The 72,089-nt window shown below is 35.8% G+C and overlaps 2 protein-coding genes and 1 long non-coding RNA gene across 3 annotated transcripts; 2 read left to right on the forward strand and 1 right to left on the reverse strand.

Annotated features, from left to right (window-relative positions):
- Nucleotides 1–36,913: 36,913 nt before the first annotated feature.
- LOC147557469 (uncharacterized) lies at nucleotides 36,914–40,680 on the reverse strand. The gene is made up of 3 exons (XR_015234030.1): nucleotides 40,260–40,680; nucleotides 38,920–39,125; nucleotides 36,914–38,284 (listed from the first exon to the last, which is right to left on the reverse strand). It is a non-coding gene; the product is annotated as an uncharacterized LOC147557469 (long non-coding RNA).
- An 8,212-nt stretch (nucleotides 40,681–48,892) lies between these two features.
- Nucleotides 48,893–50,410, forward strand: LOC147557470 (uncharacterized). The gene is made up of 3 exons (XM_086658867.1): nucleotides 48,893–49,157; nucleotides 49,360–49,762; nucleotides 49,981–50,410. Exons 1-3 carry the CDS (start codon nucleotides 48,893–48,895, stop codon nucleotides 50,408–50,410), a joined length of 1,098 nt encoding a protein of 365 aa, XP_086514993.1.
- A 7,082-nt stretch (nucleotides 50,411–57,492) lies between these two features.
- LOC147557471 (zinc finger CCCH domain-containing protein 53-like) lies at nucleotides 57,493–58,449 on the forward strand. Its single transcript, XM_086658868.1, has 4 exons — nucleotides 57,493–57,698; nucleotides 57,796–57,963; nucleotides 58,059–58,238; nucleotides 58,320–58,449. The coding sequence occupies exons 1-4, from the start codon at nucleotides 57,493–57,495 to the stop codon at nucleotides 58,447–58,449; spliced, it is 684 nt and encodes a 227-aa protein (XP_086514994.1).
- The last annotated feature ends 13,640 nt before the right edge of the window (nucleotides 58,450–72,089 follow it).

The raw sequence follows: 72,089 nt of genomic DNA on the forward strand, positions 1-72,089 counted from the left end.
AAGGGTAGGGCCTTCGTCCGCTTTACTCCGAAGAACTGGGGTCTTGGAATCACTTATTCAATCGGGGACGATTTTTATTGAATAATGTGGGAAAACTAAGTTTTCAAAAACGATAACGAGTTTTAAAACTTTGCCATTTCTTTTATGTAGTTCAAAGATGACAAAAGATATTTTCAACTTCCGCTCACTTCTCGACAAGGAGAAGCTAAATGAGCACAACTTCCTTGACTGGGAGAGGAACCTGGGAATAGTTCTCAGTATGGAAGGAAAGCAACATGTACTAGAAACTCCAATTCCTGTATTGGATGATGATTCGACTAAAGAAGAGATAGATGAAGAAAGGAGTGTGCGGAAAAAGGCAGAGCCTGTAACTTGCTTAATGTTAGCAACCATGGAACCGACTCTGCAAGAGCAGTTCATAGACATGGATGCTTACTCCATGATGCGACAACTTCGGGAAATGTTCCAGAAACAGTCGAGATTGGAGAGGTTTGAAACCTCTAAAGCAATTATGGACATGCGCCTTGAAAAGGGAAAACCAGTTGGGCCTCATGTTCGTCAAATGATCAGGCTCATGGGCAAGCTGGCTAAACTAGGTTTCCCTTATAGCCAACAGACGGCTACCGACACTATCCTTCACTCCCTCCATTGTGGTTTTAATCAGTTTAAGATGAACTACAACATGAATGGATGGGATAAAACGTTGGAGGAACTTCATTCTATGCTTCTAACAGCCGAAAAAGACGTCGCTATAGTGGAGACTAAGAAGGACGTTCTTATGGTACAAAAGGACAAAGGGTTCAAGAAAGGTGGAAAACAGAAGAAGAAAACCACGTCAAAAGGTAAAGGAAAACGAGTTGCCAAATCTAAAGACAAAGGTCCTCCTCCTGACACCATATGTTTCTACTGTGATGGCAAGGGCCACTGGAAAAGAAACTGCCCTAAGTTCTTGGAGGACAATAAGAATGGAACAGTGGCTTCCAATTCAGGTATAAACAGTTAACTTATCAAATACTGTAAAATTCCCAAACCTTGGTATATGATACCTGAAATTGCCCTATCATTGTGAATGTACAGGCGCAGCTGGGAACTGAGTATTTGGCTAAGGAAGACAAGATCCAAGAGGGAGCAGAAGCCTCGACTGCTAAGGATGCTGAAAGGGATCGAAGTCTACTTTAGGCACTATTCTAGATTAATAGTTTTTCTAGTTTTTAACATCATCTCTGTACTAAGTATTACGGAGAATCAATAAAGAACTTTATTTCTAGATTGAGATGTTAATAAGTGCTAAATTTAACAAACTATACCAAAAGATTCTAAAACTTGGTCAAAACCTATAAGATAGGTTCATCCCAATCGGAAAGGGATGAGGACAACAAGTCCACTATAACCAAAACATGAATCAAACTGACAAGAAAGAAAGCCTTGAGTCGGAAACAGAGATTGATCTTCAAACGTACTTCTAACATATCCATATTTGGAGTGTCCAAATGGATTAAGATGAAGAACACGAATCAAACTCTATCCTCCAAATCCATTAGTCTAGACACAGCTTCTCACAAAACTACCAAAATTCCGTCTAAAGCTAAATCTGTAAAAGCGTTACAAAACTAGCTAATATCTGACGCAATTTCTTTTTGAAAGAAATTTGGGCTTCTTCCATAACCAATCAAGAGAACAAAGTGTTTGTTGCTCATGATAGTATTCTTCTAATAATTAGCACTAATTATTACAAGAATAAGTGGGAGAAAAAGGTACAAGTCGATTTAATTCGATCATGAGAAAAATCATGAAGAGTCATGAAGAACAATCATGAAACTTGTACAAGAAGATTAAATTCGACCAAGAGCAACAAACTGCGGCTCCTCGGAAAAGGAAAGGTTAAAGATATGATCTTATAAACCCACCGCACAAAAGCGAATGTCATTCGCCGGAGAACTCTCAAAACAAATGAAAGTGTCTCTAAAGGAATATCTCAAAGTAGTTGAGAAAATTCCAAATTGTTGTTCAAAAGCCCTAAAAGGTCAAATCTCAAAGACTCAGAAAATAAAGGTTATTTCTGAAGAGATAAAAGACCTGCGCAGAAACGGAAACTGACTCTAGATTTTGGCTAGAAGCCAAAATCATCGTGGAATCCATATCTCGTCAAGACATGAAGCTTGATAATTTAAGTCAACAGAAGACCTAAATTGGTTTTCCAAAATAGAAAACTGAGAAGGATGGAAACATTTATGTTTCCCGAAACGAGACAAGAAGAATAAAGATTCTTCCAATCAAGTTATGTCCACACGCATGCTTCAAAAATCTGTCAACGGATTAAAAGCACGCAAGAGTTAGAATCTTCGATTCAAAAGGCAATCAAAGAAGTTTGATTCCTGAGGAATGAAGAAAATCTTGAATCACGAGTTTCAAGAAGGTAAGTGGGAGAAACAAACCTTCCGGGTCCGTATGCAGAGTACATACAAAAGATTGAGTACGACATAAGGTGTTGTATAACAGTAACGAACTGACTCAATAAAGGACCACACACAAAAGGATAAAATGCCATTTTGGGCATCTGAAGATCTATAAGCATAGATCAAAAGGATGATAGGATTAGAGAGACTCAGTACGCTGAGATGCTTGAGATCGGAAACAGAAAATCTAAGACTCGGAAAGTCTAAAAGATTTCGACCCAAAAACTCATGACAGAGGGCGTTGCAAAACTCGGAGTCTGAAAAGACACCGATGAGCTAGCACGCATGAGAGAGACATTTATGTTCGAAAACATAAAGTCAATCATGTTGGACATGATTAGCATTTAAACATCTGAATTCGGATTGGAAAACCGAAACACTACTTAGTACATCCTAGAAGGCTAAAGGATGAAGTAGTACAAAAGTTGAACATGTCATCGTAGCAAACTTCCAGACATGGAAGGAAAGTAGGCTAAAAGTGTTTTAAGCCGGGAACTGTTGCAAATACTACATAAAGAATTAAAAGCCTTAACTCTAGTAAAAGTTACTAGATATTATCAAGGTTGAAGTTAGCAATCTTCAAATTAATTGATAATAAGCAAAGTTTAAAACCGACTACCACGGTAGTCAAACTAAACTGTCACCTAAGACATAGTATGAGATTCATACACAGTCTAAGGCATGAGGTATAATTTTAAACCTCGACAAGTAAAATTGAGTGGGTAAAAGGAGTTTTACGGAAGAGGCTCAGATTTACAACTCTCGTTATCAGAAATAATAAGAGTTATTTCACCAGTCGTCTAAATTTGGTTTAGTATTTAAACGACAGTCCATCGATAATAAAACGTTCCGAATAGGTTTGTCAGATACGTGATCTGATGAATGAAACCCTATTAAGTGAACTTGGAATATTTATTATCGAATTCCCTAGTCCAGGTCATTGCATGGACAACAATGACTCACGAAGACTAGTACGGGAGTCGATGGGATAGCGCAGTTTCATGGGCTATAGGAATGGTATATTCTATTCGACTACGTGGGTGTGTAAAAGGTTTATACACTGGATAACCCTCAAATGAGAAGTACATCACTCGTGATGAACGTCAATACTTCTCATAAAGACAATTGGAGAGATTCCTCAAAACATGAGTGCTCCACTCATCTTATGTAAGGAATGCCCGACTTTGGTTCCGTTAAACGCCGCGCCGTAAAAGGAGGTTATAAAGGCGGATACTGGGAAGGACAGGATAGACATGAAGTTAAGTGGGAGCGCAAGAATGGATTGTGTCACCCTAATCACATTAGGTACAAAGTGTCTCAAGGCCACTTGATGAGTAGCAACTGAAAATGCGTGGCCGCGCTCAAACGGATTAAAAGTTAATCGTTTGTCTTTTACAGTTGTACTTGGATATCAAGAAAGTCTGAATGACGTGACGTATCAGATGGGATACTAAATTGACACGGGAATCGAGGCATTGCACTTGTTCTAAGTCCAAGTGGGAGTCTGAAGGAGTTGAAGGAGATGTCCTTCGACCAAGATGGCAATGCGAGCAATATGTCGGATAGGATAATTGATGTGGAAGATCATCAAGTCCGATTGATTTAGGGATCGTAGAGTTGTAGCTAGAGACCAACTACGATCGTCGAATTACGAAGTAATTCGCGGCTAACTTCGATCGGATCCTACAACGGGTTACACATAAGAGTGACAAATTGATCTAGGATATGATTAGTGGGAGTGAGATATAATCATGGGAGTGTCCCATAAACATATCTCATAGGCCTAAAAAGGAATTAGGCAAAGATAGTACAAAAAGGCCAAAAACAGGGTTTTTGGGCCTTAGCCGATTCGGGCACTTTTAGGGCTCGGATTGGGCTGATTTTTGGAGGGACGTTTCCTTATGTTATGAACATTAAATCTGCCAATTTTGGCTGGGTTTGGACGTCATCTCCTTATGGAATTGAGAAAATACCAATAGTTGCTATTTTCGACTATTTCCCTAAATCTTATTCTAAAGGGTGTTTTGGGAAACCTAAAAGGAGGTGGATTCTTATTAGGGTTCTATATAAACACTCTTAGGGCAGAGAATAAGGTGTGGAATTTCTCTCTAAGCTTTCTTACTCTACCACATCAAGTAGAGAGGAGAAAGTGAGCTAATTCCCATTAACTATCTATCTAGTCAAAGAAGAAGGAGTTCTTCTATCCAACCACCATTGGTGTGCTAGCTATACAACAAGGTGGGAGATCAAATTGATTGCTCGTGTCCCAAGTAGAGGAGCTACACTTGAAGCTCTTGGTCTTCTTCAATCAATTCAACTAGTTCGAGGGAAAAGCGATTGAGGTAATCTACTATCTCCATTAGATTAACTACTAGTTTTGCATGTGATCCTGGGAATACTAGTGTAGACATTAGATGTCTTATTTCCGCTATAAACACTAGTAGAAGGGTGTAAATCCCTTCAGACTCATCAAACACCACATCTCTGCTGATTACAAACTTCTTGTCTTCCGTACACCATAGCCGATAATCCTTGACTCCTGTAGCATATCCTAAGAAAATTGCCTTCTTTGCTCTATTGTCAAGTTTGTTACCTTTAACATGGTAATAGGCCGTACAACCGAAAACCCTAAGTCTCCCGTAATCTGCATGTTCACCTGACCACACCTCGTAAGGTATGCTGTCATCTAAAGAAGAATGTGGAGACCTGTTCACAATATAACAAGTTGTAGCAACAGATTCTGCCCACCATTCTACGCCTAATCCCGAATTGGAGCGCATACATCTAGCCTTCTCAAGTAGTGTACGGTTCAATCTCTCTGCGACTCCATTCTGCTGAGGTGTGTTTACTACTGTCCAGTGCCTCACAATGCCTTCCTGATTACAAAACTCTTTGAATGCCCCATCCGTGTACTCGGTCCCATTATCCGACCTTAACGTCTTCAGCTTTCGACCAGTTTTGTTCTCAACCATTGCTTTCCACACCATGAACGTGTTGAATACCTCATTCTTATGCTTCAGAAAATAAAGCCAGACAAATCTCGAATGATCATCAACGAATGTAACAAAATACCTGGAACCACCCTTGGAAGGTAACTTTGCCGGTCCCCAGACATCGGTATGTACGTAGTCTAATACCTCTTTGCTCCTGTGTTTGCTTGAAGAGAACGTCACCCTGTGTGCCTTCCCAAACACACAATGCTCACAAAACTCCATGCAAGGCTTCTTCATGTCCTTCAACAAGCCTTTCCCGCACATCAGAGATAGACCCTTTTCTGACATATGCCCAAGGCGTATATGCCAAAGCCTCGTACTAGCCGTTGGATCCCTTCCACTGATTCCAACTGCTACATCTCCAGTAATTGTTGGCCCCAAAAGTTTGTATAAATTACCGTAACGAGTACCTCTCATTACCACCAAAGAACCCTTAACGACTTTTATGGAGCCATTCTCTATAATTATCTTACAGCCGTTCCGCTCCAACACACCAAGGGAAATTAGATTTTTCCGCAAATCGGGTATGTGTCTTACGTCCGTCAATGTTCTCACCACTCCATCGTGCATCTTGATCCGTATTGTTCCGAGTCCCACAGTTTTACATATACTATCATCACCCAGTATAACTGTACCACCATCTATACTCCTATAGGTAGTAAACCACTCCCTATTTGGACACATATGGTGTGACGCCCCTGAATCAAGCATCCACTTATCGAAGATCTTCTCAGACACCTCTGTCACCGAGAAACATTCGTCCGCCTCTTCTGACACATATCCCGCCTCTTGCATCTCTTGTTTCTCCTTGTAGCCTTCGTTCTTTTGCTTCAACTTTCTCTTTGGACAAGCCGCTTTAAAGTGGCCAAGCTCACCACAACTAAAGCACGTTTTCTTGAAAGAGCCTCTAGATTTGGACCTAGATTTCCCGCCCTTTCCCTTTCCCCTTTCATTACTCCTCCCCCTCGTTACAAACAACCCTTGTGCTTGATCCTTGTCTACTCCACCCGACGCCATACTGCTAGTAGCAACCTTACGAAGGTCATCCGCTAATAACGAATTTCTCGTCTCTTCCATGCTTAGACTATCACCAACAAGCATCAAAGTTTGAACAAGGTTCTCATAGGATTTAGGCAATGAAAGTAATAATATGAGGGCTTGGTCCTCATCCTCAACCTTAACATCAATATCCTTCAAATCTGAGATAATCCTGTCAAACCTATTCACATATTCCTGAATAGAAGAACCCTCTTCCATTCTACATGTGAATAATTTGGATTTTAAGTCGACCCGATTCGTTAAAGTTTTCGTCATGAAACTGCTTTCTAGCTTTAACCACACACCCGCCGCCGTTGCTTCTCCGTCTACTAGGAACGCCACGTCCCTCTCAAGACACAACATAATGGTAGCCCGTGCTTCGAGATCTAACTCTTCCCAATCCTCATCTGACATATCTCCTGGTTTCTTTCCCGTCAACGTCTTGTGTAATTTCTGCGAGATTAACAGATTCTTCATCTGCATCCGCCAATAAGAAAAATCGTTTTTCCCATTGAACTTCTCTATCTCATATTTCCCTGATTTGACCGTACCACTTCTCGATCCCATCTTCTCTTCGTTCAATCTCAACAAGGCTCTGGTACCAATTGTTATAACTAAAAATCGCGGAAGCTATCGAACCTATCCTAGAAATTGATCCGATTATGAAGATTAATCGAAAAGCTAAGCCAAAATCAAATATGCGAACAGAATTTAACGAGGTTCGGCTTTAAAGCCTACGTCCTCGGGCGAACAAGAAATCTTTATTGAAGGATAGATGAAGACGACTAACACAACCCGCAAGTTCGTCCCAAGATGGTACCGTATAGTAATAACCTTCTATACTAAATCTTCGACGACCGAGAAATTTAACACCGCTCAAAAACTATGAAAAATTTCTCTCACTCTTGCTCTCTCTCTCTCTAGCTCTCTAAAGAAGAGTTGTTGCTTGTGTTGGTGTTAATTAGTTGATTGGCTCCCCTATTTATATATTATTATAAGCCGACAATTTAGAAACTTAATTGCCCCCACAAGCCATACTCAAACCGCCTACAACCATGAAAACCGCCTCAAGAAGCAAACCGCCTATTGTCAACAATTTGGAAACTTAATTTCAAAACCGCCTCCAATTTGAATCCCCCAATTCCAAACCTCCTCTCACAATTAACAACATTGCTCGAGTGGCGCCTAGATAACTCGATAACTCCCTGACAGGCTAGGCATTGATTTCTACCGAATAGGCCACAACAACTGTTTTTTTCTTTTTTTTCTCCATTGTTGAGGAAGATATAGAAGAATTTCCTTCCATGATAAAAAGAAATTGCAAAAATTTCATGAAAAGACGTGTATGGAAATTTATTTTCACAAAAGGATCCGGTTTCTTTCTCGATATATCTGCAAGGTTCCCTTAGTTCCAAAGAATATAAATATGTGTTTATCTTATGCTATCTTCCTATATTTTGAATGTTTTCGTAATCAGTTACGTTCATCCTTCTTGTATTCGATCACATTCTTGCGTTCACATGGTTATTGCTAGGAATATCATGAGGAACATCTTAACAGTAAAACTATGTAATAAATTATGTGGATTTCAAAGTGTAACAAGGTATCGTCAATACTTAGGTGAAAGTTTTACTTGGCTAAAATCATATATATTGTCTATTAATTTGATTAAAAAAATGTAATTGTTGTATTTTGTTTTTCCTTTTTACCTCACCCTCTGCCTCAAATTATTGGCAAATAGATATGATCAATGGGATATATTATGTTAGACAATTTTTTGGAATAACTCTTGTTTAACACATAGCCGATACCAAAATTCCATCACACGGGGATGGACATTTTGTTTGCAAAAAAACAAACCCCACGAAAAGGAAAAAAGAAAGATACCCAAGGCACCCAACAGATAATTTCACTTTTACATTTACCACCACTAAAATGTATAAGCAATCACAAAAGATTTGCATGAGAATTTGGTTAGTTCATTTCTTAATTATGATCGAAAGCCTATATTTGTATATATCAAGTTGTTAACCATATTGACACAAACGAATTCTGTAAAAATGAGCAAAGATAACTCAAAATTAAGTATAAGAATTATAATCATTGAGATGGTGGGAAAAACCGTGAAAATGATTTGTTATATATAGCCTAGGTGATAAAATTTCTTTAATTCAAAGTAGTCAAAAATTATCTATTTACAAGAACTCTATTGATACATTTAAACATAGGATTTCATACTATTGATACTCAATATACACAAGATTTACTAGGGAACCAATTTAACCAAAACCCTACCAAAGATGTGTTTTGGACAAATCAAACATTGAATGGTAGACTAGAAATGAAGACAAGGTTAGTTCCATAATGTGGTCTTGTCATGTCATGAAATGCTATTTGAATGTGTTACTATCATTTGGTGTATCTCGGTAACTTTGTTTTTGGTAATGGTTATGAAAGATTAAACATCAAAAGACAAGTTTGATAGATTTCATTGTAATAAAAAAAAAAGAAATCAAACAACAAAAAACAAAAAACAACTATCAAGCAAAAGCAAAAAAATAAAGAAAAGAAATAAAATTAAGTCTAATAAAATAGACTCCAACAATGCATGAAACGAATGGAAATCAACAAGAATCTTCGGTTTTACTGTTCTCTTCTCCATTAGTTTCTTCAAGAGACCCATTGCTCTCCTCAAAGTCAGAAGATGACATAGCATCACCAACGCTACAATACACATAACTAGGATGATTGCCTTCATACCTAATTGAATTTGCTGGAAATGTATTTCAATAACAATAACTACCAGCATAACCATGACAATATCCTCTGTAAGATCCATACATGTTTCAATTCTGTCTTTCAGATTAAGATTTAATAGTAGCTTCCCAGATGGAGTTGAAGTCTTTTCAGCAATTGCGTCTTTGAGATCTTGAAGAGAAGAAGAAGGTGCATGTTTGGCTTGTCTATATATTAACCAGGTGTTAAAAGAAAGTACAAAAGCTATAACAGAGCTCAAGAAAACTCAAGCAGGTCAAAGAAACACACAAAAAGAAAAGAAAAATTACGAATTAAAAAGCAACTCAAAGACAACTTGGACTGACTCCACAATTTTGAGAATCAGAGTCGATCCCAGTGATCTTAAGGGATCTCAGACCTACCTCACTGTTTTTTTATAAATGCATCCAGAAAAGAAGAAGAAAAATAATTTCATACCGTCCTTTCCATTGTGACTTAAAGATGACATTCAATTGTTTTTTTGCAGTGTGTGTCATTTGTAGCACTTCGCAAGGTTTCAAATATGAAGGAAGAATAAGAGTAAGACTGTAAGAGTGTGCGGGGTGCAGTTTGATCTTACTTAGGTGTTTAAGACCATGTAACGAGTCGCAAGCCAAGGGGTCCTTGGTTGTGCTATTTGGGTGCGTAAGCAATTTGATTCCAAGGGGCGCCAAAGTGCAAGGCGCCAAAGTGCAAGACGCCAAAAGCAGAAATTTAGGGGGTCTACAGAACGACCGAATCTATAATATATGTGTCATGTTATCTTTATACATTCTTTCTATCATGGATTCATGTTTTATCATGGAAACCCACAATATATGCCCATAGACAAAATCAATTTTGGCTAAAATCGAGGGCTAATTTATGAACAGCTTCTCACCCTCATAGAACTAGTTTTCCATTTCTCAAAACAATATGTAATGTGGACAATACCTTATCTTATACATGATGAGAATATGAAAAGTACTTATTATCAAAATATAACTTTTCATGAAACATCTTATCTCGTGCCAAGGAAGGTAATTTAAAGGGTATCACAACCTAGCTAGAGATTGGTTGTTGAGTTGCCAGAAGATACCAGTAGTATCAATTGTCAACTGGAGCTAGTTGACATGCTAGCTACTAGACCAACTCGGGTCTGTCGGCCTCGTAGCCGCTGACCAACTTGTTTAACAAGTCAGAGGGACTTCCCTAACAAATGACTCAAGTGGCGCCTAGATAGGTCCCTGACAGGCCAGGCACCCATCTCTACCGAATAGGCCACAACAACTATTTTTTTTTTCTCTCCATTTCCAAGGAAGATATAGAAGAATTATGTTCTATGATAAAAACTGTTGGAAATTTAAAAATACTTGCACCAACAAAGAAGAATAAAGAAAATATTTAACTTGAATTGAATTACTTGACTTGATTTGATCTAAAATTTGTTAAGTGTTAATGATTTTTATGTTAGTGTTAAGTGTGTGTTAAGAGTGTGAATGTTCTTATTTGTTTTTGTCCCTTGGTCAAGGGCATTCTTGTAACTCATAACCCTATGTATGCTTCTATATAAACTCAGCTGCCCTACTTGTGAGGGTATCCTTTGGTCTCTAACATTCTTCATGGTATCAAGAGCTAAAAGATCTTAAAGTTTTCAGTGCCATCTTCTTCCTCTCTCCTTTTCTTTCTGTCTTCTTCTTCTTCTTCTTGCTTCCATGGCAACTCCAATCGAACAATCTAACCCACCCATTCTTGAAAGTCCAGCTGACCCAATCTCTATTACTCCTTCTTCCCCTGTTCCTTCCACTACTATCTCTACTCTTCCTACCTTAACCAAACATTGTCAATCTCATTTCCATTCATCTTGATAATTCAAACTATCTTCTCTGGAAAAGCCAACTCCTACCTATCCTTCATTCTCAAGACCTCTTCAAGTTTGTGGATGGCTCTCTTCCCCCACCATCTCCTACTCTTCCTTCTTCATCCACTGATTCTTCCTCTATTCCAAATCCTGAGTATGTCTAGTGGTACAGAGTAGACCAAATGCTTCTCTCCTGGCTCAATGCTACTCTAACAGACCTATTTTAGCTCAAGTTCTTGGCCTAACCTCTTCCAAAGTTGTGTGGGAATCACTTGAACAAACCTTCTCTTCTCTTAACTCTGCTAGACTTATGAACTTAAAACTTCAACTCCAAACTTCAAAGAAAGGCTCTCTCTCTGTTTCTGAGTATCTTCTTCGACTCAAAACTTTATCTGATTCACTAGCAGCCATTGGTCATCCTGTTGCAGATGATGAGCTAGTTCTTATTGTTCTTGCTGGTCTTGGACCTGAATATGAAAGTTTTGTGACCTCTGTCACTACTAGAACCACCCCTCCCTCATCCTCTGAACTACACTCTCTTCTCCTTACTCATGAATTCAGACTTCAATTCATCTCAACCTCATCACCTAACCCCACAGCTCTTCTTACTCAAACACCTTTACCACCTTCATCCCCATCACCTTCTTATTCTCGTTCTTACAACCCCAATCAAAATTTCAATAGGGGTTATCGTGGTCGCTCTTCCTACATAGGAGGTGGTCGTGGAAGAAACTCCAATAGAGGTGGTTATTCAAGGCAATCTGTTCTTGGTCCACCTCCTTCCAGACAATCCATTATATGTCAATATTGTGGCAAGTATGGCCACTCTGCTCGTCAATGTTATTCTCTCAATCGAACAAATGAGCTGAATCAGTCTTTTGCTGCCTTAGGGATTGATTCCATTACTGCTGACCCACATTGGTATGTGGACTCGGGTGCTACTTCTCATATAGCTTCTGATGCAGCTTCTCAAATCTCTCGTTCAGATGCTCCTCTTCCTGAAAGTGTTATGGTTGGTAATGGAAACACAGCCTCTGTCACTGGTATTGGTAAATATCTTATTCCTTATTCTAATATTATACTTCAAAATACTCTAGTTGTTCCTTCTTTCAAGAAAAATCTTATCTCTCTCTAAACTTCTTGTTGATCTTAACTGTGTTGCTATTTTTCATTGTCATGGTTTTCTGGTTCAGGACCTTCCCACAGGGAAGACACTCCTCGAAGGCAAGATGTCTGATGGTCTATTCAAAGTATCTCCTCCATCCATCTGCACTCCTTTTCTCAACTTTTTTGCTCAGTCTGTTCCACCTGGTTCTCGCACCTCCTCTGAAGTTTGGCATCGTCGTCTTGCACATGTCAACAGTTCAAATTTTAAGTTCTTAGTTAATCAAAAGTTATTACCATTATCTAATTCTGTAATGACTAAGTTTAAATGTGATAGTTGTGTCTTGGGTAAACACCATCAATTTCCTTTTCTTTCTGTTAATCATCAAACAAAGTTTCCTAATGAGCTTATCCATTCTGATCTTTGGGGACCATCTCCTACTTTATCCAATCTAGGATATCGTTTTGTATTATTATTTGTTCATGATCACACAAGGTATGCTTGGATTTACTTTCTTAAGAACAAATCAGAAGTATTCTCTCACTTTATAAACTTCAAACAAATGGTTGAAAACCAATTCTCTAAGTTTGTTCAAATTTTTCAAACTGATGGAGGTGGAGAGTACATTAGCAATGAATTCTCTGATTTTCTTACTCAAAATGGAATTATCCATCGCAGAACTTGTCCCCACACTCCCCAACAGAATGGAGTGGCTGAGCGAAAAATTCGCCACTTAGTTGAAACAACACTCTGTCTTCTTCATCAGTCATCTGCACCTCTTAAATTTTGGCCAGATGCTTTTCAGACAGCCATTTTCACAATTAATCAACTTCCCTCATCGGTTCATAAAGGTATCTCACCATTTGAAAAATTGTTTCACAAGAAACCAAACTATAATTTTCTCCGATCTTTTGGTTGTCTCTGTTTTCCACTCCTCACAGCTTATCGATCTTCTAAACTTGATTTCAAATCTAAACCTTGTGTTTTTCTAGGTTACAGCATCAATCATAAAGGTTATCGTTGTTTAGACATCAATTCATCTCGAATCTATATCTCTAGAAACGTAATTTTTGATGAATTTCAGTTCCCCTTTCGGTCGTCTTCTTCTTCCCCTAATTCGAATTTTTCCCTTTTTCAAAACCCTAATTCGAACTTTCCCCTTTTTAAAAACCCTAATTTCCCTCCACTCTCACTGACTTGGTCAGTCCCACTCAGAGACTCCGGTCCAACTGGTCCACCTGTCCCAGGCTTTATCTGTCCTCCTACCCATCAAATCTTGCGCTCCCCTCACATTGGTGATCTTCACCCACCTTCTAATCTAATGGTTCCGCTAGGAGGTCAATCTCCACCTACACCTCAACCCGACAGCCACTCTGCTGGCTCTGACGTCCATCTGGACACCAACCCCTCTCCTATAGTCCAGTCAGCTTTATCTGAGCCCACCACCAATGCCCTAAATCACTCGTCGTCTTATCCAACTAACTCCATTCCAATTAACCAGACATCATCTTCTCCAGTTATCCTTCACCCTCCATCAACATCTCTTCAATCTAAAACATCTTCAACGACATCCACTCACCCTATGATTACTAGAACTAAGGATGGCACTCGAAAACCTAAAGTCTTACTAAGCTCTGTTTCTCACTCTATTTCAAAGACTGCCAATACTTCGGAGTTTGATGAACCTACTACATTTCTTCAAGCTTCGAAGCATAAACATTGGCTACAAGCAATGGAGGACGAAATGTCTGCTCTCCATAAAAATAAAACATGGACCCTTGTTCCCAAAGACTCTACTATGAACATTGTTGACTGTAAATGGATTTTTAGGGTAAAACAGAGGGCTGATGGTCAAATTGAAAGATACAAGGCTCGTTTGGTAGCTAGAGGATACTCCCAACAACATGGGATAGACTACGACGAAACATTTAGCGCTGTGGTGCGTCCAGCCACCATTAGAGCTGTCTTATCTCTTGCAATTTCAGGTTCTTGGTTTGTTAGACAACTTGATGTGAAGAATGCCTTCCTAAATGGTGATTTGTTTGAAGCTATTTTTATGAATCAACCCATAGGTTTTATTGATCCTAGATTTCCTAATCATGTTTGCAAATTAAGTAAAGCTCTGTATGGTCTTAGACAGGCTCCTCGAGCCTGGCATTTTAAATTCAGTTCATTCTTACTTCAATTAGGTTTTCATCAATCAATTTCAGACCCTTCCATGTTCTATTATAATTCATCTCTAGGGTTAACCATTTTATTACTTTATGTGGATGATATTATAGTGACTGGCTCTTCTTCTCTTGAGCTTCATCAATTAATTCAGAGGTTGAAGTCCAAATTCGATATGTCAGATATGGGGGATCTCAAATACTTTTTAGGAATGGAGGCATCTAGAGATTCAACATCAATTACTCTCACTCAAACAAAGTATATCAATGTTCTCTTGCTAAAGTTGGTATGTCACACTCCAAACCAGTCTCCACACCTGTTCTATCTGGTAAGAAGCTATCAAAACTTGATGGAGAGCCTTTGTCAGATTCATATCCATTCAGAAGCCTTGTTGGTGCATTACAATACCTCACTATGACACGACCAGACATCTGCTATGCTGTCAATCAAGTGTCCAAATTCATGTCTTCTCCTTCTTCAATTCATCTAACTGCAGCAAAGAGAATATTAAGATACCTCAAAGGCTCCATCAATGAAGGGATTTGCATTCAAAAATCTATATCAATGCCTATCTTGGGATTTTCTGATGCAGATTGGGCAGGCTCTTCAGATGACAGAAGATCTATTTCTGGTTCTTGTGTGTATCTTGGCTCCAATTTGATACTATGGTCTTCCAAAACACAACCAACAGTGGCAAGATCTTCAGCTGAGGCAGAGTATAGAGCTGTTGCTCACACAAGTGCAGATGTAATTTGGTTGAAAAATTTTCTTCAAGAACTTGGTTTTCAGATTCAAGCCCCTCCCATTGTTCACTGTGATAACATAAGTGCCACTTACCTTGCAGTTAATCCTATTCTACACTCCAAAACTCGACATGCTTCCATTGATTTTCATTTTGTTCGAGAACAAGTAGCAACCAAGAAGTTGGTGGTTAAGTTCTTACCTGGTAGTGAACAAGTGGCTGACATATTTACAAAAGGACTCTCCTCTTCAAGGTTCAATGACTTAAGGTTCAAGCTCTCTCTTGTCACACGACGCTCGGCTTGAGGGGGGAAGTTAAGTGTTAATGATGTTTATGTTAGTGTTAAGTGTGTGTTAAGAGTGTGAATGTTCTTATTTGTTTTTGTCCCTTAATCAAGGGCATTCTTGTAACTCATAACCTTATGTATGCTTCTATATAAACTCAGCTGCGCTACTTGTGAGGGTATCCTTTGGTCTCTAACATTCTTCAAAATTACCTACAAAGACTTGTCTATTTATAGACTAAAACTTCAAGCACTAACTGAGACCACTAGTAAAATCATCCCACTAACTAGCACATTAACCCACTTACTAGTACATTAGCTCCACTAACTAGTACATTAACCCCACTAAAGTTAACTCTATAATTACTTAACCAATAAAGTATATCTACTCATTAATTTTGAGTTTAAATAAATTTAACACCCTCCCTTAAACTCAAACGACATAATGCCCATCATAATCTTCAACTTGAAAGATAAATGGACCTTCAATGGCTTAATAAAAATATTAGCCACTTGTTCTTAAATTTAAAACTGCATATTAATCTGGTTCTTGATCATACTCTTTCACAATTAATTTGTCTACTTGACCATCATCTGGTTTGTACTTGTTTTTGAAAGACGATTTCAACCCAATTGGCTTATTTCCTGTAAGAAGATAATTTAACCCCGAATTATCATTTTTCTCAATTGAATGAATTTCATCATCCGTAGCTGAAATTTGCACAACATTTTTTTCTGCTTCTTTAAAAGTGATAGGATTGCAATCTGCAAAACTTGCAAAATCTTCGTCAGAATCATCATTATCATTGCTTACAACGTATTCATCAAACCTCGATGACATAACTTGAATACAAGTTGAACTGGGACATAATTCTGGATTTGAGTTTTCATGAATATTCAGAGAAATAGGTGGAATCTCAATTACTTGAGATTCTGAAGCTACTGTCTCATCATCAATATCAATTTTTATTTGATGATCTTCTTTAACAAGACAGTCCCAAACTGCATCTTCATCGCTTTCTACCGAATAATCATCTAAATCCTCATCTGAATCTTCATTTATTCTGGAAGCTAATAAAAGAATTTCTCCCTCTTCTACATCATCTTCAGCAAAGTCAGCATGCTCTGAGTATTTTTTTGGAAACTCTACATTCTGACTTATAATGACCTAATTCTTTACAACGAAAACATCTAACTTTAGATTTTTCATACCTTCCAATTTTTTTGGATTTCTTACCATGGATTTTTGCCTTTTTGTCGGTAGGTGCTTCACTACTAGAACCACCTTTTTCAAACAGATTCACTTTGCTTTGAAAAGCTTGTTCTAGAGACCCTGTAGCAACTCTCTGGTTCATCCTATGTTCATGAGAACATAATGAACTCATCAAACCTTCAACTGACATAGTTGAGAGGTCTTTTCCTTCCTCAATTGCAGCGACAACATAGTCAAAACGACCTGTCAATGATCTCATGATTTTCTCAATAACACGTAGATCAGTTAACTTTTCACCATTAACCCGCAATTGATTAACAATAGACAGAACTCTAGAAAAATAATCAGAAATATTTTCAGAGTTAATCATATTAAGAGATTCGAATTCACCTCGTAAAGTCTGCAACCTTACATTTTTTACCTTCTCATCACCCTTGTAGGATCTTTGCAACAAAACCCACACTTCTTTAGCTGTTTCAGCTCTTGAGATTTTCTCGAAGATAATCTCATCAACAGCTTGATACAGAAAGAACAATGCCTTCTTATCCTTCTTTCTGTTCTCTCTCAAACTATCTTTTTGGACCTGAGAGAGAGCTTCATGTGCTACCTGATCAACTGGTTCTACATACCCAAATTCGACAACTTCCCAAATTTTCTGGAAGCCAAACAATGTTTTCATTTGGACACACCATTGATCAAAAAATTTCCCACAAAATCGCGGAAGCTGAGGTTGGATTGATCCATTCATTTTGTAATTCGGTTAGTAATCACAAAATAATTCTAGCTCGGATACCAAATGTTGGAAATTAAAAAATACTTGCACAAACATAGAAGAATAAAGAAAATATTTAACTTGAATTGAATTACTTGACTTGATTTGATCTAAAATTAACTACAAAGACTTGTCTATAGATAGACTAAAACTTCAAGCACTAACTAAGACCACTAGTAAAATCATCCCACTAACTAACACATTAACCCACTTACTAGTACATTAACTACACTAACTAGTACATTAACCCCACTAAAGTTAACTCTATAATTACTTAACCAATAAAGTATATCTACTAATTAATTTTGAATTTAAATAAATTTAACAAAAACTACATAATAAATTATGTAAGTTTCAAAGTGTTATGAATATCCATGATGAATTGATGATTATACAACTGATCAGAAAAACTACATAATAAAATAGATAAAAAATGAGTGAAAAACCCAAAAATCTAGACCCTAATAGGACAAAAACTCACTCAAAAATAATAATGTAAAAAAAACCCATTTTTTGAACATTTTTCAAAATGTTGACAACATATGTAATTATGTTGTTAACAAGACAACATATTTTTTTCATAATTCCATGTTTACCCTTATATGTTGACAGCATATATCATTGTGTTGTTATAAAATGTCCCGACTTATTATAAAATGTTGGCGTCATACATAATTATGTTCTTAACAACATATATAATGTATTAGTCAAAATATTATTTGTTCGTTAACGGATTTGTTAAATACAAAGGATAATATGCATAACATTTTAATTTTTGTAAAGGACAAATAAAAAAATGCTTTAGTCTTAATATTTATGTCGAAAGTAAAACAAAAAATGCGGAAACCATTTATTTTTCACAAGACAAATCGAAAAATGTTGTAGCCAAAATGTTTGTGTCAGTTTGTCTATGTGAAATGCAAAAGAAAAAAATGCGAAATATTTTGGCAAAACAATGTCTAAGCAAAAACGAATTTGTTCAGAAATTTACAAATTGTTGAGACAAACTAAGATTTGTTCAGAAATTTCCAAAATTGTTGAGAGCAAACCAAGAATTGTTCAGAAATGTTCAAAATTGTTTTTTGACGTTGATTTGGGCGGAAAATTTCATTTTGGAGGGTAAACTTGTATTTTTACCTACTGGGTTTTTCCCTCATTGTTAGTATTGGGCCTGATTCTCTTTAACTTTCCCATTTTGGGCTTTATAATTACCGCCCCTTGTTTCAAAGTGTTATGAATATCCATGTGAAAATTATTATTTTGTATTGTATCATTGAATAGAGGATTGTTAATTGTTAAATATTAGAATATTTATATTTTTTGTGTTTGTACTAAATAGTTTTAAATTTCAAAAGTTATGCAAGAACTTAAATTTTTTTGAAGAACGATTCAGATTCAAGACTAAAAACAAACAGGAAGAACTACTTTAAATATCCTACCATTCGTTAACTTTTTCTCAAATATTCACTCTTTTTTTCATCTTGTTGTAATTATATTTCTTGATTGTTTTACTCAAATAAACCCCAAACAAAAGTACCTCACCATCCTGAAGGAATAGATTACCAAATTTCAAAAAAATTGTTTCATGGGATGGGTCCTCAAACTAAAGAGAAGGTACATTATCTAAATCCATTTTAGTAGTGGAATGACAGTTCCAACAAATAGAAGTTATGGTAATTAATTAGATTTATTCAAGCATTTTTGTGAATTTTTTTTTTTTTTATCTTTTTGAGTTGAAGACCCAATTACATCCACATATTTCCCATGAGTGTGAAACTTCAAATGAATAATTCCTATTGCATCACCAACACCAAAAAACTCAAGAGAACAAAATCAAATCCCCACAAGCAATGCCAAGTAACCTAAGTAACTCGTGAGGAGAAGCAACATTTCTATCTTTCCGAACCAGTAACTAGCAATGAAGGGCATAAGTTTTTTTATAATACATTGTAATCATATTCCATATAGATTTGAAGAATAAAAGAACAGATCAGAATATATCGAAACAGAACGCTGCTTTGTTTAATGTAATATTAAAGTTTTGGTGTTTTTGTAAGAATTTGAATGGTTTTTGGTACAGGAAGAGCAATTTTTAGCAAAAACAGTGCATTAGATAGGGAGAGCATTCTTTTTAGAATAGGGAGAGATAAACACTATTTTCTTAAATATCCCAACTTTAAACTTTGGTCCCTCCCCTCAAACTATTTTCGACCAAAAGGTAAAGAAGAGAGAAAAATCATGTTCGATAAAAAACCTGTTCGTCGACCAAAGTGACAAAAGAGAGACAAACACCCTTAGAACCTGTTCAACCAAAAGAGAGAAAAAATCCTAAATGTAATTTCAATCAAAGAGAGAGAGAGAGGGATAAAGATGGAAACCTAAACCTTAGATGACTAACACAACACTCATCTCCATAAAGGGGTTTGTAATTCTTGTTATTGCTTGATTTCCCCATCGGTTTTTAGGGTTTTAACACTGATTAAAGTGACTTTTGAAGATTTCAAGTATCAATATTGCAATGAAGAATACAAAGAACGAAAGATAAGAGTTCTTCCTCATCCAGAACAACTGAAAATTTAAACAAATTTCATCCAGAGCGGATGAAAAAACAGAACAATTTCAACCGGCTCGGTCGAAATTTATTGTTTTTTTCAGCGGCCCGGCCGAAATTTGTTGTCTTTTTCAATCGACCCAACCGAAAATCCTTTACGAAACAAAAACGACCTTAAACCCTAAAATATTTGTTCAGGAATAGAGGAAGACAACAAAATGATTTTTCTTTACCTGAGACATATTATCTTCATTATATGTCGTTGTTTGAGCCGATATCTTCGTTTAAGTTGATATATTCGTTTAAGTCGATAGTTTTGTTTAAGTCGATGTCTTCGTTTAAGTCAAAGGATTTTTATTTCTTGATGTAGGTAGCCTTATTCTTCATTAATGGTGGTTCCTCATCCATGAGATTTTAAGGCATCATTAAAAGCTTGAAACAAAGACTATAGTGATGAGTAAACTTTGCAAGTTTTTTAATACTAATGGTGATGTATATAGTACTGACGATATTAGGGTTGGGTTGTTTATGTGAGAGAAAACTACAAGTGAATAGAATATTAGATTTATTATTAATTTTTATCAAAGTCCTTGTATTTTAGCACTATTTATTGAATGATCCTTATAACGCCCTCCTTAAACTAATTTGGTAAAGGAAGAGTAAATACATAAATTGACTTTTCTAATGCACTGCCTTGACTAAACGTTGTTCTTCCTATACCGAAAGTCATTTGAATATGTACTACTATCATGGTTGAACTCTAAAGATTAAGAAAAGTTATGGGAACCAAATGGTAGGATATCATACAAAATAAATGATAAGGGGATTATTGAATCCTTCACCTTGGGGATGTAGGAAGAAACTTTTACCATCTTACCTCCTAGAATTTATCTGTAACACTTTGAACAATCTATTATAAAACATACATATAACAGGCTATATAGGGCATAGAGATGTGTTTGAGCTTATCTAAGATTCATGGTTCACGACGAGCAGTTAATGTGAAGAGGTGTAATCTCAGGTCACCTTGGAGAAGGACATTGTTTACGTCCATCCTTTGATGGGCGCAATAGATAGAAGGACCCGAACAGTCACTAATTTAGCGACCGGAGCGAAGGTATCGATATTGTCAAGACCTTCAATCTAACCCGAACAGACACTTTCATGAAAAGACGTGTGTGAAAATGTATTTTCGCTAAAGAATCGGGCTTCTTCCTGGATATATCTGCAAGGTTCCCTCAGTTCCAAGGAATATAAATATGTGTTCCTCTTATGTTATCTTCCTATATTTTGGATGTTTTTGTAATCAGTTATGCTCATCTTTCTTCTGTTTGATCACTTCGTTTTGTTTACAGGGTTTTTGTTTTGAATATCAGTGAGGATTATACAGCTTAACAATAAAACTACGTAATAGATTATGTGAATTTCGAATTGTAATAAGATATTTTGAATACTTAAATGAAAGTTCTTACTTGGCTAAAATCATATATATTGTCTATTAATTTGATTAAAAATGTAATTGTTGTATTTTTTGTTTCCATTTTACATCAGCCTCTACCTAAAATTGTTGACAAATAGATATGATCAATATATATATTATGTTAGGCCTCATTTGGGAAAGCGAAATCTGTTGGCGCTACCTTTTTTTTCGCACTTAATTTCAAGTGATTAAGAAAAGCAATTTTGATCGTTTGGCAATATTCTCTGGGACGTATTGTTCCATTCATAGAAATTAACAGAAGTCATTTGGTAAAAATAAGGAACACTACTAAACCTTGAGAAAATTGTACTATAAAAGGTTAAAGATTGTTCTGCCAATGGAGTAAACTATAAACGCAACCAACCAGACAATTTTATATGTTTTATCTTTAGATGAGTTCTATCTTTTTTAATCTAATGGTTTACTCTATCGTCATTCTCTTTGATGCAACAAACCAGACAATTTTTTAACCTTCACTGCAATCAATAGATGTGACAATTAACTGGTTCAAACAACTGAAAGAAACAACCCATCCAAATGATAAAAATGATCCAAACCCTAAAACTTCAATCCCTTCTTTCTACTTTCAGTTTTTCCTTTCGATGAAAGTTAGAGAAGCTTAGAAAGAGAAAATTAACTTTTGTCGTGAGAAATATCTCGTGTGCTGCTTCTCGCAAAAGTAGAAAGCAGAAGCCACAATTTGTGGCTTCTACTTTTTGGCTGAAAAGCCTTAGCTTTTTTCCTCCAAACGCGAATAAATCGATAGGTATTTAATATTTAGCTAAAAGCTGCTTATTTGTTGATTTTAAGCTAAACCAAACACGACCTTAGATAAGTTTGTGGACTAACAATTGTTTAACACAGCATATACTAAAATTTCTTGACATGGGGATGGACATTTTTTATATTTTTTTTTTTTGTTGAGATGGGGATGGACATTTCATTTGCTAAATAACAAACCACACCAAAAAAACAAAGAAATATCCAAGGGTTTGAGCACATAATTTCACTTTTATATTTACCACCACTAACATGTATGACCAGTCACAAAAATTTGCATGTGAATTTGGTTAGTTCATTTCTAAACTATGATTCAAATCCTATATTTGTATCAGGTTGTTGAGCATATTGACACAAACTATAAACTGTAAAACTGATTTGTTATATTGGGAATGCTAGGCAACCCAATTTTCTGAGCAAGGTGGTTGACAAGTATAGTGTCGAAAGAGACAAATTCGAAACCTCTAGGTTTTCGAGCTTCACTATCATGCATTACAACTGCATCTATAATGTTACCAAAATCTCCAAAATATTGCTTAAGTTCTTCTTCGTGTGTGTTATTCGAAAATTCACCCACAAAAATCTTCTTAGTGTTATACCCTTTATTATCATCTACAACGCTCTGTCTTCCATTAACATAATGGAAAAAAAAAATATAATATCTTAATCTTACTTGCAATAATTGAAGTGAAGTTGTTTGTTTAATTATTCTTTATTCCCAACATTTATATATAAATATCTTTTTTTTATTTGAAATTGTCAACGGGTTGAAGGGCCCGACCCTTTACACAACTAATGAGTCAGAAAATGACGAATGAAACAATAAACTTTTAAAGAAACATATCAATCAGCAAATTAAGTATGCCTAATTCTAATTACACCCCTCTGGTCATCTCTCACTAGCTTCTTTAATTCCTCAGGCATTGCTTCTGGGGTCATCTCAATCATTCCATTTGCGGGCTTCATTTTTGAGAGGTAATCTGCTGCCTGGTTTATTTCCCTATACACGTGCATAATAGAACACTCCTCGAATTGCTCCCATAATAATTTGATTTCTCGGACCAATCTCTTAATCTGCCACGGTGGTGGTTTCTCTGGGTTTGTGAGGATAGAAACAGTAAGCAAAGAATCTGTTGCTATCTTGACCCGAGTTCTACCATATTTCAAAGTCAATTGGAGCCCTAACCGGACTCCATGCATTTCATGAGTTATTACTGACTCTCTCATTGTAATGGCTGCAGCTGCGACAATCGGATCTCCATTATAATCACGCAATATAGTACCAAACCCTCCATATGACGAATCAAAAGCGCCATCTGTATTTACAAGAATCTGGCCAAGTTCAGGACCCTTCCATTTACATGTAGTTGCAATTTTCATGGTAAGTGGGAGTGTTAGATTCCAACGATCCATGATTAGCAATGCCTCGCTCGTTTGGGTTGCTTTCTGTTTCCATGATGTCACTTTAATCTTGACCGCTCTTATCACTTCCTTTAGGTCTCTCTGTTCGACCTTTCCTCGCCTCTAAACACCCTGTTATTTCATTCCTTCCATATGTAGTAAATATATGTTGTAAACACCAGTCCTCCCATTCGGCCAAGGAGTGAGTGACCCTGAAATGTGTCTACACACCAATTAATTTCCTCTACCCAATTACCTGAGTGATTGCGTTGTATGCCCATCATAAGCAATAGTTCTGTCCACACAAAGATCGAAAAGGTACATTGGAAAATAAGATGTTCGTCTGTCTCCACTCCAGAATGACAAAGCGGGCAGTGCTCATCCATCTCTAAACCCCAACCCCGCAATTTTTTTTTTGTTTTCAGACCTCGCTTAAGTGCGATCCAGGCGATAAATGAGTGCTTGGGAACTCCCTCTATACACCAAACTAATTTGGAGCACGGTTGTCGATTACCTCTTCGCCTAATAGCGTTATAAGTGTCCCTTACTGTATATTCACCTGAAGATGTAACCTTCCATACTACCTGGTCATGCTCCAAACCCCCCATATCTATATTCTGCAGTTCATTAAACACCTCACGGAAAGCACGGCTAACTCGGTCAGGAACTACCCAATTGCCATTAATAAGAAAATCGGACACTCGGGCATCTTCTCTTAGTTGGGAAGCAAATCGTTGATTCGTTTTGAAATACTCGGCCAGCGACCCTAAAGGGTGCCAAATATCTCTCCTGAAGTAGGTATTCCGGCCATCATGAATAAGGTACTGGACTAACTCTTCAGCCAAACCTCTGCTGCCCAAAATATGTCTCCAACACCACGAACAACTAGTTGGAATCTCCATAGTCCAGAAGTTTTTTTCCCCTGATCAAATATTTCTTCACCCAACGAACCCAAAGAGTATTCTTCTCACTGATGATATCCCACACATGTCGGAGATTCATTGCCTGATTCATGGTTTCAATATCACGCAATCCCAATCCACCTTCTTCCTTCGGCAAGCAAACCTCAAGCCATTTAACGGTCGGTCTATTACTACCCTCCTCCAAGCCCTTCCAGAGAAACCTATTAAATATCTGATTAATTTCTTTAAACACTCGCTTCGGAAGTACAAACACTGACGACCAGAAAATAAGCATACTGCCTAAGACAGACTTAAGCAATACAAGTCGTCCTGCATAAGAGAGAAAGCGAGTCTTCCATGATTGTACTCTCTTTTGAATCTGATTTAATAATGGAATACAATCCTTATACGATAACCTTGAAGCGAGTAATGGGAGTCCGAGATATTTAATGGGGAGTTCACCTAGTTGGAAACCAAGAGCTACCTGTAATTCCTCCTTCTGTTCATTTAGCATGCTTGCACAAAAAATGGAACTCTTTCCTTCATTCACCGCGAGACCGGTGCATTTAAATAATTTATTAAGGATATCATGTAAAGCTCTACCTGAGCCCACATTTCCTCGCATGAAAACCATAAGGTCGTCTGCAATGCAAAGGTGAGTGACTATAGGATCTCTGCACCGTGGATGGAGTTTAAAATTACCTTCCTGTTGTTCTATCCGAATGAGTAAAGAAAATACTTCCATAACCATAACAAAGAGATACGGAGATAGAGGGCAGCCTTGCCTTAACCCTTTCTTCCCCTCGAAGTAACCATGAGCACAACTATTTACCATCACCGAGAATCGTGGTGTAGAAACACATTCTTTTATCCAACCAATAAATCTATCAGGGAGCCCAAACTTCTTCAATATTCTAAACAAAGAAGACCACCGCACTGTATCGTATGCCTTTCGAAGATCTATCTTTACCGTGCATCTGTCTAGACCCATAGATTTACCATAGTCCCGGACCAATTCATGAGCCAACATGATGTTAACTTGGATTAGTCTGCCTGATATAAAAGCCGCCTGGTTTTCACTAATTAGGGAGGAAGCATAAAGTTTTAACCGATTTGCCAGAATCTTTGTGATGCACTTATATATGACGTTGCAACATGAGATCGGCCTGAAATCACTTAAAGAAGAAGGATTAGGTACTTTTGGGATCAAAGTAATTAAGGTTGAGTTCACCTGTCTGAGTAGGTGGCCTGATTGAAAGAAACACTGAATAGCTCTCGTGAAGTCAATACCCACTACCGGCCAGCAGATTTTGAAGAAAAGATAAGAGAAACCGTCTGGTCCCGGAGCTCTTTCAGAGCCTATTGCTGATAAAGCCGCTAAGATTTCATTCCCATCTACCAATTTATCAAGGGACTGAGCTGCAGTGGTGTCAAGAGTATGTGGGAAGTCAAAACTAGCCAAAATATCCTCTTCTTCGTCATTTTGCACTTCTGTGCCCAGCAATTTTGTATAATAATCAACAAATTTTCCGGGGATAACATCTAAATCAGTCACTTCGACACCATCTTCCTCACGTATCATAACTATATTGTTTCGGGCTCTCCGTTCCTTTACTGTATTATGAAAGAATGATGTATTCTGATCATCTAGACGTAGCCATTTAATGCGGGACTGTTGTTTTTTCATAGACATTTCAGTTGACAACTTTGTAACATATGATCGAACTGCGTCCCTTTCTGTTCTCCTTAGTTCTGGGTTCACAGGATCATCAAATAACCTTTCCTGACATTCATACATATGTATTTTTGCTGATTCAATCTGATTTGGCATATTTGCGAATCGGGCTCCCCTCCATTGGATGATTCTGTTCTTCAAAGCTTTGAGTTTAGTAACCAATTGATACATTGGGTTACCTTGCACCGGTGTCGTCCATGCTTCACTGACCATATCTACGAAACCTGGCTCCTCTAACCAACAATTATAAAACTTGAAGGGCCTCTTACCTAAATGGTTTATCTCTTCTAGTGAAACCACCATAGGTGAATGGTCTGACAAACCTGGCGGGAGAAATGTAGCCTTTACGCCTGGAAATAAATCAAGTAACTCGATATTCATTAGACACCTATCGAGTTTTGAGAGAATGTTTCTGGACCCTATTTGGGAATTCGTCCAAGTATAGCGATAACCCGAATACGGACAATCTAGTAGCTGTGAATTTTGGGTGCAGTTTAAGAAATCAGCAAAGTGGCATGGCCGTACCTCATCACCTCCTATTTTATCGTCCGCGAACAATATGGAGTTATAATCCCCCATGAATAACCAAGGCAACTCAAACTGAGTAACTAATGCTTCAATTTCAGCCCATAAGAGAGCTCTACCTGCTAAATAGGTATGTCCGTAAACAATAGCCAACATAAATAACTTGTCATTCCAGACAACTCGAACCACAATTAATTGTGAAGAAGTATGGATATGTTGAACTGTCAAAATATTGGGGTCCCATGTCAGCCAAATCCGACCCTCCGCCCCTACTTCATTATTATCAAAATAAGACCAAAAAGGATTTATACCTCGTTGGACCCTCCTCATGTTTCTTTCCAATACCTTTGTTTCTACTATCCCACATAAGCTAAGTTTTCGGTGTCGAATCAGCTCGCGTACTTCCATTACTTTCCTATCATCGTTCAACCCACGCACGTTCCAACATCCGACACTAACCATTTAAAACTGTATCTGGTTGACGGCCTTTTGGTTTTCTCTCACTGGTAGACCGAGAACCTACAACTCTGGATTCTTTCGAACCCCCTCTCCTAGACTGACTATTGACCCATGGTGTCAAACTAGTAGCCTCTCTAGTCTCCTTCTCCGGTCTATGTTCTTCCCCCGAGTCACCACAACTCGAAGTATCCTCCCTACTGCAGGTTATATCATTTCCCACAGTCGGTTTCTCGAGATAAATCGTCCCACTATCTTGCATTACATCCATATTTGATTCTTTCACACATTGTCGTTTTGCTGAATTTGATGTACCCTGAGCTGACAACCTACTCTCGTTGTTCTTCTTCATACCCACGAGTCTATCAACACTCTTACCCTTCTTATGAGTGACTACCGACCACCCATTTTCTTTATTCGAATTATCTGAGTTTTGAACATCTCCCGTAACTGTCACTTGGAGTTGTTGTTTACCCTCCTGTATAGTCATTTGCAAGCCTTCTTCAGTGTTCTTTCGTCGAAGAATCTCAACTTCTCCATAACTTGGAGACCTTCGGCCTGCATCATGGACTACGAATGCTCCTTCCTGGACATCTAACATGGTGGTATCGAGTTCTTGTATTGGCAGTACTATTGTACCCCCATTAGTATTCTCAGTACTTTTTGTTTTAGTTGCATTAGTCTCTAGCGGTTCATCATGGGACTTTCCTCGAACAGTTGAAGTGCATACACGAGATATATGACCAAAAGCACTACAGAGTGTACATTTTGGAGGTCTCCATGAGTATTCAACCCTGATATTTATCTCTTTGGTGTCATTTACTCTAATTGGGATACAATCAACCAATTCTTGGTTTTTATTCACCTCGATACAAACTCGAGCAAAATTTAATCGGGATTGAGTTGTCGTATACCTATCCATCGATAAAATTCGCCCTAAATAACTTGCAATTAACGATATACCTTTTTTGTTCCAGAAAATCATTGGGATATCATGGAAATTAACCCAAATTGGGATAGAATCAAGCTCGTCAATGTCCTGTTCAATGAATAGGCGCCATGGGCGCACAATGAATAACTTGTTTTGGATGTAAATTGGTGGCAATGTGAGAATTCATTTTCTGTCCTCCTCCAAATTCAATTCAATGATGTAGGCCCCTTTTCCATGAATGGTAAGCTTAAGTTCTCCTTTTGGTTGCCAAACCCGTATAAGAAGATTTCTTACCACTGGATATGGCACCTTATCACCCACAAAAGCTCCAACAAGAAGAGCTTCACATCTTCTCTGCTCTTCTTGATAATCATTTAAGTCAGAGAGTTTGTTTCAAAATATCATAATTAACTATATTAGAGTTCATAGTGGGATTGAGAAAATTGAGAACTAGAATGTGTCATAAAGGAACAGTACAAATGCAATATCACCATTTTGTAAATAAAGAATAATTAAACAAACAACTTCACTTCAATTATTGCAAGTAAGATTAAGATATTATTTTGTCTAATTAAATCATTTTGTAAATAAAGAATAATAGTGTTACACCCAATCAATAAACACCCAATCTGTTTAAACACAATCCAATTTACCAAAATTCAAAACACCTAATCAATAAATTCCACAATTAGTTCAATATTTATATTGAATATCAAAAGATTATAATGCAAAAAAAAAAACCAAAAAATCAAATCAAATAGGACTCTAAATTAAAAAAAAAATCACTAATTAGATTCATAACAAAACCAATTAATCAAAACCCTAAACCAATGATACCAATACCCATTGACTTAATTAAAGAAAAAAAATCTATGATTCACAATAAAATCTACTAAAATAAACAAAAAAAAAGCTAAGGAAGATAAGATTGAGAGAGATAATGTTACCATTCTTCCATTAAGAACATGATTATTTTCTTAAAGAGCATTATAAGCAGAAGATGGTTCAGAGAATAGAACAAACCCAAATCCTCTAGCATTACCAGTTATTCTATCTTTAACAACAGTTGATTCAACAACCTCCCCATAGTTGCTGAAGTAATCAATCAAGTGATTCTCTTCAGTTTCTCTTGAAATTCCTCCCACAACAAGCTTAACCAAATCTGCTTCCATTATAGAAAACAAATTGAAACAACAACCACTCTCTAACTCTTGTCTTCAATGCCAGAGAAAGTAAATAATAGAAAAATAGGGTTTAGGGTTTTTGAAACAAACTCTCTGCTGTTAGAAGTCAAGTAAATCCTGAACCTAATATATACTAAAGAGATCTTTTAGGGATATTTAAATATCAACAATGATGCTATCTTTTAGGGATATTTAAATGCTATGTCCGGCAGCCAGTTTGTTTTAAGATGATCTTCAAAGTTAGTCCCTCCTATTTTATGTAATTATGAACAAGGACTTCTATAAAGCCATGACGATAACTTTCTTTCATCAGAATATATCTCGATCTCGACTTCTCTATCGTGAACAGCTAGGCCATGTTTGGCGCGCGGGAATGGCGTGGAAATGGAATGTGATTCCCGGAGATCATTGTTTGGCTTGCGAGAATGGTGTGGGACCAGGAATGTGATTCCCTGAGAAATGGGTAATAACAAACTCAGGGGGAAGTGGATTTGTGATTCTCATTCCCCCAGAACAGTATTTATTGACAAATATATTCTTAACAAAATATTGAATTACCAATTTTTTTTTTTTTGTAGGACCTGGTATTAATAAGTACTATTTATGTAAATAATAGAAAAATAGGGTTTAGGGTTTTTGAAGCAAACTTTCTGCTGTTAGAAGTCGAGTAAATCCTGAACCTAATATATACTAAAGAGATCTTTTAGGGATATTTAAATATCAACAATGATGCTATCTTTTAGGGATATTTAAATGCTATGCCCGGCAGCCGGTTTGTTTTAAGATGAACTTCAAAACTAGTCCCTCATAATCTGTGTAATTATAAACAAGGACTTCTATAAAGCCATGACAACAACCCAGCAAGATTTTTGCCGGAAATCACCTAGGGATTCGTCTTCTCCTCTCGACAGGTAAGGTTTGGTTGTTTTCTTGTTTCTTTGTCTTCCTATCATACATCTTCATTCAATGTCTAACTCTCTCTCTCTCAACAAATTTGAAGGTTTCAGTCGACATTCTCGATCTCCTGATGATGGGCCTAAAAGGTTACCCTAAAAGGTCTCCACCCGCAAGTATACGGCGTCAAGTAATAACCCGGTAAGACCGGGATCGATCCACGAAGATAGGAAGGTAATAAGGATATCGAGAAAGTCTAGCCCACCGGTCTAGGTGTCAACCACTAACTCAGACCAAATTGAACAGATGATGGGTTTTGATTGGTTTATAATAAATAAACAAATAAAACGATCTAATCTAAAAGTGAGAGGTGAGAGTGATTCGGGAAAAATGGTCGAGCAAGAATAAAGTGAGGAGGATACTTCGATCCACAAAATCGATAGTGACTATTACTAATAATCTATAAGCATGAAAAGTTAGTTAACTTCACCCATTTACTTGGATTGGTCAACGAACTCTTTGTATAACTCAGATTCTAGTCCATGAACGGTCTAAAAACCCGGAAGATTTTATCATTAAAAGCATTAAAACTCATTTGTCACATCTAAACATGTTTCACGAGTATCCGACTACAGAAGCTAGCCAGACATGACGATACAAATAATAAACAAGAAGGAAATAAAGAAAGACAAAAGTTAAGGTGAAAATCCCCCTTTTCGTTGATGGCGCGAGGCTAGGATCGTCAGAATAAATGGTTCATTAAGTGTTGCTGATCTCCCCCTAGCAATATTCAGATTTCCCCTTAATAGTGCAGATTAGGTATCCCCTCAGTGAAACCAGGGTTCCCTTTAGCAGTCAATACCTTCTTCTTCCTTAAAACAGAATCCACCATGAAAGCTTGCTTGAAGCTTTCTCTCTCTAAGATTTTCAGTCCAAATCACAAGGCAAACACAAGAGAATCAAGGCAAAGATAATCACAACAAAACCCTTACACTTTCCGGCCAAAATAATGGCCGGAAAGCTCAAGAAATCCGGCAAATAAAAAGCAAAGTTCCCACCAAGATCCGACTTAATGAAGCTCCTTGCTAGAGCTGCTGTTGAAGTGCTCTCTGTCCCGAGCTATGCACCCAAGCGTCTGAAACGAGTTGTTTCCCTCCGTATCCAGGCGGCGGTTGATGAAACCCGAGCTGTTACTTCTTCGAGCTGCTGTTCCGACAGCTTTAATGGTGGTCTGACCTGCTGCAAGAGCAGCACGAGCTTGTTGTTCCCGTGCTTCCTTAGCTGTTCCTGTCGAGTTCTTCTCGGCTGAGATGCCGGCCTAGGTCTGGCCGGCCTGGTGTATTGGCCGGCCTGGTGTATTGGCCGGCCAAGCTCGGCCGGCTCCTTCCTCCTCCTCCTTTCCTTCTCTGTCTCACCCTTTCTCAAAAACTCTAGACCCTAGCTAATGGAGAAGATGATGAAGTAAACCTGATTTTTCTTTTTATTTTCCCCCTTTTATATTTTTTTAAAGGCAACCTCAATTTGTCACACATTTGGGCTATTTGACTTGTACATAAAGAGGGTACCTATATATTTCTCCTTTGTCATTCTTATTTCATTCTTATTTGAACTCTTGGGCTTGGAGACTTCTGGGCTTTGCTTCTCATAACAAACCAAGGGGTGCCTTTAACTTTGCCTTTACTTCTTCTAATTTGCAGAAATGACCAAAATGACCATCCGCTTCATTCTTCCATAACTTTTCCGTCCGACCACCGATTCGACTTCCGTCTTCACCGCCGGACTCACGATTGACTCCACTTTCCATTGAACCTCTGATTTCACCAAAATGTCCAAAATACCCCTGGTGCTATTTTCCTTACGGTTCCCGCATGAGATGAAAAAGTGATAAATGCTCCGTTTATTTCGAATTAAGAGTCAAACTCCAAATAAGCTACCTACCAAGGAAAACACATAAATAATTAGAATTAAAACACGAAATGAACTAACTCATCCAAGTTAAATGATCTAAATGTGGCATTTTAACGCCACATCAAACATCCCCAAACTTAGAATTTGCTAGTCCTCGAGCAAATAAACAAAACAAAACAATAAAGTAAAACCTAACTCACTGTCGGAGGAATCCCGGTTGCATTTAGCGTATGCAACAAGCCGTTAAACCCCTAGGTTACCCCTAGTGGACTAGTGTCGTCTCGTGAGGGTTTCAGAAAATTCAAGATTTCAAAGACATAAAAGAGTTCAACATCAATGTAAATAAGATAATGACAACTAATGACACACTCAAGCATGCTAAACAAACGAATCAAAATCGATAAACGCATATATATGCTAAAAGTCTCCTCACTAGTAGTCTCATCCTAAAATGTAAGTGTCCAATCATAATGAGCATCATCTAAGTTCAAAGTCACAAAACTTCGATTCCTATCTTAGTACATTTCGCCTCGACTTTAGCCTCACGGTCATACACTCTTAAACATGAAATCACTCAAAACTAGATAATAATGGTTCACTCTAATGTGTGAGCATGGAATGAAGTGAAACTCAACACATACAAAATAAATGAGGATAACAAGTTTTAGAACGAAATGATCTCTAAAGAATGGAAATAACCACTAAAATGGAATGGGGAAGTTCACTCACCCTTCTCACCCACTATACCCTCTAACAATGCTTCCTAAAGGTCAACGGATACAAGTAATCAGATGGAAGTGATGAGATCCCGAGAATGTCGACGCCTTCAATAAAAAGAACCTTCAAACAACTTCTAAATTTAGCTTTTGCTTTGAACACTTTATTTCTCACAATACACAAAATAACAAATAAACTCAATTTTTTTTTCACTTTTCTTTTCATTTTTTTTTTTTTTACAAAACAAATACTAACACTAGTATTCTCAACAAATAACTTTTTCTTCATTCTCACTTTGTTTCACATTCTTTTTCTATACTTTCCAAGTCTTCATTCTCGGGAGTAGTATGTGAATGAGTGGTGGAGTATCCGTTTCCCTAAAGTTGACACTATTGTCAGGTTTCATGGATTACAAGGGTAAGGTCGCTATCCTGATGTCACTCCTAGTGGCTAAGAAAGTTGAGCTCATGAGATCGTCTAAGCTCTTTGAAAAGTTATGAGGTTGAGTAGCTCTTCGTTCTACTCAGAGTTAGCGCAGAAGAGTACACTCGAAAACAATATAAAGGCTCGGATATCTCACATGGGTTTAAGTCTCCATTAATGACTCTTCCAGGTCTCTTAGAAATGTTTCTTCTTCCTTATGATGCTACTCATATGATCAGAAAACTAACACTAAAGGACTTAACATTCATGAAAAAGACTAAGAACATGCATAACATTCACCAAAACTAAAACACATGCATAAACATACTTAAGCATACCACTAAAGTCATATCAAATCTACCCAAAAATTTTCAAATTTGGTTGAATTATTGAACCCTCTTGTCTTTTGAAACCCCATGGCCATGGCTAAAAGTCCTACCCCATCCCCAAACTTAAAACTAACATTGTCCTCAATGTTTCAACCATATACTCACCAAAAGTTAAGACATATTAATTTAAAGAGAAGAATGGAAAGATATTACCATAGCCGGAGGAGATAAGATATACTACTACCGAGACTCGTGTATGAACAGGTTCCAAGTTGATGTCGAGCTCGTCGCCATCCCCAAACTTGGAACAAACCATGCCTCAGAAGCAAAACAAATAAGAAATGCTCCTATGATCAACAAGAAATATGAGAATGAGCACATAAGATCATGACCATAAAAATGACCACTAACGCGTGTACACACGATTGCATTGAGCTATGCAATTAGCCGTTGATTCTCTTGCTTTCACAAGAGCACGAGTTCTGTCTCGTGGAGGGTTTCCAGAGATGATACCCACAAACATCAAGACCCATCTCAATCAGTCAAAGATCATACAATAAGAGACAGAAATTTTGGGGGTCAACCCAAAGAAAGCTATATGCAGGTGCTAATCGTCTCACAAAAAGATAAAGAATATGAAGTGCACATGAGACGATAAAAGAAAACAAGCCATCCCCAAACTTAGTGGGTGCACAACAGTCCACTAAGTAGGCATAAATAGAAGGAACGACAACAAAGAAATCATCAAAAGGATCGACATACACGTGAAGGGTCAAAATATCAGTCGAAAGCAAAAAATCATCTGGAAGCTTAGTGGACAGAATATCCACTATGTCCATAGACGTCTTTGGAAAGACGTCTGAAATGTCCCAAAAGGGATCAACAACCGAGTTTGAGATCATGTGGAAAGTCGAACTAGACTCTAAGGGTACGGCAGTAGGCTTGGGGACCAAGTCAAGGTCCATAGTTTCCTTAGGTAAATAGTCTGACAAACTATCCAACATGTCTCTAACTACTATGTCATCAACATCCTCAAAGGCATCTGGAGCCTCGCAGTCAGTCATAATATCAGGCCTTCCTAGCATTGCATCTAAGATTGACTCCTTACAAGTGTCAAAAATCGGATAGTTCGTGATCGTGTCATCCTCAAACTTGCTCGTAGAGCCATCACCCTGAACATCAACGTTTAATGTAGTCCTATCATGGTGAGACGACACTGGTGGAGGAAACAAGACAACAAGGTCATCAGACCGTTCAGACTCTAAGGTACTATCAGTAAATTCATCGACATTTAACTTAGTACTAGGGTTAGACGTATTACCCTCGTCATCGTACCTAGTACCCTCTTGAGTTTGGGGTGGTGAAACTCCTTCCTCGTCGACGAATAACTGTGATTTAAGCATCTTTACCTGTTGAGTCAATAACTCAATTGTCTGATGTACTTCTTGCCTCATTTGAGTATCTGCCTCTACAAATTGTGAGATCATCTCAATAAGACGACTCTCAGACTCTGATTGGGATCTATCTTCAAGAGTCTCTTCATAATAAGGCTCACAACTGTAATTAAATGAAGACTCTTGATGATAACTCCCACCGTACATACTAGGATCATACCTGCCTCTAAAATCATTGGTCTCAGAATAGTGTGGACTATAAGGTCTCTCATACATATTTGGTGTCGCACCATATTTATCACTAATCTGACCATCTCTACACATCTGTTGGTACTCTCCGAATGTGATACCATGTCGATTAGGCTCAACTCTAGGCAACTGTTGGTATTCTCTTAAGGTCATATCAGGTCGGGTAGTGATGGAACTCCTCAGATTAAGGTCATCATCATCATCAAGATGGAATGGCCAACCGTTGGAATAACGTTCCATGATCTCACAATGTTCAAGGAACAACCCACAAGATATCAATGCAAATCAAAACTTATCCAACCAATCACACAAAAGTAAGAAAGAAAGAGATAGAATACGATACTAGCGGATGCTCCTCTCGTTTCGTTCTTCCTTCCGATTCTTTTAGGGATATTTAAATATCAACAATGATGCTATCTTTTAGGGATATTTAAATGCTATGTCCGGCATCCGGTTTGTTTTAAGATGATCTTCAAAGTTAGTCCCTCCTATTTTATGTAATTATGAACAAGGACTTCTATAAAGCCATGACGATAACTTTCTTTCATCAGAATATATCTCGATCTCGACTTCTCTATCGTGAACAGCTAGGCCATGTTTGGCGCGCAGGAATGGCGTGGAAATGGAATGTGATTCCCTGAGATCATTGTTTGGCTTGCGAGAATGGTGTGGGACCGGGAATGTGATTCCCTGAGAAATGGGTAATAGCAAACTCAGGGGGAGGTGGATTTGTGATTCTCATTCCCCCAGAACAGTATTTATTGACAAATATATTCTTAACAAAATATTGAATTACCAATTTTATTTTTTTTGTAGGACCTGGTATTAATAAGTACTATTTATGTAAATAATAGAAAAATAGGGTTTAGGGTTTTTGAAGCAAACTTTCTGCTGTTAGAAGTCGAGTAAATCCTGAACCTAATATATACTAAAGAGATCTTTTAGGGATATTTAAATATCAACAATGATGCTATCTTTTAGGGATATTTAAATGCTATGCCCGGCAGCCGGTTTGTTTTAAGATGAACTTCAAAACTAGTCCCTCATAATCTGTGTAATTATAAACAAGGACTTCTATAAAGCCATGACAACAACCCAGCAAGATTTTTGCCGGAAATCACCTAGGGATTCGTCTTCTCCTCTCGACAGGTAAGGTTTGGTTGTTTTCTTGTTTCTTTGTCTTCCTATCATACATCTTCATTCAATGTCTAACTCTCTCTCTCTCAACAAATTTGAAGGTTTCAGTCGACATTCTCGATCTCCTGATGATGGGCCTAAAAGGTTACCCTAAAAGGTCTCCACCCGCAAGTATACAGCGTCAAGTAATAACCCGGTAAGACCGGGATCGATCCACGAAGATAGGAAGGTAATAAGGATATCGAGAAAGTCTAGCCCACCGGTCTAGGTGTCAACCACTAACTCAGACCAAATTGAACAGATGATGGGTTTTGATTGGTTTATAATAAATAAACAAATAAAACGATCTAATCTAAAAGTGAGAGGTGAGAGTGATTCGGGAAAAATGGTCGAGCAAGAATAAAGTGAGGAGGATACTTCGATCCACAAAATCGATAGTGACTATTACTAATAATCTATAAGCATGAAAAGTTAGTTAACTTCACCCATTTACTTGGATTGGTCAACGAACTCTTTGTATAACTCAGATTCTAGTCCATGAACGGTCTAAAAACCCGGAAGATTTTATCATTAAAAGCATTAAAACTCATTTGTCACATCTAAACATGTTTCACGAGTATCCGACTACAGAAGCTAGCCAGACATGACGATACAAATAATAAACAAGAAGGAAATAAAGAAAGAAAAAAGTTAAGGTGAAAATCCCCCTTTTTCGTTGATGGCGCGAGGCTAGGATCGTCAGAATAAATGGTTCATTAAGTGTTGCTGATCTCCCCCTAGCAATATTCAGATTTCCCCTTAATAGTGCAGATTAGGTATCCCCTCAGTGAAACCAGGGTTCCCTTTAGCAGTCAATACCTTCTTCTTCCTTAAAACAGAATCCACCATGAAAGCTTGCTTGAAGCTTTCTCTCTCTAAGATTTTCAGTCCAAATCATAAGGCAAACACAAGAGAATCAAGGCAAAGATAATCACAACAAAACCCTTACACTTTCCGGCCAAAATAATGGCCGGAAAGCTCAAGAAATCCGGCAAATAAAAAGCAAAGTTCCCACCAAGATCCGACTTAATGAAGCTCCTTGCTAGAGCTGCTGTTGAAGTGCTCTCTGTCCCGAGCTATGCACCCAAGCGTCTGAAACGAGTTGTTTCCCTCCGTATCCAGGCGGCGGTTGATGAAACCCGAGCTGTTACTTCTTCGAGCTGCTGTTCCGACAGCTTTAATGGTGGTCCGACCTGCTGCAAGAGCAGCACGAGCTTGTTGTTCCCGTGCTTCCTTAGCTGTTCCTGTCGAGTTCTTCTCGGCTGAGATGCCGGCCTAGGTCTGGCCGGCCTGGTGTATTGGCCGGCCAAGCTCGGCCGGCTCCTTCCTCTTCCTCCTTTCCTTCTCTGTCTCACCCTTTCTCAAAAACTCTAAACCCTAGCTAATGGAGAAGATGATGAAGTAAACCTGATTTTTCTTTTTATTTTCCCCCTTTTATTTTTTTTTAAAGGCAACCCCAATTTGTCACACATTTGGGCAATTTGACTTGTACATAAAGAGGGTGCTTATATATTTCTCCTTTGTCATTCTTATTTGAACTCTTGGGCTTGGAGACTTCTGGGCTTTGCTTCTCATAACAAACCAAGGGGTGCCTTTAACTTTGCCTTTACTTCTTCTAATTTGCAGAAATGACCAAAATGACCATCCGCTTCATTCTTCCATAACTTTTCCGTCCGACCACCGATTCGACTTCCGTCTTCACCGCCGGACTCACCATTGACTCCACTTTCCATTGAACCTATGATTTCACCAAAATGACCAAAATACCCCTGGTGCTATTTTCCTTACGGTTCCCGCATGAGATGAAAAAGTGATAAATGCTCTGTTTATTCCGAATTAAGAGTCAAACTCCAAATAAGCTACCTACCAAGGAAAACACATAAGAAATTAGAATTAAAACACGAAATGAACTAACTCATCCAAGTTAAATGATCTAAATGTGGCATTTTAACGCCACATCACCTGATATTGAGAAGTAAGTTCTATATACAAATCATTGGTCTAATTTCAGAAATTATTATTTCAGAAATCATCTCAGCTATGGTTTTGTTGTAATTTCGTAACACATATTACTGATTTTGCTTAGGTTTTGTCCTGTATTAAAACAGATGCTTAAAATTGGTCCGGATTTGCTTCATATTTGCAGTAGATTTTAATGTGATGATTTGTGAATAAATTTTGCCCTAGATTAGTTCAAATTGGTGTGCAATAGGCTCATATTGGTTCACTTTGCATTATGAAATATGATTGAGTAGTTTGAAATGGGCTTCTAGTTATGAAATTGCTAAAATTTGCCTTAATTTTGGTGAGATTGTTTTGAAATAAAGTCTAATTGGTTTAAAATATGGTCTGAAATAGGTTTAATTGGTCTGAAATAGATCTAATTAGTCTGAAATATGGTTGAAGAGAAACAATATAGCTACCAAATTGTTCAAACATTGGCTTCATAGTTAATATTGTCATTTTTTGTATACTAGGGACGTTCTTGAATCTAATACCTTTTTATCAGGGAGTAAAGCTACATCTATTGCACAGTTCTTTGGGCAACTGGAACAGTGAGTCACCACCAATGTTGAATTTGGATATCTACTGCATAACGCACTGAAACAACATCAGAAGCAGCTTATGCTACTGGATTAGTCGTCGTAGTTTGGACAAGAAGACAACTCTGCGGATGAAGTCCAACCCGAATTGGATGAAGAAACTGATGAGATACAAACAGCTATTAGTGTCATTGATGAAGTAAACTAATCGTAAGATATAAGAACCTCAAGTGAGATTACTCTTGTAATAGTTTCCATAAAGCTATTAGTATCATTGATGAAGTAAATTTTAAATTTGTACACAATAACAAAGCAATATGAGATACAAAAAGAAATGGTTTGGGCCATTTTGTGTGACAACTTGAAATTACTCGTAACCGAAAAACACCCTCGGCAACTTGAAATCCAACCTTTTTTTTCGTGATTGTTGTTCCGTCAAACTATTGAAAATAAGACTTCTTGTAGGTGACACTTCCATTATATTTCTCTTCCACAGACGAGAGAGGAAAATTCTCTTTAGGAAAAGGAGAGTATATTTTTTTTGAGAATTCGACTACGATATACGTTAGTCGTTACAAGGCATTGATGCATCATGAAGATGTAGTAAGCACGACAACCGCCTAATTTAAACCAAGAACGAAAGAAGCCTAAAGCCCTACAATAAAGAGGTCTAAAGCCCGACAAGTTATTACATTATTTATAGCCTAAATTACATAGGATAAATCTTGATAACAAACTTCTTCTACCGAGACCCGATCCACGACCTCATGGGTTTAAGAGGGGTGCCCAACCACTGCACCAAAAGCTGGTGGACAGGAGAGTAGTTTTGTTTATCTAACTATTTACCTTTACTTTTTATTTATTTATCTTTATGAGTGTTGTCTAGCAATTTAAATCATGTTTCTAGTTATTTATTTTGTTTTATCGTTTTAGCAAACAAAAATAAAAATGTTATTTGCAAAAAAATATGTTACTGAAACATCCTTAATTTATCTTTTCATATATGTGCTTTAAGTACATCACAAAAACCTTGCTCAAGTAACAAGGAATTGAAGATGTTTTCTCAACTCAAATTTTCATGTTTTCATCATCCATAGTTTCATCTTCTGGAGGTAAGATTAGGGTTTCCTCAGTTCCTCCTCCAGATACATAATCATAATTATATGAAGGAACTGAACTTTTCCCCTTTTCTACGGTTTTTTCATTAGGGTTTCCTTCTACTGAACCTACAATAATGGTTTCTTCCATATTTCCACAATTAAAACCAGAATTAGAAGAAAAATTTGAAGTCTCACCTTTTTCTGTGGTTTCAATTGGACGAATCGGATGAATTTCTTGTTGGGGATGAGTTTGGATTTGGGTATTGCCTGAAGAGAAACCGTTAGGGTTAAGAGTGTAGAAAATCAAATCACCGGAAGCGATGTCGAGTGATTGAAGAGATTCGTGAGGAGAGGTCCGATTAAGAGAAACAAGTAGATTTTCAGATGAAGCTGATATCTTTTCGGCGATTGCGTCTTCAAGATCTTGAAGAGAAGAAGGATATGGTGTTTTGATTTTGGGAGTTTCTTTGGACTCGAGTGACCTAATTCTCAATTTCATGGTTCTTCAAGGCAGAAACTAGATAGAGAAAGAGGAGAGCTATCTCTGTCGATAAAAATAAACCTGTGTTGTGAAAGACTGAAAGGTCGGTTGCAACTTGAAAGTCATGGTTTTAGACTTTAGGGTTCGTTTGATATATGGGAAAAGGTAAGATGGGAAAATCAATGTTTTCTTACGGGAAAGAAAGTAAACTCTTTCACAGGTGAAATTGAGCTTTTAAGTGTTTGGTTGGGTTGTAAGAAAGTCTGTTGGCACCTTTACAAAGTGTGTACATGGGACTTCTGGTGGTGCCTCTAAAATTTAATATAAACTTCTAGGGGTGCCATTGCCCTTTGTTCCTTCATCTCGTTCTGGTCAGAGAGACTTCCCTAACAACATTACTCAAGTGGCGCCTAGATAGGTCCCTGACAGGCCAAGCACCAATTTCTACCGAATAGACCACAACATCTTTTTTCTTTTTCTCTCCATTTCCGAGGATGATATAGAAGAATTATGTTCTACGATAAAAAGAAATTACAAAAATTTCATGAAAATATGTGTATGTATGGAAATTTATCTTTGCAAAAAGGATCGGGCTTCTTCCTCGAGACATTTGCAAGGTTCCCTCGGTTCCAAGGAATATAAATATGTGTTTCCTCTTATGTTATCTTCCTATATTTTGAATGTTTTTATAATCAACTACGTTCATCTTTCTTGTGTTTGATCACTTCGTTTTGTTGACAAGGTTATTGTTATGAATATCCATGATGATTATACAGCTGATAAGAAAAACTACATAATAAATCATGTGAATTTCAAAATGTATTAAGATATCATGAATACTTGATGAAAGTTTTTACTTGGCTAAAATCATAGTGTCTATTAATTTGATTAAAAATGTAATTGTTTTATTTCTTTTCCTGTACCTCAGCCTCTACCTCAAATTGTTGGAAAATAGATATGATCGGTGGATAAATTGTGTTAGAGAAGTTTGTGGAGTAACTCTTGTTTAACAAATAACTGATACTAAAAATTCATGACACCGGAATGGACATTTCGTTTGGCAAATAACAAAAACCATACAAGAAGCAACAAAGAAAAATATCCAAGGCGCCTAGCAAATAATTTCACTTTTATATTTACCACCACTAAACTGTATGAGCAATCACAAAAGATTTGCATCAGAATTTGGTTAATTCATTTCTAAATTATGATTCAAACTCTATATTTGTATTGAGCGTATGTATTGACAAAAACGAATTCTGTAAAAATGAGCAAAGATAACTCAAAATTAAGTATAAAAATTATAATCATTGAGATGGTGGGAGAAACTGTAAAAATGATTTGTTACATATAGGCATGGGGGATGCGGGCCGTGCGCCCACGTAGGGCCCCCACCACAAGGGGCCTACTTTTTTTAGAAGTTCCTAGGTTCTTAGTTTTGCTCTTAGTTTTTACTAGTGAATAAACACGTGATTTTTGAACAAGAAACCTATGATAGCTTAGTGGTTAAGTTGGAGGAACTTAACATGTTTGGGCTTAATGGTTAAATTACACTATAATTTTGATAGTCATGTAATAAGGGCTTCCTAAATCCCATCTCTTCATTTTCTCTTATAAACTTTTTTTCCTCTCTCTATACATTTGATATCTCTCTATGATCTAGTTTTGGCTTAATGTGTAAGAAAGAAATCGACTTTCTAATATTTATATTTTTTGTGTTTGTACTAAATAGTTTTAAATTTCAAAAGTTACGCAAGAAGTTAAATTTTTGTAAAGAACGATTCAGATTCAAAACTAAAAACAAATAGGAAGAACTACTTTAAATATCCTAACATTCATTAACTTTTTCTCAAATATTCACTCTTTTTTTTTTCATCTTGTTGTTGTTTTACTCAAATAAACCCCAAACAAAAGTACCTCACCATCCTGAAGGAATAGACTACCAAATTTCAAAAAAAATTTGTTTCATGGGATGAGTCTCAAACTAAAGAGAAGATACATTATCTAAATCCATTTTAGTAGTGAAATCACAGTTCCAACAAATAGAAGTTATGGTAATTAATTAGATTTACTCAAGCATTTTTGTGAATTTTCTTTTATCTTTTTGAGTTGAAGATCCAATTACATTCACATATTTCCCATGAGTGTGAAACTTTAAATGAACAATTTCTATTGCATCACCAACACCAAAGAACTCAAGAGAACAAAATCAAATCCCCACAAGCAATGCCAAGTAACCTAAGTGGTTCGTGAGGAGAAGCAACATTTCTATCTTTCAGAAGAGAAACCAGTAACTAGCAATGAAGGTCATAAGTTTTTTATAATACATTGTAATCATATTCCATATAGATTTGAAGAATAAAAGAACAAGTCAAAATATATCAAAACAGAACGCTGCTTTGTTTAATGTAATATTAAAGTTTTGGTGTTTTTGTAAGAATTTGAATATGTACCACTATCATGGTTGAACTCTAAAGAATAAGAAAAGTTATGGGAACCAAAAACGGTAAGATATCATACAAAATAAACGATAAGGGGATTATTGAATCCTTCACCTTGGGGATGTAGGAACAAAGTTTTACCATCTTAGCTCATAGAATTTATCTGTAACACTTTGAACAATCTATTTTAAAATCTGGTGGCCACGCTCCGGCAACAATGCCACCACTGGTTCCGTCACTGTATAAAACATACATATAACAGGCTATATAGGTCATAGAGATGTGTTTGAGCTTATCCAAGATTCATGGTTCACGACGAGCAGTTTATGTGAAGAGGTCTAATCTCAGGTCACCTTGGAGAAAAACATTGTTTACGTCTAGTTGATAGAGAGACCATCCTTTGATGGGCGCAATAGATAGAAGGACCCGAACAATCACTAGTTTAGCGACCAGAGCGAAGGTATTGGTATTGTCAAGACCTTCAATCTAACCCGAACAGACACTTTCATGAAAAGACGTGTATGGAAATTTATTTTCGCTAAAGAATCGGACTTCTTCCTCAACATATCTGCAACGTTCCCTCAGTTCCAAGGAATATAAATATGTGTTCCTCTTATGTTAACTTCCTATATTTTGGATGTTTTTTTAATCAGTTATGTTCATCTTTCTTCTGTTTAATCACTTCGTTTTGTTTATAGGGTTATTGTTTTGAATATCAGTGAGGATTATACAGCTTAACAATAAAACTACGTAATAAATTATGTGAATTTCAAAGTGTAATAAGATATTTTGAATACTTAGATGAAAGTTCTTACTTGGCTAGAATCATATATATTGTCTATTAATTTAATTAAAAATGTAATTGTTGTATTTTATGTTTCCATTTTACCTCCCCTCTACCTAAAATTGTTGGCAAATAGATATGATCAATGGATATATTATGTAGACAAGTTTGTGGACTAACCATTGTTTAACACAGCAGATACTAAAATTTCTTGACATGGGGATAGACATTTCATTTGCTAAATAACAAACCACATAAAAAAAAACAAAGAAAAATATCCAAGGGTTGGGCACATAATTTCACTTTCATATTTACCACCACTAACATGTATGACCAGTCACAAAAATTTGCATGTGAATTTGGTTAGTTCATTTCTAAATTATGATTCAAATCCTATATTTGTATCAGGTTGTTGAGCATATTGACACAAACTAATTATGCAAAAATGAGCAAAAATAACTCAAAAATTAAGTATAAGAATTATAATCGTTGAGATGGTGGGAGAAACGGTGAAACTCATTAAAAATTGTACTTTCTTTACATTAGAAAATACTGAAAAGTCTAATAAAATAGACTAATAAAAACCAACTCGATTCATCGATTTTACGGTTGTCTTCTCCATTAGTCTCTTCTCCATTAACAGCCCCATTGTTCTCCTGTACCTCACAAGATGATAAAACATTATGCATAGAAAAAGGATGATTGCCTGCATAACTAATCGAATTTCCTAGAAATGTGTTCCAATGGCCACAATTATAATAACTACCATAACCATATCCTCCGTATCCTCCATAAGATCCATACATGTTTCCACAGTATGCATAACTATAAACTGGCATAAATCCACCAAAGGGTAACCCAACCCTAGGATAGAAGTTGGGGTAAACACATGAAGGATGATTGATGAATGGAGATCCTCTAATTGGAGAAACAATTTGACTGTTTTTCTTATAAAAAATATGTCCATTATTGTACTCTTCTCTAGGTACAGCTCTTTTCACTTCCACTACTTTATCATTCAGTTTGTAGTGATTTCTCTGCATAACATTATCTACAGCTTCTTTAGTGTCGAAAGAGACAAATCCGAAACCTTTAGGTTTTTGAGTTTCACTATCATACATTACAACAACATCTGTAATGTTACCAAAATCTCCGAAATATTGCTTAAGTTCCTCTTGGTTTGTGTTATTAGACAATCCGCCCACAAAAATCTTCTTAATATTATACCCTTTATTATCATCGTTCTGTCTTCGATTAACATCTTTCGGATATGCTCTTTTCATTTGTATCTGTTTAAACACAATCCAGTTTACCAAAATTCAAAACCACCAATCAATAAATTCCACAATTAGTTCAATATTTATATTGAATATCAAAAGATTATAATGCAAAAAAAAAACCCAGAAATCAAATTAAATAGAACTCTACATTAAAAAAATCATCACTAATTAGATTCATAACAAAAACAATTAATCAAAACCCTAGACCAATGATACCAATACCCATTGACTTAATTAAAGAAAAAAAAACTATGGTTAAGAATAAAATCTACTAAAATAAACAAACAAAGCAAGCGAGATAAGATTGAGAGATAATGTTACCATTCTTCCATTAAGAACGTGATTATTTTCTTGAAGAGCATTATGAGCAGAAGATGATTCAGAGAATTGAACAAACCCAAATCCTCTAGCATTACCAGTTATTCTATCTTTAACAACAGTTGATTCAACAACCTCCCCATAGTTACTGAAGTAATCAATCAAGTGATTCTCTTCAGTTTCTCTTGAAATTCCTCCCACAAAAAGCTTAACCGAATCTGCTTCCATTATAGAAAACAATTTGAAACAACAACCACTCTCTAACTCTTGTCTTCAATGCCAGAGAAAGTAAATAATAGAAAAATAGGGTTTAGGGTTTTTGAAGCAAACTTTCTGCTGTTAGAAGTTGAGTAAATCCTGAACCTAATATGTACCAAAGAGATCTTTTAGGGATATTTAAATATCAACAATGATGCTATCTTTTAGGGATATTTACCTAGATGATTCTAACCGATCTTCTTAGCTAGGAGTCCATTTTTTTCAATATTGTGTTATTTTACAGTTTTATCTTTTTGGTGTTTCTAAATTCTCCCAATGAGTCTGATGTAGAAACGCAGCGGAATTAAAGAAGATGAATAAACTAAATAAGAACGATAAAATAAAGGCTAAATAACTCTAAAATACTCAACTTTATTAAAACTTCAAAGGGGTTTTTCTTCAATCTGAGAATAATGGACAAACTAGACATCCTTTTATAGGATTTTGGACTTTCCTAGATAGACTTGAATTAGACTTTCCTAAATAATTAAAAGACTGCAACTTCCTAAATAGCTAGACTCAAATCTGGACCTTTCCAATTATTGGAAATACTTAAAATAACATAATTTCCTAAACCTAGATTCTCTAAGAATCATACTAAAATTGGGACTTCCTAAAACTACTCTTCATAGCCGGATGGCCTATGGCCCGGTTTGGCTATGGAAAAAGCCTCCACGCCGGGTGCCCCTGCATCAGAGTCAATGACAAAGTAAGATTCATAGAGACTATATTGATAATGAGTAAGACCACATATTTCCAACTAATGAAGCAAAAAACTACTACTAGAAACTAGTGTGTTGGAAAGGCGAAAGGGGTCCAAAAGCATACCTCACCCTCTTATATAACCTTAATTCTAGGGTTTGTATTTTAATTCTACCATTAGTAAAATATTATTTCTTAAGTACTTAGTATAGAATTACATAAAGGCCTTGAACATGGTGCATGCAGAACGACACTTTCGGAGCCATGTAGTATATTAAAATCGATAGATAAGCAACTAAATTGAGAGTCCATTAGCTTAAGTACAACTTGTTAATTGTTTAATTACAACAACCTCAATTAATAAATGATATCATCCTCTCAACACAAGGTGAAAATGTATATAATTACATATAAAGAGTGGATTTTCACATGACTTGCAGTGTAAACATTCTAAGTTAACTCTTAGACAGGTAGTACAAATTATGAAGCAAAACCTAGTTTAAATGTAATGCTAAAAGAATCAATTAAGATGACCTGAAAATTTTGGTCTAACATGACCCGACTGATAATGTGGTATGTTTGGGAGTGGCAAATCAAACGGCGCCCTAATACTATTTTTGTTTAATAAGACATATAATCCCTCTTCACTTTGTAAAATTAAAAAATTTTGTAAGATACATGAGGTCGTAGGGTGAAGGAAAAAATGTTTTTCTTTCTACGTTTGTTTCAATTTATTACCTATAGAGCAAGTTATATAAATATTGTATTTGTTAACGAACATGTTCTCAGTATTGATGGACATAAATACATCACTATTAAATGGTATTTTTGGGTATATGTCCCTAAAAACTGACCCTAATAAGAGATTTAGTCCCCTCTAATCCCATAAAGGGTATAAAAACCAAAATAATAATCAAAAAAGAGATCTAGTCCTTTTGGTTCAATCTAGAGAGTAAACACAAATCCCTAGAATAAATATACTTTTTTAATACCCAGACTAAACTTTTTTAAATACTAAAACAGTTATAAGCTCAAAATCAGTTAATATATTTTCCATTTTTATCTCACTGTTTCTCTCTCCAATCACGTTTTATATTAAGCAATCGTGATATTCTCATAATCAACAAGTTTTGTAACTGAAATCATATTGTTTATACTCATCTATCTCTTTCTCTCTCCCTTCATCTGATTCGAACGTAAATCCTCCATTAAATCAGACTCCGTGCAGTATATTCATTGATTCCATAATCATTTGTGTTGCAGTAATCATAATCACCATTCTTAATCAGGTAAAACATTCATCAATATATAACTTTCTTTGATTTTGTTTTAGTTTATGAAGATGTTAATTATCTATCTACATCTTCCATTAAAGCAAAGAAATTGTTAAAACTTCATTAGAGCTAATCAAAATCAGTTCCGTAAGTTTTAATCAGGTAAACAATCTTCTTATTTAATGTTTCTGTTTCATATGAAGATGAAATTAGGATTTTCTTTCTCTCTCTAAAAATTTATTGAATGATAGCTGGTTTGATGAAGTAATTCTTCATTAATGAATCTTAAAAATGTCGTTTCATACAGAAAGATTCAATAATCTTTAGATATGTAGATTAAGCTTAATGAGATTTGTACTTTTTTTTTTCAGATCCGGTTTTCATTCCGATTGGATAATTGAATCGTGTTGTTACCGTACGGTTCCTCGTAACAGAATTATCAGTATCTGTAATTTATCATAAAGTATCATGAATTATTGTAAATCATGCAAACATCAGAACTTCAATGATTTTTAGCTTGTAAACACCATTTCATACTTCTCTGATAAATTATGTATACTTTATCAGGCTTTTAATGAATGATATATTATGGCTTATAAATTACCTGTTTGTAATACAACATTACGTATGCTTTAATATAAATCAGTATTCGTTTCATTAACATAAAACATTCGCACTATTGTTGCACCTCATGTTTGATTTGGAATAAATTATATATAATTTATTGTAATGTATATTTGATTTATTTTACACAAATATACTTTATGCAAAATTTATTTGTATTTAATATATTTCAACATGTTATTGCAGATGGATTTCCAGGCAGAATCAACAAATCAAAATAAGCAAATCAAATTAAAATCAGAGGGTTGGGATAAGATATTTACAGAAGTAGGACAGCTCATTCCTGGTGGTGCCAAAGCATTTCGATGTGCTCTTAGGCAATATAGTATTAACACAGGACATGATTTCAAATTCATAAAAAATGATACAAAGCGTGTTACTGCTGTGTGTCCTGTGGAAGATTGCAAATGGAGAGTGCATGGATCGGCACCATTAAAATGCGAATCGATGTTCATTTTGAAAGATATGGAAATGAAACATGACTGTGCCGATTTCATTAAGAAGATAAAAAAACCCAAAATCAACAGTTCTTTTGTTGGTAAACTTATTCTTGATGATGTAACAAGAAGTCCAGATCGTTCCACTAAAAGTTTGAAGAACGATTTCTTGAAAAACTACGGCGTCCAACTTCCATATTACTACACTTATGAGGGGAAGAAAGTTGCAATGAACGAAGCATTAGGCAAGGAAGGAGATTCATATGCAAAACTTAAGTGGTATGCTGATGCCTTTTCACGTACAAATCCAAACAGCATAGTCCAATTAGAAATCGACGATGTTAGTCGTCGATTTCAAAGAATTTTTATAGCACCACATGCTTGTATGGCTGGATTCAAATATTGTAGACCTATTATATACGTTGATGAAACATTTTGCAAAACTCGTTTTAACGGTTGCATTCTAGCTGCTGTTGCTAAGGATGGAAACAATGGTGAGTTCATAAACTCACATAAATACAATATATTATGTCTTCAGTTTATATACTTTATTGTCATTATTCATAGTTTTTATATTCTCTTCATAATTTAGCATAAAGTTTATACAAACAATATACATTACTTATTCTTTACGTGTAATTTAGACATATATCATTACAGTATTATGGATTTATCTAACATAATTCAAAACTCCAGGTCTGTTTCCCTTTGCTTATGCTGTTGTTGACGCCGAGAATGACATTAATTGGGAATGGTTTTTAAGTCATTTACGCAATGCTGTGGATATGGAGCAAACATATACTTTTATTTCAGACCGTCACAACGGTATTATCAACGGTGTTAAGAAAATTTTCCCTACAGCAAACCATTCTTTTTGTGTTTGGCATCTAAGGAACAATCTCAATTTAAGACTCGCTAATGGAGCTCGAAAATCTAAGTTCTTTCAATCTTTGATTTTCAAGGCAGCTAGAGCTATTCCCGAGTCTGAGTATAATAATACTATTAACCAGATGATACAGATGGGTGGTTCTAAAGTTGCTGCATTCTTTCAATCCTTAGACCCTGCATCATGGGCAGATTCATTCTTCCCCGGTCCATGGTTTGATCAATATATTTTTACAAAATACCTTGGTGCAAATCACATATGCTTGTTAAACAATTTTTCATGATTTAGGATTTTGAAATCGTAATGTATCTGACATTATGTATAATGTCAGATACATCATCGTAATTTAGACTTATTAAATTTTAATGTAAACACCTTTTTTAATTCTTTAAATCATGATTTAACTATATTATTTTGTTTTGTTCAAACAGGTACACAGCAATAACTTCTCAACTATCGGAGTCCTTTAATAATCAGATCAGATATGCTCATGTACTCCCAATTACAGCAATGTTGGATGCAATACGTACCTATATAATGAACAAGATGAATGTAGCACGTGAATTGTCCAAGAAGTGGACTACGTTTTTGTGTCTAACCATCACTGATCTTTTGAAATCTAAACATGATAGTGCAGCTACTTGGAATTATGCACAGGCTGCACCACTCATATTTGAGGTTTATTCTGATCCATCACATTGTGTTGATCTTCTAAATCTGACTTGTACATGTAGAAGGTGGCAGGTAGATGGGGTTCCTTGTGAGCACGCCATGTTGTGCATTAAAACTTTGGCTGACGATCAACAAGATTGTTTCTATGATCCTATATGGACAACTGAGTCTTATGTTAAGACTTACTAGGAACATATAATGCCAATCCCAAATTTTGATGAGCCTCGTTCATTTGATGAAGAGTCAAAAACATTTCCACCGTTGATTCGTCGTAGACCGGGTAGGCCAAGAACAGTACGGATCGAGAGCTCAGAGAACATTCCCAGGAAATTGAGGATATGTGGTAGGTGTAAACAACCTGCCTACCACAATCGCTCCACATGTAGGGTTAATATTTGATTTTATTTCTTCAGTTACCGTATAAACAATGTATCTCCGGTTCTTATTAATGACAAACGAATTGGAAAAATTTCATTGTTTATAATAAATGTGTCATTATGTTTCAATATGCTAGCACAATTTACTATAAAGTATACATAATTTAGTATAAACATCACTGTTAATTTACATACATACAATAATTTGGCCCATAAATTATAATAATTTATGGTACATCATGAATTCCTCCGTATAAATCTTACTTAGTTTATATCAGTACACTATGTAAATTGCGCTGTTTGGATTACCAAAAACAGAAATTACTATAATTTAAATTACAATCCAAACATTTATATAATATAATCATATAGAAATCTGTCATTAAATTGAGTTTTGGGTTCAAATACTTCGAGATATTACATTTGACCAATAATTGAACAATCTTCCAAAAATTAAAAACTCAACTATTATAAATTCTTTCTCCACTGATCTTTGGTTTCATTCAGAAGCTCGTACGTCACTTGCGCCCTCTTTCGTTGTGCTAAATCCGTCCAATCATCGCTAAGAAATTCTTCTTGTACTCCCCATTTGAAGTGTTTCATGAACAACAACTCCATTTGTAGCATTATAAATGGACCACAATCCGCACTGTCCATCATTTTTAAATTATAGTAAATTGCAAACCATGAAATAAGTAACATCAAATCAAGCTGTATAATAGTAATATGTAAAATAATATAACAAGGTTGTTACTTACTTCTCTCCTTGTTGATGATCATACGGCGTTTTCAACTCCTTACATTTCTTTTTAAATTCAGGACTTACATATTGTATTTCATGAAGCACATCAAGTATCTCCTGCGCATACTTCTTAGCATTTTCTTCGCAAACTTTACGTAGTTTGATGTCGAAGAACAACGAGTTGTAGTGTGTCCAAGTTTGATCAAAATAATAAAAAACAAGCAACGTCCAATGGATACCCCTACTTACATCTGTAATCATCGCATGACACATTGGTGCAACTACATACGACAGCAGCCCTCTATCAACCTCATTTAAAATCCGATCTTTGAATAGTGCGTTTATGTTTGCTTTGGTTGCGTTGCATTTTATCATTGTCTGTACAATAACCATTCAAGATTTGCACACCAAGTTTGCATATTATCATATAAAGATTAAATTAAACATCAAACAATATGATATATTTCATGTAAATCTTAAATAATTTACAGTCTATAAATTAAAAGTTGTGGTCTGAACATAACTTTGCACATAAATCTGCACCAAGATGTTTACTGTTTTAGTGCAGCAGTCATGTTGTGAGGTAAATTATGATTACTTTATCCTACATTATGCATATCATAATATAACCTCACTGACAATTTTATGTAAATTATGTATACTTTACAAACAAAATATTCATAACATAATAGAAAATATCTGAAACTTACCCATAACTCTGCTCCAAGAATGAATACTTCTCCAGCTCCAACCATTACTTCAGAAAATAAATGTTTTCCCCACCAATTTATAATTTGAGCATCTGTCTCACAATTCATCATTAGTAGGTCCAACTGTCTCCCTCTGATCTCACTCATGATTTGATTTGTCCAAACAAGTGTTCTGCATGTCGGATATTGTTAGTCAATAAAGAAATATTTCTAAAACTCATAAATATAATATTTCATAAAGCTCACAAAATATCAGTTACAAACACAATACTAATAGTTCAACAACATAACATTGTTCACAAAATATAACATCTTTAATACATATAAAATCAATTACGTGTTTTTTCCTCCTTTGCTAAACTCTTCCAACAGTCCCTTTTCATCATCTTTAACTTGTTTCCATACTTTGCTCTTCTTCCAGTTGCAGAGTTTCTCGTCAACATCTGATGCTGGTTTCTTTCCTTTAGTATCTTCCACAGTTTCGACATTCACGACCTCCTTTTTCGACACTGTAGCATTCTTCTTAGTAACCTTACCTTCCATTAATTTTGGATCTGCCTTTTTCAGTATGCTTTCTTGTCCTAGGGGCTTCCTTCACTCTCTTGATAAGAGAATTTTGCTTAGGTGTTTTAACAGCATCATCTTGTTTCAATCCTACTCCTTTTGATGCTTTTGACTTTGTCCTTGGCTTCTTTACTGTCTTTGGTGAAGGCTCTACAAAATCATCATCTTCATCTATTTGTACATCTTTTCCTTTGTAAGATTTTGCAAGTTCTGCTATACCAGCAAAGTCATTTGGATCATTATCATCAATACCCAGCGAAAATGTTGGTGTGCTACTATAAACTCTATCTTCAACCATTTGATACTTGACTATGGCTGTGCATGGTACATTTTCATCAGCTTTTGAACAAATAATAAAAAGAATTTTAGATAAATCATGCATAATTTTACATTTGTATTTAGATATATCATTTAAACATACCATAATGTCTGATAAAGTACATATAATTTATGATATAGATACATAATAGTTGTTGTAATTATGCATATTGTACGTAGTGTTATACCATCATTTTTAATAAATTTTAATAGAAAATGACTCACCAAAGTTGTTGCCACCATCATTATTAATCTCACTCTCCTGTTGCTTATCACCATCATCAACATCATTTCCCTCAACATTTTTATCTTCTTCTTTTTCACCATTTTCATCACCACCTTCCATTCCATATTCTTGACCTACATCTTTATCTCCCACATTACTTTCAAACCCAAAATTACTTTCATCATTTCCATCATTAACTTGATCTTCACATTCCTCCACATTATCTTTTTCCTTCAACTTAATTTGTTCCTTCAACTCAGCTATTTCTTTTCTCAACATCTCTATTTCGACATCTTTAGACTTCATTCCACCCTTTAGAGATTCTATCAATTTTCTGATCATAGGTTAATTCAATATCAACCTTTTCAGTAAATTTGCGCAAACCATGCTCTTCTTCATTTTCTTCTTCATCAACACTCACAATTACCTGCATTTGAACATTAATCATCATCCCAAAATTTTATACACAAACTTATTATTTAGTGTAAAATATAGAAAAATTATTATAAAGAACATTTATTTCATGATTCAGACAGAAACAAATAATGTAAAATTAACAGTGTTTAATTAATATACATTACATATACTTTATGATAAATATAAAATAGTGTTATATAAATTATACCTGATCTTCTTCAAGTCCGGCAATATCGCTCTCCATTCCATTACTAAAAGCATCAACGGACCACCTCAAGAACCTTGGATATTTTGTTGCATTCAAAGGATTCTTAGGATAAAGTGATGTGTGCATGCATATCCAGAACTATAAAACAATATGTAAAATTTCCACATCACACAACTATTATAAGACATAATTTTATGTAAAGTATATTATCTCTAAATAAATTCTGACAGAGATCATGTAAAGTATGCATACTTACTGGTAAAAGTAACAGACAACCAGATGCTTTGGTTGGTTCTTCAGCATGTTTGTCAATGGTTTCCATCATGAAAGAATGTATGGCTCTTGGCCATGACACCCTATTGATAGCCCTTCTCGACATTATGTTCTTGTAAATGCTTGGCAAAACAGTGAAACCATCCAAAGTTGCAAATAGGAAATTGGCTGCTAACAACATGATTAAAAGACTTACAAATTCGATTGCTGGTTCATGGTTTTTAATACATCTCTGTAGTGCCATTGCAACATAAGCACTTGAAATCCCCTTGTTTTTATTACTTGACTTTTTTATTGGTTCCTCAAAATATTTCATTAGAAATGAACACTTGAAGGGATCTTGTTCATGAAACCTTGGAAAAGCATCGTATTCTACACCCTCCATTGGCATACCAAGCAATAGGGATACATCTTCTGGTTTAAACTCTAACTCAACCCCACCAATAATAAATTTTTTTGTCAATTTTTTGTATCGACACAGAATATCTAGTATTGCACTTATTGGACGAGTGTTATAGTTTTCCCTAAGGATGAATCCCTCTGCCATGGAATCAAATAGCTTTGAGAAAGGTGTATGGCCAATTTCTTCCTTCATTTCTTCCGTCATGTACTGACGGTGGCTTGTTATCAACTCGATCGGTTTGCTCAAGCTGTATCTGAATGGATTGAAAGTCTTTCCCTCTGGTATTATCTTTTTCTCCCCAACTATGTCAACAGTACGACAATTGTTCTTTTTTTCCTTCCCTTTCTTTGTTGTTGAGCTTGCCCCCACCTGTTACATAAATTTGAACAATTTATATGTAAGAATAACACATTTCATGTAAATTATCTATACTTTAACATAAATTAAAATAATCTTCAGAAATTACTAAAACATTCTCATAAATCATACCTCTTTGACAGAAAGTGTTTTGTTTTTCGACTTTTTAACAGTTTCACCTTCTACATTGGGCGAGATTTCTTTGTTTTTCGATTTCTTAGCAGGAACGACTTCTTCCTCTGATGCTTTCCTTTTTAATGGACTTCTTCTGACTGGTGTAGAATCCTTGGTTGCTTTAGGAGCCATTTTTGACTTTGGTGCCATTGAATTCTCCTGCAACAAAAAATTAAAATGTTCTCATTCTTTAAGAACCCTAAAAACACATTTTATAAGAAATTTCGTGTAATTTATACATTATAAGCAAAAGAAAAGTAACATTATGAAACCTAACAGCTTAAAGAACAGATCAAAACCCTTACAAACTCACAAAATCGGCCAAAACACAATACTAACCCTAGCCCCCAAAAAAGAAAGAATCATAAGTTTATTGAATTATATCAAAACGATTCTTCATCATCACATAACATTATGCATAATTTATCAAACTGATCCCAAATATTATGATGTATTAATAAGCTTTTAAACCTCAAAATATAGATCAGAACAGAAAAAACCCTAACAATCACACCAAAATCTTACCATAACGATGCAACTATCTTCTTTTATGATGAAAATTTAACATGCAAAATCGAATTTATAAGGGTTTTCACCTGACAGTAACGATGGTTCAAAAAACAAACGACGGAACTAAACAATGAGGGATTTCATCAATACCTTTTCACCTGAACCGGAAATCTCAACCGAAACGTTTAAAGATTAAGAAGGTTGATGAACAACAAGATTTTCTGGGCTTTTCGATGATGGCGATTCAGAGATTTCTTTAGGGTTTTTCACCGTTTCGTTTTAGGTAAAAAAGGGTTTTTACCTAAAACGTTAAAAGAAGAGAGAGAAAGTTGGGTAGGTAAAAATCTGAATCTCCTATTAATAACCCATAAATCACGGATTTTGTCCGTTACACAATATTCTCGCACAGGCAACATTTAGATTTCCGGCTTTTTTAGTTTCAGGGACACAAACGTAAATCTTATATGATTTATAAGGTTTTTTTGTCCAATGTGTAAAAGGACTAAATATCCATGTTTTAACAAGATTGGACCCTAAACCTTTTTTTATTATTATTTTGGTCTATATCCCCGCGGACCCTCAAAAAAATAAAGACAAATCAAAAAGTAAGAAAAAGGGAATATTACTTGTTTATAAACTTTATATATTAAATATCTCGAAAGATGTCTTTGTCCCCACAAAATCTTTCAGCCTTAAACAAATAACAAGGCTACACAACCCGCCTTTTGGGACTCTCACTTGAACTAAATGTGAGAGAAATAAGAGTTTCTCTCTCCACGTGACTGAACATGTGACAGGAGATAGAAACCCTTGTTTCTCTCACAAGCGGTTCAAGTAGGAGTCCCAAGAGGCGGGATGAGTATACTTTTTGTTAAACAAATGACTTCTAATTAATTTAGTATTACTTCAAAACCTCTTTTTGTTATAGATAGTATTACTTCAAAACCGAAGAAGCTTATATTATCTTTGCTAGGGCACTGGCAGCCAGTTTCATGCACCTGAAAGACTAGCCAATAATGCTAATTTACTTTGTCCAAGAAAAAGAGTCATGAGACCAAATCCATTGGTTGGGGCTGGCTCATTGTCTCGAGGCTATGTGAGCTATCTACCACCCTGTTCTATTTTATGTTTGATTTGTTCTTACTTTTTAGTTCTTCATATTTCATTTGCTACTTTTTATCATTTAATTGTATTTTTTTATAGGAATAAGCTATTGACACGTTTATGTTTGAAGTCAACAATTATTTAGTCCAAAACTAAAACTAAATCTCATATACACGCAATCACAACACAATAAACAAATTAAATATGGATTTGGGAGCTTCTAATTGAGGACTCTCAAAATTTTAAAAACTCCAAAAATAAAATAGAAATATCCCATTTGCAAGCCTCCATTGCTCTAAAGCATTTTTTATGTTGAAATGTAATAAGAGACATACCTAGTTATCTTTTTCTTGTTGAAAAGAAACATACCTGGTTACCTTTGGAAACCCAATGGAAATTTAGGGTTTTGTTGAAATGTAACGAGAGTCAAGAGACATACGTAGTTATCTTTTCAACTATGGGTTAATTCCATTTTGGCCCCCTAAAGATGACCAACTGATCAAAATGGCCCCCTAAAGATGACCAGCTTTCAATATGGCCCCCTTTTTCATCTTTTCGTCATTTTCACCGTTAGGCGTTAGTGAGCTGGCAATTTACTGCCAGAAATGCCCTTGCCCGTATCTTCCCATATCTTTGATGAGACACAAAAAATCTTTATAGTCCCAAGGTGGTCAAATCAATTAAAACAAAATTTACTTTTCAATTTCTTTATTTTATTTACTCCTTATTTTATATTTCTCTAATTCTCTCTACCCACTAACTTCAAAGTCGTCGATCTCTTATCTTCTTCTTAAACTATTTCTCTCTCTAAAACTTTCTTTTAACTGTTTCCTTGCCATCATCACTTGCAGATTCCTTCATGATTTCGATTCCACCATTGGTGGTGGTATGGTTGTTGGATCACCTAATAGTAACAACAATTACAAGCTTGATTCGATGGAACAAGAGTTTCTACTTCGATCATCGAAAACCCAACAACAATTGAGATCACAGCTCATGGCTTCAGCTACTGCTTTTCCTTACTCTGGTTCTCCTACTTCAGCTGGAAAATGTATGAATTTCTTGCTTCAACAACAACAAAATGAAAATCAAAGGTACACCCATTTCAAATTTCAATCATTTTTCTTCATTTTCTCATTTGTTTGATTGATTTTGTTTGCTTTTAAGATATGGGTATGTTTGATTTTACAGAGTTGCTGTAGCAGCAGCTGCTGCTTTGATGTTAGGAGGAGGAGAAGATGTTCATAACAAATTTAGTAGAGTTGGAGGTATGATGAGGAATCCAGGATCAAGACAAATTTACTTAACTTTCCCTACTGATAGTACTTTCAGAGAAGAAGATGTCTCTAATTACCTCAGGTTTGTTGAATTCAAATCTTGGGTTTTGAATCTTTTTTATCTTGTTCATGAATATTGATACAAAAGTTTGTGTTTTTTTTGTCGTTGGTGTGAAGTATTTATGGACCAGTTCAAGATGTGAGAATTCCATATCAACAAAAAAGAATGTTTGGGTTTGTGACTTTCATCTATCCAGAGCCAGTGAAGCTAATCTTAACTAAGGGTAATCCTCACTTTGTTTGTGATGCTAGGGTTCTTGTCAAGCCCTACAAGGAGAAGGGCAAACTCCCAGACAAGTAATCAATCACACACACTCTCGTTAGTCTCTCTAAGCTTTGACATGTAAAAGTTCTAATCTTCATCTATTATGCATGTAGGAAGCAACAACAAGTCGAGATAGGAGATTACTCATCATGTACTACTCCTACTAGTCTTGATTCTGGAGACCCATATGATTTCCAACTTGGTATGCTCTTACTATATCATGATGGACTACTCCAGTTTTAGAGAGAGAAATAGTTTAAGAAGAAGATAAGAGATCACGGCTTTGAAGTTAGTGGGTAGAGAGAAATATAAAATAGGGAGTAAATAAAATAAAGAAATTGAAAAGTAAATTTTGTTTTAATTGATTTGACCACCTTGGGACTATAAAGATTTTTTGTGTCTCGTCAAAGATATGGGAAGATACGAGCAGGGGCATTTCTGGCAGTAAATTGCCAGCTCACTAAAGCTTAACGGTGAAAATGACGGAAAGATGAAAAAGGAGACCATATTGGAAGTTGGTCATCTTTAGAGAGCTATTTTGGTAAGTTGGTCATCTTTAGGGGCCAAAATGGAATTAACCCTTGTATTTATAGCTCTAATCCAGAGGTGGTAACCAAATTGCACTCTTTTTTATTTCAACCAAAAAAAAGTTGCACTGTTTTTTATATAACAACCCAAATTGCCCTTGGTCTTCCCCAAAAAGCATTTGTGACCTCACTCAAAACCCTAACCTAGGAAAGCAAGCCATATTTCTTAACAAAAAAAAGGAAAGCAAGCCATATTTCATTATTTATTACCTGGTCCTCAAAACCCGAAAAACTGAAACCCTGACAAAACCATTCCTACTTTATGTGATAAACTATAACCTAATTTTTTAATTAAAACTTCATGTGCACTTTTGAGCCAGCAAGAACAAGACCTCACATGATGATCATGGATTCCACCTATCCTATATTTAAGTAACCATTAAGGGGTAGAAACAATTTTACCTATTCCAAGTGGGTTCCTCCGTTCCTGGTTACACTTTGTGAGGAGTAGGATCTAAATTTATTTTCCATCTAAAAAAATCTAAATTTACTTACTTATAAGGTGGTATGGAGTTGGATTCAAAAAGCTAAACATAGTATTAGTAGTAGGTTTAATAGGTATAACGGTAAGAATAATTTATATGACAGAGTGACGATAAAACAACCAAAAATATAATGTTTAGGTTCTCTCCACTTATTGACGATTGGCTTTGAGGTGTTTGATAACAAACCTAACTTTGTACTAGAGCTAGGTCCAATTCGCTTTATTATTGCCCGTTCACTCCCTAATGTTAACGATCTCCTTATTTAACCTTTTAACCTTTGGTTAGTTAGAGGGTTGTATTGCTAAACCCAGTAAGATCTTCTTATTTATGGTATTTAGTTTCACCAAAAAAAATGCCAAACACGTGAGGAGATGTGTGAGACTAGTCGCAAGGAAAATGACGATCTAGCAACAAAAGAATATAATCACTAGGTCCTATCAACTCATTGTCAATTATGTTGACTTGATGCTTCTAATTTGTGTGTTATGTGATATATTAGATTTTACGTAATTTTCTAGATTTCTTTTAGTTCTTTTTGTTGAAAGAAGAAACATCAAGGTTAAGAGATAAATAGCTTTTTGTTATAAATAGCAAACATTGGAATCAATGTAGTCACTATAGGTGATTAAATTTCAACTCATTAAAAGTGAAAAAAATTTATGTATATCATGTTAGAAAAAAAAACCTTTCTTTTACCTATCTCCAAACAATTTGAACTCTACACAAGATCTTTTTTTGTTTTGATGAAAATACTCTTCACAAGATCTTAAAGTTCAAATTTGATCACAAATCAAGTGACTTTTGAACCTTTTGTTCTATTTACCCTGACCTACTACTGTGACCTACTACTTTGTTAGTTTATTTCGATAAAAAATAATATATATGAATTCGTCTAGAGTTTCGATCAATGTGAGACATGTAAGAGTTAGTCCCACCTTAGTTGTGAGAATAGTTGGCAGTCCCTAATTAGAATTTGAGATCGCAGGGAAGCAAGCCGTCCGGCCATTGCAATCAAGGTCGACGACGTGGCAAATACCCCATGCTATCTTCACCAGGATGTACCAAATGCCTAATTACTTAAGAGTAGGAAAGTGGACCCAACTAAATACTGTCAGCAAGAAGGAAGCCATTCAAGCAAAATATCCTAATTTTCAAGTAGTTTTAGAAGTAGAATAAGATGATCAACGGCTATTAGATGACTATGTATTTAGTTGGTAGGCGGGGATACAGAATATCAATATTACTCCCTATTGACACATCAACATCAGCTTTGGAAAACGGGACAGTAACGATCCCTTCTTTTTTGCCCTATTCTTCTCTCCTCATATAATTTAGGAGATCTTGACTTCATACCAATAATGGATATAGTATGGTTGAAGATTAAACGGGGAGATGAAGATTCATCAAACACCAAAGATTCGGGTAGTTGTTAAAATAATCACTTCTAGTTAGTATTTTTTTTTAAAGGAGTTTTTTAGTTAATATTTGAAAAAGAGTTAATATGATTTGGTCTCTCTCACTGTGTGATCATCTTGTGAGAATAGTTTCACAGGAGAATGAGTAACTAGCAATCAAGAATATAAAGTATAGGTCCTCTCCACTCATAGCCAATTGGTTTTGAGTTGGATGACTACAAATTTAACACATCTGACCTATTTGACTCTCAATTTTGCGTGGGAGTTCGATTTGGTGTCAATTGTGTCCAGAGTTTGATTTGCCTCCTAAAATTTGTCCCTCTTTAACCATTTATGTTTCGGCGAGGGGTTCCCTTACATGTTTTACTTGTCACTTTATCTCACTTTATCTTTCACCTTTTGAATTTCTTTTCCCTCAATCGAAAATAATTTACTTGTCCTGTGCATATAGAAAAATGCATTTACCAAATTTATTTTTGTTGGTAACAGAAAATTATATCTTTTTGGTTAATATGGTCTATATAGTTACAGTTTTGTCAATTTCATGTATGTATATATTTCACACTGATTTGCTCTGTGCATTATTGAATATGATTCATACAATTATGTTTTACACGTCCGCTGCATGTGGAAAATGCTTGAATTAGTTTTTTTCTGTTGAGGAAATGCTTGAATTAGTTGGTACCAGGAAACTATATTTTTTTGCTCAAGTATGGTCCTTATATTAAGATGGTTGTTTTGTCCAAAATAATTTAGTCTAATAGGTGAAAAAACAGTATAATGTCATTAGAATATGACTGTTAGATTCAAAACAATATGGCTTAAAATAATATGACTTAAAGGCTATTACATCCAAAATAATTTGAGGTAGTGGTTGCTTGGGGCAATAGCTATGGACCTTAACCTTTTTAAAACTAGAATTGAGGATCTACCTTTTACATGTGTGTGCATTTACAAAGTCAATAGTAAAATGTACTATATATGACAAATTATGTATAGTTCTAACACATGAAGGGAACGTATCACTTAATACATTACATTTTTCACTTCACAAATTAGAAAATACATAGTGCAAAATTTTATTTGTTTATTGATGTTCGGCAAATACATATAACTAAACTTTTAAAGAGAGGAGTAAAAAGATATTTGACTACATCTGTTTACCTTTTTTGAGAAAGATATAGATAGTAAGAACAAAACTTATAGTTTAGTATGATAACAGAGCGGGATTGAGTTATAGCAACACCAATGAAGAATAAACCGGAAAGATTTCTAAAACACAAATGATTCGGTTTCTTGTGGTTCTTAAAAAATCACATTTAGTTAATATTTCAGAAAGAAAAAAGATGAAGACTTCAGTAACAGCGACAAATGATCGTAAATGATTTTTTTTCTTTTTGATATTCCAGGAAATTACAAATCGACAAGGTTGTTCAAAAATATACAACATCATTTACTCTTGAAAACCAAGCCACAAACATCATGTTTATGGGTTGTTTCATGTCGTCCATTGCTTGAAGCAATAGTGGAAAAGATGAAGATGAAGAAATCATTCACCTTTCTGTAAATGTTTCAAAAATAAAGAAAATCGATATTTCAAATACTTGAAAGAATTATTATAAATGTTTTTCCCTTCTAGCATGCAAGAAAACTATGAATGTCTCAAAAAATGCAACATATGTGATATATTCAAAAACCAAACCATGAACACCATGGTTTTTTTTCGTTTTGTTTCAAGTTCTCAGTTGTTTCGCACTAGGGGAGATAGATATAGTAAATAGATGAAGACATGTTGGTGGGTTTGGATGTAAGATTCTTAGGTAAGATTCCTACTAAAAATGGTGTTTGGTAGGAATCAAAATTCATGATCTATTTGATTACCAACAATCCTAGGACTCTTCAGTTTTGAGAATTCCTAAGTCCAAAATTTGTATTGGATCAAAATCGCTACCTACTTGTTAGGATTAAGGATTATCAAAATCAAATTTCAAAAGGTCCACGGGTTTTAACCCCAAAATAAAATTTAAAAAGAGATTAAAGTCCCAATCTTCCCAGAAAATAGAATTTTAGTTCTTTTCCCTTTTGGAAGAAACATTGTTGATACATAATGTGTTATGTATGACAGATATAAAAAAAATGAAATAAAATATGAAACTTTAACAATAAATAACACGTTATTTATGAAACAAAACAAGAATCAATAAACAGAAAAACGCTGTAACTTTGACATCTAGACATACTTTAACTATACTGAATGTGTTTTATTGTAGAAATATACGTAACTGATACTAAATAACGTGTATATTGCGAAACAAATAGTAAGTTTGAAATCAATCGAAAAAATCTGAGAAAAAAAAGAAAGAGAATTTTGAGGATTGGTTTTCAAAAGCGGATTCTTTCTTATATAAAAGGTTATAATGGGTATTATGATTGAATAGGAATGACAGAGATCTGTTTTTTCTATGGAGATGGGTTAATTTGAAATATCCATTATAATTATTATTTTGGCTTATAATCCTATATTAATATTAGGGTTAACTAAATGTGAGTTAAGGTGTAGATTTTTGGAGGAACCCAAAAATTAAATTTCAAACGTAACATCAACTTAAAAATTTATTTCTTTAAGATACATTTTTTGCTACAAAATAATTGTTTTTAAAGTATATTTTATTTCTAATATCAGTTTTTTTTTTTACTTATTTTTATCAAATATTGTATCATTTTTCCAAAAACCATTTTTTTATTTTGGAAACCATTTTCTCAGTATCGTTTTCTCATAATGGTTTCCGAAAAATAGAATTTTCGAAAAAGAAAACGATTTTAAAAAACAGTTTGCAGGAAAAGTTTTTTTTTTCGAAAAACGGTTCCTGAAAAAAGGTTTTTCAAGAAAAAAACAAATGGTTGTCCAAAAAACGATTTTTGTGAAAAAATGTCTATTTTGAAAAAAATTGAATTATTTAAGAAACGGCTTCTGCAACTGCTTTTTAAGAAATATTTTAAAAAATCAAATAATTATAAATTATAGGATTCTTATTAGTTCCCTAAGAAACAAACCAAAGAAAAAAACTCACTTGACCGACCTTCACCCAAACACTCCATCAGTGAATAACTAGAGCTCCAATAGGGAAGAAAAAGAAAATGAGATCTCAAATCAGATAAATCCTCATGTTATCAGAGACCTTCTAAAGCTAAATATTGTAGATAATACGTGAGTCCTTATGTATAAGAGATCATATAAGTCAACAGTTGGTAGCCCAAGTGGTTCCAAGGTGTTGACATAAACTCCAGAAAATTCTGGAGGTCTCAGGTTCGAATCTCAGAGAAGGTGGAATCTTTGGTTATTTGATTTGGGATTATTAGGGTGTAAATAATGTAGTTGGGCTTTAGGCCATTGTCTTGTGGGGCTATGGGCCCGGTCTTGTTTCAGTTTGAGTGGGCAGGTATTGAGCGTATCACATATTTGATGTATCAATGCCAAATGTAACGACATGTGTAGATCGTAGTCGACTTCCAAAAGAAAAACAAGAGATCATATAAGAGATTTGAGAGAAAAGTACATTATTGAGATTAAAGACGGTGTTGGTAACTTGGTATTGTGTTTTGGGCCTGATTTGCAATATGGAGGATAATTATAAAATCCAAAATCTCGGGGAGAATAGGAAATCAGGCCCAAACTGGAATAATATTGTAAAAACCCCTATTTTATAAAAGTACAATTTTACCTCCGAAATGAAATTTCCGCCAAAACAACGTGAAACACATTTTTGAAAATTTCTGAACAAATCTCAGTTTGCTCTCAACAATTTTGTAAATTTCTGAACAAATTCATTTTTGCTCAAAAATTGTTTTGCAAAAATATTTCGCATTTTGTCTTTTGCTTCACAAACACAAACTGACACTAACATTTTGGCTAAAGCATTTTTCGATTTGTCTTGTGAAGAAAGAAATAGTTTCCGCATTTTTTGTTTTGCTTTCGACAGAAACATTCAGACTAAAGCAATTTTTGATTTGTCTTTTGTAAAAATTAAAATGTTTTGCATATTATCCTTTGTATTTGACAAGCCCATTAACAGACAAATAATATGTTGGCTAATGCGTTATATATGTTGTTAACAACATAATTATACATGTTGTCAACCTTTGATAACAAATCAGGGCAAATCTATATGTTCTCAACAATTTATAACAAGCCAGGACATTATTACACATGTTGTCAACATTTTATAACAACACCATTATATATGTTGTGAACAATTTATAACAATGGAATTATGGAAAAAAATATGGTTGTCGTGTTAACGACATAATTATGTATGTTGACAACATTTTGAAAAGTGTTCAAAAAATGGATTTCTTTTTTGCATTATATTTTTTGGTGTTTTTTTTTTCTATTAGAGCCTAGATGTTGGGGTCTTGATGCATCCTTTCTTTGCAATAACCATTTTTAGTTTTGAGAAGATCCTGCACTCTAGTTTGGACCTCATTCTTCAGCTTACGCTTAGGAGAAACAACAAACTTTTGTGGGGCACAAAAGTTTAAACGGAAATTGTGGTTGTTGTCAAATTTTTCGGAGCAACAAAACTTCTTCTTTTTTATCATCTCCTCCCATCTCCGACCACCACCATTCTCTCATCTCGTCTTTATCTGACTTTTTTTCTTCATCTTTTCCGCCCACCACCGCCACTGCTTCAATTTATCTTGTCTCTTTCTCCCTTTCTCTCTCACTCTTTCTCTCTATCTGTTCTTATGGTCGGAGGTCCTCTCCGCCAAAACAGATGAGAATGAAGGAGGATGACGTAAAGAGATGAGAGACGAAAGAGAGAAAAGAGGATAAAAGAGAGAAAGAAGGAAGAGGATATAGAGAGAGAAAGATGATGGTTGATAGAGGAGGTGGCGATCTAAAGAGAAGAGAAAAATTTGACCAAATATTAAGGGTCGTTCACAATATCTGTCTGACAGCGAACATCATCAACGTATAGGCTGAAGCTACATTGTGGCCTACGGAGGCCCGTGCCCCCATAGGCCCCGATTCTATGTGAACCTTTAGTTCTACCGACCCAAACCTAGTTCTTAATTATACACAACATCTCATCTAGGCCCAATATGTGTATGCCAAGTTTTATTACATTTAATTCAGTTCAATTTAAAATTAGTTATTTTAAATTAATTTGGTTATACATAACACAAATTTTTCCAATATGACAATCTCAAAATTGGTCTATGAAAGATATGAATCACTTGTAACCTAATCACATGCATGGGCCAAACTATAACAGTTGGATATATTTACGATCTCATTATGAAACAGGCTCGAAAGAAAAATATGTGTTGAGTACCATTATAAGCACATCTAGACTTAAAATATTGTCCACCACCTTTTGGTGTGGCGGTTGGACATCCCTCTTAAGTTCATGGAGTCTTGAGATCGAGTCTCGGTAAAAGTAGTTCATCACCAGAATTTATCCCATGTAATTTAGGCAATAAATAAAGTAATCTCAGAATAGATGGCCCCCTAGAATGACTATTGGAGTCCAATATACAAAAAAGTTTAAAACATTTGAAATTTTATTTTATTACTACCAGACCGAAAATAACAGTAGACTTAAAAGCAGCTTCATTACCGTTGAACTTTCTTTTGGATGATTTTGTTTGTTATCGTAAGTTTAGCGTATTATAGTTTGACTCTTATTGAAGTGCTCTAGTTGAAAAATTTCTAGCCTTGTCATTGACCAACACAGAAAAAATAACCGTCGAAATAAAAACCTTCCACTTAGACCATTTTTTTTCCCAAAATATACCATTCTCAAAATAACCTATTAATTGAGAAAAGGGTTAATTCTGGTTTGTCCTCCAATTTGAAACCAATTCACCATTTTAGCTTCTATAAGTGTCTAACAGTTTGATTTGGCCTCAAAAATTCAAAAAATTAAAATGTTTTTAGAATTAATTTCATATTGACATGCAAAAGTATTTTCAGAAAAATAAAATTTTGTTTTTGACCTATACTCCTATAAAAACCAAAATGGTGTGTTGGTCATAAATTACGGGATAAAACCAAATTAACCCACGACTGCTTTCACACTTAACCATGCTCCGTCAAAAGCTGTAGAAAAGACACCAAACGAAGTATGGTTCGAAAAGGTGCTAAAATTGTCTTTTCTAAAAATCTGGAGATGTGAAGTTTATGTAAAGCGTTTACAAAGAGATAAACTTTCACCCAAGTCAGACAAAGGTCTCTTTGTGGGTTAACCAAAAGTGACAAGGGGTTACTAGTTTTACAACCAGTCACAGAATAAAGTGTTTGTTACTCGTGATATGTCTTCCGTGAAAAGGAATTTATTTCCAAGAAGACAAGTGGGAGAAATATAGATATCGATGAAATTCGATATGAGCAACAAATAAACAAAGATATGGAGATATCAAGTTTAGCGCTCTTGACTATTCAGAGGCGGTGGAAGAGGATAAAGAGGTGAAGTTAAAGGAATTCGAGGAACCTCCCGCACAAGTCGAATTAAATTTGCAGGAAATATCTCAAGACATTGAGAACATTCCAATAGTTGCTCAAGCCCCTCGTAGGTCTCAAAGGCTTAAAAAATGATCTCAAAAAATAGATGTACTGCTGTTAGAAGAAAATGAGTCGAGTACCTACAAAGAAGCTATGACGAAACCCGACTTTGAAAAATGGCTTAGAGCCATGAGATCAGAAATGGATTCCATGTCAGAAAATCAAGTATGGAACTTGGTCGATTTGCCCGATGAAGTAAAACCTATCGGATGCAAATGGATTTTCAAGATGAAAACTGACAAGGATGGAAACGTTAGTGTTTTTAAAGCTAGACTCGCGGCTAAAGGTTATAGGAAGATTCATGGTATGGACTATGATGAAACCTTTTCCCCTATCGCAATGCTTAAATGCATTCGGATCATTCTAGCAATTGCAACTCATTACGATTATGAGATTTGGCAAATGGATGTCAAAACTGCCTTCCTCAACGGAAATCTGGAAGAGGATGAGTACATGACACAGCCTGAAGGTTTTGTAGACTCCAATAATGCTGGAAAGGTTTGAAAACTTCAGAGATCCATTTATGGACTAAAACAAGCAAGCAGGAGTTGAAATCTTTGATTTGATGAGGCGATCAAAGAGTTTGGTTTCCTTAAGAATGTAGAAAAATCTTGTGTTTACAAGAAGGTTAGTGGGAGCATCCTAGTTTTCTTGGTCCTTTATGTCGACGACCTATTAATCATTAGAAACGACATTCTGATGTTAGAATCAGTTAAAGACTGGCTTCAGAAGTGTTTTCAATGAAGGATCTTGGGGAAGCGGATTACATATTGGGTATCAAGATCTATAGAGATAGATCAAAGTGGATGATTGGATTTAGTCAAGAAACTTACATAGATAAGATTCTCGACGGGTTCAAGATGAAAGACTCCAAGAGAGGATTTCTTCCCATGTCACCTGGCGTCGTGTTAAGCAAGAACTATTGCCCTAAGAATCCAGATGAGCAAGCACGCATGAGCGAAATTCCTTATGCTTCGGCAATAGATCAATCATGTACGCAATGATCTGCACTCGTCCAGACGTCTCGTATGCCTTGAGCATGTGTATCCGTTACCACTCGAATCTAAGAGAGGCACACTAGACTGCCACCAAGAATATTCTTAAGTACCTGAGAAGGACTAAGGATCAATTCTTGCTATACGGCGAGGAAAAAAGACTCAAGTTGAAGGTCATATGGATGCAAGTTTCGAAACAGATAGAGATGATTTCAAATCACGATCTGGTTACGTCTTCTGTCTAAATGGAGGAGTAGTGAACTGGAAGAGTTCCAAACAAAACACTGTTGCATTTTTCTACCATTGAAGCAGAATACCTAGCAGCTTCGGAAGTGGACAAGGAAGGAATTTTGGATCAAGAAGTTCGTAACGAAACTTGGTGTTGTACCTGGCATGGAATAGCATTCTGTTCTGACAACAATGGAGCAATTGCCCAAGATAAGGACCCAAGAGCACACCATAAATCCAAGCATATCCAACGGAAGTACCACGTGATCAGGGAGATCACTGAACGAAAAGATGTGGTAAATCCGTTGACTAAGTTGTTACCTCCGCTTAATCCTTAAGAAATGGGGTCTCGAAATCGCATTATTCAACTAGGGACGGTTTTCTTGGATAATGTGGCAAAATAGAGTCCTTTTTGCAAAATATGAAATGTAATACTTAGCAAAATCCTTTTTTTGTTTCATGTAGTTTTACAATGGCAAAAGATAGCCTTTTCAACCTATGTTCAATCCTCGATGAAGACAAATTGAACATGAAAAACTTCCTTGATTGGGAGAAGAGACTGAGAAGAGTTCTCAGATCTACAAACAAAGAAAGCATACTAGATACCCCAATTCCAAAGATAACTGCGACCTTAACGGTTGAGGATTAAAAGTAGGCCAAAGGTATCCGTATGAAATCTGTTTCCGTAACATGCCTTATGTTGGCCACCATGAAACCTATTTTTCAAAAGAGATTCAGGAAAATGGATGTGCACAGAATCATCCGACGATTGAGGGACATGCCCCGAAACATATCGGGGTTGAGGAAGTACAGGATTTCCAAGGAAATCCAGAATGGCATTGGGATGTCTGAATCAAAGAAGGAATTTCTATTGATTGAGGGAAGAAAGGGAAGATGGAAGGAATTCACGATTCCAAGCAAGGTATCTATGTTATTGAAGTTAACTTAGCAAATATAGTTGATTCCCCCTCATGGTTATTTGATACCGGATGTGGTGCTCATATCATCTCTGATGCACATGAGCTTAAGGGAATCAGATAATTGTCTAAAAGGGATCTGGTCCTACGGTTGCGAATAGAGCAACGGTTGCTGCAAAAGTTGTGGGAACCTATAGTTTTCCTTTAGAAACTGGTCTAGTTTTAGAACTTCATAATTATTCTTATGTACTTTTTATTTCTGGAAACATTATCTCTGTCTTAGTATTGACAAAGAGGGATATCACCTTATAATAAAAAAATCAGCGTCGTTCTTTATATAAAGGTAAGAAATTTTATACCAGTGCTAAGTTACACAATGGTCCCTATATGACAAGTATAGAAAACGAGATCTTTAACATAGAAACCAGTATGCCACGATTAGATGATTCAAACCCAAGTTACCTCTGGCAGTGTCGTTTGGGTGACATTAATCTAAAATGCATGGAGAAGCTTCGTGCAAATGGACTTCTAGGATCATATGACTTAGAATCATACGACACGTGCGAATCATGTTTAATGGGTAAAATGACAAGGTCTTCCTTTAAAGGAAAAGGAGAACGAGCCAAAGAACCATTGGAAATCATACATACGGATGTATGTGGACCAATGAGTATACCGGCAAGAGGTAACTATAGTTACTTCATAACGTTCACGGATGACTTCACTCGATATGGTTACATATACTTGGTGAGGCATACGTCTGAATCCATTGAAACGTTAAAACAATTTCAGAACGAAGTAGAGAATCAACTTGGCAAGAAAATAAAAGCCATCTGATCCGATCGGAGTGGTGAATATTTGAGTCAAGAATTTGATGATCATCTTAGGAGTTGCGGAATAGTATCCCAACTCACTCCGCCTGGAACACTCCAGATGAATGGTGTTTCTGAAAGGAGAAATGGAACCTTGTTAGACATGGTACGATATGTGATGAGTTTAGCCAATCTTCCAAATACGTTATGGGGATATACTCTGGAAACGACTGCTTTCACACTTAACCGAGCTCCCTCAAAAGCCGTAGAATAGACGCCATATGAGTTATGAAATGGAAAGGTTCCAAAGTTGTCTTTTCTCAAAGTCTAGGGATGTGAAGTTTATGTAAAGCGTTTACAAAGAGATAAACTTTCACCCAAGTCAGACAAGTGTCTCTTGTGGGCTACCAAAAAGAGACAAGGGGTTACTACTTCTACAACGAAACATAGAACAAAATGTTTGTTGATCGTGATGATGTCTTCCCCGAAAAGGAATTTATTTTCAAGAACACAAGTGGGAGAAATGTAGATATCGATGAAATTCAATATGAGAAACACATAAACAATGATATGGAGATATCAAGAGGTTTATCGGCTCCTATCTATCCACAACAGATGGAAGAGGAAAATGAGGTAGAGTTAGGGGAACTCGAAGAACCTCCCACACAAGTAATTAAATTCGCAAGAGACATCTTAAGTAGTTGATAACACTCCAGATGTTGCTCAAGCCCCTCGTAGGTCTCAAAGGCTCAAGGAATGTTATGCCAATAGGGGTTTAATGTGATCAATACGAGTAATTAAGAAGGAGTAATAGGAATAGTAAAGAGCAATCAAGAACAGAACACAGAGATTTACGTGGTTCGGTTGGTGAGACCTACTCCACGGCGACAACGGCGTGATGATTTCCACTATGATAAGTAAACAAGTTACACAAGAGATTTCGTGAGATTATGCTACTGATATCTTCTTAGGGTTTAGTTTATATAGCCACTAAACCCTAATCCCACCGCCTCACCGACTCTCTCTCTACAACTGACATTACACGGATACGTTAACACTAATAACTGACATAAGCCTAGCTTCGCATTCCAGCTCTGTCTCGGAGTCCAGCTCTGCCTCGGAGCCCTGCTTTGCATACCAGCTCTGTCCCAGTAATCAGCTCTGCTAACGGGTCCAAAATTTGGCTTGGCGGGTCGGAAATTGGGTTCGATACCAATCCATATTCGAGTCACTTCTAACAATTCTCTACCTTGTCTTGAATATGCTCCTCTTAACTTAAATCTTCCACCATCATAGCTCAGCGCCTCTGAGCCATCGTCGCTCCAGCCCTGGTAGGGCTAACATCTGGAGATCCCAATCAAGTCTAAGCAATGCTTAAACTTGAAAGTTGTAACTTCCTTGGTCAGCATATCCACTGGATTATTTGCCGTAGAAACCTTCTTCATCGCGATCTTCCTTTGTTCAATCACGTCCTTGATAAAGTGATACCTGATGATGTGTTTGTTAGATTTCAATTATTTGTTGTCAAAATTATGTATGTTAGTTGTTATATTTGACAAAACTGATTGAGCTACCGAGTTTTTCAGAAATAACCCAAAGATGTGAAAAAGTTGACAATTAGGAGATTTTGATGCTTGATTTGGTACCTAAGAGAATTTATTTGGAGCGACCGAAGTTAATTTAGGAATCATTTTGTAATAGATGCCCAACAAAGGGTCTTTTACGCAATAGACTGAAGAACATGAACCTAATGTGAACAAGAGGCAAACTTTAGTTACCATAATATGCAACACCAGTAGCCCACGTGAAGTGCTTTTAATTTGGCATTGTAATTGGTAGGCTCATTACTTTAAATGGAATTTTACTTTGGTTTCCATAC

Source organism: Eschscholzia californica, unplaced genomic scaffold, assembly GCF_041429995.1.
Source record: "Eschscholzia californica isolate CP2 unplaced genomic scaffold, dmEscCali1.0.p SCAF_2, whole genome shotgun sequence".
Classification (NCBI taxonomy): domain Eukaryota; kingdom Viridiplantae; phylum Streptophyta; class Magnoliopsida; order Ranunculales; family Papaveraceae; genus Eschscholzia; species Eschscholzia californica.

Excerpts from the sequence above, each read along its gene's own strand:
- LOC147557471 (XM_086658868.1), top strand. The coding sequence starts at position 57,493 with ATGGTTGTTGGATCACCTAATAGTAACAACAATTACAAGCTTGATTCG. Across the intron at positions 57,699-57,795 it reads CAACAAAATGAAAATCAAAG|AGTTGCTGTAGCAGCAGCTG; the intron begins GTACACCCATTT and ends TTGATTTTACAG. Across the intron at positions 58,239-58,319 it reads AAGGGCAAACTCCCAGACAA|GAAGCAACAACAAGTCGAGA; the intron begins GTAATCAATCAC and ends TTATGCATGTAG.
- LOC147557470 (XM_086658867.1), top strand. The coding sequence starts at position 48,893 with ATGAACGAAGCATTAGGCAAGGAAGGAGATTCATATGCAAAACTTAAG. Across the intron at positions 49,158-49,359 it reads TGCTAAGGATGGAAACAATG|GTCTGTTTCCCTTTGCTTAT; the intron begins GTGAGTTCATAA and ends TCAAAACTCCAG. Across the intron at positions 49,763-49,980 it reads TCATTCTTCCCCGGTCCATG|GTACACAGCAATAACTTCTC; the intron begins GTTTGATCAATA and ends TTGTTCAAACAG.